Source organism: Scatophagus argus, chromosome 10, assembly GCF_020382885.2.
Source record: "Scatophagus argus isolate fScaArg1 chromosome 10, fScaArg1.pri, whole genome shotgun sequence".
Classification (NCBI taxonomy): Eukaryota; Metazoa; Chordata; class Actinopteri; family Scatophagidae; genus Scatophagus; species Scatophagus argus.
The window spans coordinates 21,267,803-21,331,251 of record NC_058502.1 but is presented as its reverse complement, the minus strand read 5'-3'; the positions used below and the strand labels follow the sequence as shown (position 1 = coordinate 21,331,251).

General features: G+C 40.0%; 1 protein-coding gene and 1 long non-coding RNA gene across 3 annotated transcripts; both read right to left on the bottom strand.

Moving 5' to 3' along the window:
• Nucleotides 1-38,151: 38,151 nt before the first annotated feature.
• On the bottom strand, nucleotides 38,152-42,355 carry LOC124066227 (thrombospondin-2-like). 2 transcript variants are annotated; one of them, XM_046402473.1, is made up of 6 exons: nucleotides 41,564-42,355; nucleotides 39,739-39,784; nucleotides 39,237-39,314; nucleotides 39,076-39,144; nucleotides 38,784-38,861; nucleotides 38,152-38,691 (listed from the first exon to the last, which is right to left on the bottom strand). In XM_046402473.1, exons 1-6 carry the CDS (start codon nucleotides 41,644-41,646, stop codon nucleotides 38,566-38,568), a joined length of 480 nt encoding a protein of 159 aa, XP_046258429.1. In that variant the 5' UTR covers nucleotides 41,647-42,355; the 3' UTR covers nucleotides 38,152-38,565. The 2 variants fall into 2 exon arrangements, with proteins under 2 accessions (XP_046258429.1, XP_046258430.1); XM_046402474.1 differs by having other exon boundaries at nucleotides 38,152-38,688.
• A 1,914-nt stretch (nucleotides 42,356-44,269) lies between these two features.
• LOC124066229 lies at nucleotides 44,270-46,497 on the bottom strand. The gene is made up of 2 exons (XR_006844563.1): nucleotides 46,435-46,497; nucleotides 44,270-45,267 (listed from the first exon to the last, which is right to left on the bottom strand). It is a non-coding gene; the product is annotated as an uncharacterized LOC124066229 (long non-coding RNA).
• Nucleotides 46,498-63,449: the final 16,952 nt, after the last annotated feature.

Genomic DNA, 63,449 nt, shown 5'->3' with positions numbered 1-63,449 from the left:
ACAGGGTAGGATACAAGCACAGCAGTATTGGCCAGCTTTTGATCTATTAATCAGGAAAAATACCCACTCCAATGTGTAGAAGTGTTACTATGATTACCAAAAGATTTGCATAAATATATATAGGACTGCTACGGATTGATTACAATATCACATCCCTAGATATTAGTCCCTAGTTTTTGAAATCTCACAAAAATGACTATCATAAAATCCAGTGGATGATTCCTTTGCTTTCACACTACAAGCAAACCACTTCAGTATTCACTTGACAGTGGGCCGAAATTCACCACTTCAGGTGCTCTGGTTTCAGTTGTTTGCTCTGCACCAGGTTTGGACTGACAGCTTTCAGCTTGAAGTTTGTTTTAACTGAGGCACAACGTTGTTGTGCGCACATGTTTGAGTCCTGAGTCACTTGGTTAATTCACTCGAATGACATGACACTACATAGCGATGTTACATGTAGCTAATATCTTTTATTGTTATTTTATTAAGCAAAGGTTCTGTAGTGCCATGATGTGCTCCAGTCTTTAGTTGAAAGTGAAACACCATTTGTTATGTGTTTTATAGTGATGGGGATATTGCCTGCAACCTTAATTATTACCTTAAATATGAACTCAGACTTGCATGACCCAAGAGGGCTTTGCAGTGGGGTTTCGCCAAAAGGTTCTTGGAGATACTGATTCCAGTGATTCAAAGATCTCAAGTATCTCCGATCAGTATACTGAGTGAGCCAGAAGGCCTCAAGTTCGTATTGTGGTAGAATTTTATTTTTCTTGTTCTGATAGCCTTCTAATCTGTCTTATGCCCCCCTTGGAAAGACTCAGTCCCTATAATGAAATCCACTAAACTAAACTATCTATCTATTTGTGAAATACACCATGTCAACAAAATTATTGGGACACCTGGCCATTATACCAACAATGCTATCGCATCCTCAGCAGATATAACAGCTTCCGCTCTTCTGGGAAGGCTTTAAACAGGCTTTTGGAGTGATTCTGTGGAACCTTCTGCCCATCCATGCAGCAGGGCATTTGTGAGGTCAAGCACTGATGTTGGATGAGAAGGCTTGACTCATAATCTCTGTTCCAGTTCATCCCAAAGATGTTTGATGGGTTTTGAGGTCAGGGCTCTGTGTGGGCCAGTCAAGTTCTTCCACACCAAACTCATCCAACCATGTCTTTATGGAGCTTTGCTTTGTGCACTGGGAGACAGTCATGCTGGAATAGAAAAGATTTCCCCAAACTGTTGCCACAAAGTTGGAAGCTCAGCACTGTCCAAAATTTCTTATGATGCTGAAGCAAGAAGTAACAGGCCTTGCCCAACCCCTGAAAAACAACCCCATAACAAACCTGAATTCAATAATAAAGAGGTGTGTCCCAGTACTTTTGTCTATATAGTGAAGCTAAACTAACTCCTCCTCATCTACAAAAATATAATGCTTACACATTTACGCATCACAAATGCAGGACTTTTGAATAATGGACTATTTTTACATAATGATATTGTTGCTTTTGCTTCAGTCTACCTTCGTTGCGGAGCCCACAGTATCAGACTACACTGTGTGTGGGCAGCTGCTGTTGACACTACACAGCACTGGCTTAAGTCCTAACTAGCTCTTCACCACAATCAATGCACTTAATCTCACACACATAAATCAGCACACGTGTGATATGTAATTGGATCAGAGTGTGTGTATATATGTGTGATCTCTCTAAGGTGGCTGTGTTTATACAGTACAAAGAGGCAAAAGTGTTGTGTCACATATTTCCTGGATACTTCAGGTAAACATTCACTTAAATAGATGGGTTGTTTGAACTTTAATTTTGCTTTCCAGTCATCAATAAACCCTATGAAGTCATACTGTTTACCAGCAGCAGCACAGAACTGACAGCCTATACAGTCATTAAAACTATATTTTGGCCCCGTCAACAAGTGCTGCAGAGCGAAGGGAGAAACTGTAGACAGTAGCAACACAAAGTGACACAGACAGTGAGAAGTGTGACTCAGCACTTTGGCTCCTCATTAGAAGTCTTGTGTGTGTGCAAAGTTGTTAAAATGTTTGGGATGCCAGGGCTTCCTCTCACCTTGGCCAAGTTCATCTTCTAACATTAAGGCAGTGACACAAAGAGGACACTCCCATAGTTGCTCAGAGTCACTTCTGAAACCTTTTTGGATGCAAATGAATTCATCTTTAGAGAACCAGGAGAAATCAGTTTAGTATTCGCCCAGAATACTTATTATTCCACAACCTTCTTCGCCACTTTCTCCTCTTTTTCTTCCCCATAGATCTGACTTTACTGTTTAACAAGTCGCTGTGTGAATTTAAGCACATACATATAGAAATATACCAATATATGACAAACTCTGTGAATTATATATAGTGACCAACTGATGATATTGATGTCTTTGGTCTTCTCTCCCCTGACTCTTGCAGCTGCTGGCAGTCTGACACTCAGGCATTTCTCAACAGATAGAGGAAATGCATTTTGTGGTAGAGGAGGGATGAGTCACTGAGTAGCCATCATTATGATCTTCTGTTACGTGTACATTTCGGTTGTTTCTGCCAAATAAATTCCTTTGTTTAAACTGTGCAAAAAAAAAAAAAAATCTCTCAACTTTGTCATGTCCCCAAGAGCAAGGTTATAACGTTAACATTTCTATGTAAAACCAACACCTGAGCACATCCATACATTTTATTTCCACCCTTTCTCTTCTTCTGTGTTTTTTTCTGTATGCATGCTCGCCACTGTGGCGACATCAGCATACAGTAACATCATGTCCACAAAGTCTAGTCTGACAAGAATCGGCAGTAGTAGTAGTTCTAATTTATTTTGGTCTTTATTAGAGTGGAAACAGACAAGTTTTTAAAATGAAACTTATTATTATCAAATAAATATTTATTAACAGTATATTGGATAAGACACCAGCTGTGTTCCCTATTAGCCCTACTTTCACAATGCCTTTCTCCTCTGCCACCCAAAACATTAAGGCTCAGCTTACAGTGCAAAGAAAGCATGTCTGCCATTTTGCAACCAAGGAACAGGATTTGTTTTCCCCAGTAGCTACCCCCGTAAGTCCATAAGACGTCTATAAGTCCTGAATGGGGAACAGGTTGACACCGACAAATTTTCTGTACAGTCCTGACTGTCCTGGGTAGTCTGTTCCTGCCTGGTTTGGAACGGCCACCAAACAGGATAGCCAGGACTGCAGAGAATATTGCTGGTCCACACCAGTTCCTGTCCAGTTTGTGACAGTGGATTACTGCAGTGGAAAACCGGATCAAAAGGTGAACTTCCTAAGCTGGTGCGAGCAGTACATGATGAAGTACAGCTGGTTGGCCAAGTGACCTGGTCAGGTCAACTACAGTGGACAGCAATTCAATGAAACTGAACTCTACGCAAAGAGATTATGAGATTATTCAGTGATGTTAAAGAAAAAATCTGGAGAATTCTACAGCACACACTTGCCTAAATGATTGTTAGACAGAATATATGTGGAATTTTATCAATTTGCTGCTTCCAAGTGAGTTTAAAATAATGACTTAAGTGAAACGGTTTGAGATTTATCATGGCTTCACAAATGTACAGAGACAAAAATGAACGAGACTGGATAAAAATATATAAAAATATAAATATATAAAATAACTGAAAGTAACTGAGTTCCTTGTGAGTTCTGAGACCAATCACAAGCTGAGCTGCCAAACAAACAGACACTCACCTGTATATATGCTTGCTTGCTAGCTTGTGGATAAAGTCTGTGCATTGGCTGTTTGTCAGCGTCCCTTTTTCTACTATCTAAGAATATAGTGAAGAAATCCTGCACTGTACTTCCCTACCAGCTGCTCTCCAGTCTGCAGGTTGAGGTCAATGCGATAACATATGGTGTGAAGGCTACATGCTGAATTTTACTGAGCTGGAGAATGAAAGCATACAATGAGGCTTTCTTTTTGCTAGCCTAGGCAACTTATGAACTTCAGCTCTGTGTGGTAATTGACTGAACTCTTCTCAGACATCCTCCAGGTTGCTGATTAATGTCTCTTGTTAATAACTACCTGCGGTATGCAATCACATGAATAAAACATTCAGTTGTGAAATAACCGAGGTCAGACGTCTGTCCTGTCCTACTGTTGTCATTTTGTTCTGTAGGTGTACTGGTGAAAGAGGATTCTGCTGCAAATTAAGGCAAGAACAAGCTGAACCCACAAATGTTCCCATGAGTGGATAAGTTAGGGAAAGATGTAAGGATTCTGAATTATCCAGTTCAGGGCTATCCATACATTAGGGAAAGATTCATTCACTTTTCAGTGACTTTTTAAATATTAAAAAAACACTTCTTCTGCTTTACTGTAGGTGCTATAGTTAACAGTAAACATTTGGCAGATACATTTTGTGGTGTACATATTTTGTAACTTGGCAGATCAAAAACACTCATTAAGAGGGTAGAAAATGTAATTTAGGTGAGATTTTTTAAGTTTTTCTAAAAACACATTTGTTGTTGCAAATTAGTAGTACACAAATGTCACTTCTAGAGACAGGTTTACATGTGCAACTCACATTGCAACATGTGAAAAGCATAATCATAAAGGAAAACATATATGTAACCAAAAGATGACATTCTAAAGCAGGGGTTCACAACACTTTAATGGCTGAGTGCCAGTTTAGGCAGCCTGTTCTCACTCCCACCGTGCCAAAGGCAGCAGCCTGGACGATGGCCCTTTGCTGCAGCAGGATGGATATGGATATTTATCATTGCTAACTTGATGATGGAGCACTGCATGTGAATTATGATGCCAGAGGGGTAAAAAGTATTCAAAGTAAATGTATTAGAGTATTAGAGTCACCGGCCATGCTGCTGTGTATGACGAACTGGCAGAGAGAACATGTTGAGCCAGCATATGACTGAGGGCAGCACAGGAAGACCTGTGAACTTGTCATAGGATTTGTTATTGGTCTCATAACAGTGTTTAATGTTAAACTCCTTGAGCCCCAAACTAACCTATTTGCAGATGAGAAAGATAAATTTGACTGTTCACCAACAAAGTCCAACAAAGCTTTTCCATCACACATCCACATTAAACTGCTGACATGATCACAAACATTGCCAACTTTAGCTAACACTACTACAACTGCTGACATAACGTAACTATCACAACACAAAACAGAAAACTGTATTCTAGGCTGTAAATAAAAACACTGGCTTCACCAAAGTTGTCCAGCAGTTAGATAACTGGATGACTTTGACGATGACCTTGAGAGTTTTTAATCATTCAGTAATTCAAATCAGTGAACTATGAGTCCATTTTCATTTAGCAACTAGAATGTGATACCCATGACATCACCCCTCATCATCTACTGTATATGCTGAACTGCATCCTTTCAAAATAGATTTAAGGTCAAGACGGCATGACAGTGCTCAGCTTTTGAATGTAAGTCTGTGGTGAAGTGATATTGACATATTGCCAGCGGGATCATGGTTCACAGATAGTTTGTTCTGCTGAATTTCTGTTTAAGATGTATGTGATGACCTTGTATGAATCAGAGAGCCCTGTGCTGAATTCCAAACTCAATATTAGGAGCCTGCAAATGAGACCACTCTAACAGAACTGGATACTAAATCCCAATGCGATAGCTAGCTTTGCTCCTGTAATGTAATTTCCCATTTGACTTATAGTGTCTCAGTGTTTGTACTCAGCCAGCTGAGGCTCTAGTTGTCCAAGGTATTACATGACAGAAGTGGGAAGTGTCTCCAGCTAAATCTTTGTGTTGGAAGTGTGCTGCGCTCCTGTCACTTCGGCTGCGGTGTCTTGTTCACACCTTAACAGTATCGGCACGAGGTAGATGAGGACATACCAACAAACGATGGCAGTTTGTGTTATACAGACTGTGAATTTGAAGCCCTGTGATAACATCTCTAAATATGACCTGCTGAACAGCCTATTTTTCCACCAGCAGTGATCCTTCATCACTCTGAGCTCCATCACCCTCACCTGTACCTTGCTGCAGCTGTACCTTGTCAGCTGTGTTTGTACTCCATTTGACTCATGTCTTGTTCACGTCATGTTGAAGCTGCTGTATTTAAACTGCCATTCACATCACTTCAAGGTTACGTGCCTCACTAGGTTTTAGCATATTTTTTAAGACATTTTCCTTGAAAAATGAAGTGTTCAAATGTTAACCTGCAAATTTTAGTATGGAAGAAAACTGCACTGTGCAGCATTCTGTATCTTGAATCCACATTAGCTTTCCATGTGATTTCAGTACAGATCTCTGTCTACTGTGAAACACCAAAATATAACATATAACATGAAAATGTCAATAACAACCAACATCTGGTGAGACAGACCGACCAGCCAATGACAGAATCATTATTTTTTTTTATCACAGTGTTGCCTGACAAATCAGCACAAATACAAGTTTATTAGAGCTTGGTTACATAAACATTTAAAAGTAGTGATCACAGAGAAAGTTTTAAGATGACAGAAACCCCTTAATTGTACCGCCTTACAGCACTTGACCCTCATTGGACAGTCTTAATCTAGCACCATTTTTACAGCAAGTGTTTCAGGATTTTTACAATCTGGAGATTATTTCAGAAAAGCTTTGGCGCAGAGAAACAGTTTTAGTCTGAACAACGGGCTTAACAGAAAGTAAAACATGTGTTTACAAATTTACAAAATTACCAATTTCATGTGGATATACTCTGAGAGTTAGCAACCCTGCCATGTTGGTCATTTTGCTAAGAAAACATGTCACACTCAGCTACTTCTTTGATTCGTCTTCATGAGACTGACATTCGTGGTTTGCAACAACTACAGGATATATTATCATGATATTTACACCTTCATGTCATTGCAGGATGAATTGTGATCACATCTTCTGACTTTTCTTCTGCTGCTGCTGTCAGCTTCAGTACTTTATGGACAAAATTCTACAAACCTAATGACATCCTATCAGCCTCAGCTGTTCTTATGTCTACTTGCAATTAGCAAATGGTGACTATGGTAAATATTATACCTGCTAAACATCAGCATGTAAGTATTGTTACTGTGTGGATGTTAGCATTTTGATGGTAGGATTTAGCTAAAAGCACAACTGTGTCCGAGAGCTACTAGTATGGCTGGCTAAAATTAATACTTTCTTGAGACATTTGTTTGTTGTTTTGTAGACTAAAAGTAAGTTTCCACACAGACTGTATACCTCATTAACAGTGTATCTACTGTCAGTTTGATTTCCTGGAGTGAAGATAAGCCAGAGAAAATGGCACTTAAACTAACCTGGTTCACAACTGAGCAGAGGAAACAGCCCCACCTGTCTTTGTTTACAGTGCATCTAGAGAAATGCCCGTGCAGATGAAGCCATCAACCATCACCACAACACATAAGCCCATGTGCGTGCTATTCGCTCATATATGATGATAACAAAAACAAAACCCCTCTGAGAACATGTCTCTTTTACTACAGACAAGGGCGGAGACTTTGAATTTTGCCTTCAACCATCTGGTGCATGACATGGTGCATTTTATTTAAATCAGCATTTTGCAGCTTTACAAGGACAATCTACCAATCTGTTCTAAAGGAAACACTTCTACATGTGCTCCTGGCATTGATTCATAGTAGAATTGAAATACACTTTTGTGTCATGCAGCAGTGGGATGACAATATATCTAATTGATTTTTCACATTCTTAAAGGACACAAGAAGATTTATTACCTTTGCTTTAGCCGTGAGAAGTCAAGCCTCAGGGGATACACCCATACATCTTTTTCGGCCGATATCCACCCAGAGGCTGCTTTGCCTGTCAGTTACTATGGCAACCAAGTCTCCATCCCTTCCTAACACACACTGGGGGTGAGTGACAGCCTGTGGAACGGCCTGTGTTCTTTTAACTTTGTTGTGTGAAGGGAGCATTTTGGGCACTAAAAGAGTTAATGAAATTAGAATTTTCAGGTATTTCAGGAATTTTTGCTTGCAAAACAATATCAGTTAAAACAAAATGTACCAATTGCATCACATTATTTCCTTGTGTTGTTATGTCCCCCAGCTGTTTCCTCAAGTTGCTGTTGCACGTAATGCGCAGCAGGAAACAGCAGAATGTAGCGTGTGAACAAGCCTCCAACAACCTCCAAACAGATTCCTGAGTGGGACTCTGAATGGAAGAAGTCTGCTTTGTCTGCTTTAGTCTTCTCATATGTCTTTTCCTTTTCCCCTCCCACTCATCGTCCCTATCTTTATGCTTCCATACCAGCCCATAGCCCAAGCATTTTGTTACTGGGTTGTTCGTCTGTCCAAATTTGGGGCTAGTCAGGAATCAAATTTTCATTGGACAGTGGAACGATGTTATAATGATTTATATCTAAAAAAAATTACTGTCTTCAATGTTTTTAGACATAATTTAATAATTCTTAAACTACAAATGTCTAAGACAAAATGATAAAGCGATGACATTTCATATCCAAAAGTTCAGCTTCACTGTGACCTCAGCTGCAGTGCACCTGGTCCACCTCCAAGCTGCGGTTACATTACCTGTGATGATTCTTCACCCCTTCAAACAATGTGTGTTGCTAGACTCAACTCATGTATGCAGGAGACTATTGTGGTTCCAAGTTCAGTTTTTCTCCTGCATCTCTGTTGGTACTTTTACATAAGGTCTCTATTTTACTGCTTTGTATTGTTTGTTTTGAGTTGTAGCCATATTTCCTGAATTAGAGGAGCTTTGTTAGTGGTTTCTTCAGTAAATTCCTGCTGTGCAGGGCTGATTCAAACTTAGCCAATCAGCATGTGTACAGGAAAGTCCTATGTCAGTCACCACTAGGAGGGGTCAAGATTCAGATTCTAAATAAAAAAAATGATTGAAATGATCTTTTAATTCCAATCATCGAAATCAAAATCAGGATTGGTGATTCTGCTACCACTGCCTACGTGCACGTGTACAAAGGAGAAAGAAAAAACGCTTCAAAGACAGCACAATTGGCTTTGCTTTGTCGTGCAGCTTCTCTTCCATAGTTATCCTGTGTATGCAAAGGTGGTCAGCTTACTGGTAAATCACCTTCATTGACTTGTTTACTCAGAAAAGATTTGAGAAACTGAGCTTTGTAGCAAACTGAATTTCCATCTTTTGTTGTTTATCGCACCAGTCCAGGGTGTACCCCGCCTCTCGCCCGTAGTCAGCTGGGATAGGCTCCAGCCCCCCGTGACTTTGACGGATAAACGGTATAGAAAATGGATGGATGGATGTTGTTTATCGCTGAATTCCTGAAGGGTAGCGTGTTCCCTTGACAAAAAAAAAAGATAGATATCTACGGAACAAGATAAGCTTAAACAAGTGACTGATTTGCATAATAACCTTAATAATAACACATAACATTATTATTCACAACCCCACACACAGAAAGATCCACATTGCAGCTTAAGGAATAATTCTTGTTCGTGTGTCCATACCAACGCAATGCTACATATGTACTATTTGTTGTTACCAGCTGGCTGCCATATTGTTTCCCGTTTAAAAATGGACGAGCCAAACCTAAGCATCAGCCAACTCTCATTATGTCACTTGAATGAAAGTGATTATTGGCCCGCTGCAGTGCATTGCATCCTGGATGTTGTAGGTTTTCTACCGTTTGTGCAAAAGGGAATAATATTGCACCTTTTCTGTGTTTTCTGTGATCATGTAGCACCAATTCAAACAAAAATAACCACTAAAAAACACATCTTTCTGCTTTATAAACGGTCCAGTTTTATGATAAGACCACCTTTCCAGCAGATATACATATATTTAGAGATATACCATGTATATCATAACAATGGAATATATCTAAATCTAAGTGGGAAATACTCACTAATGCTCATGCATGGAGTTGCCACTATCCCAGAACCCTAGTTCACATTCTGGTTCCCAGAGTGTTTTGAAAACTTAGCTTTAGGTTGCAGTCGCATTGCCCTGAACGTTGCCCTAACATTGGTTACATGTTTGGTTTCCTCGATGTTTAGGGAACGTTAGGCTTGCGTTTCCCTTCCCATTAGTTCGTGGTTATAACGTTATATATACATTCTGTGCTACTAGGGAATCAACCTACCTGAATTGCCTCTTTTAGCTCTTTAAGCCTTCTCCTTTGCTGTGATCTGTACATAAACATGGACAATTTCTGCTCTCTTGTATGGTTGCTGGGTAGTGGAGTTACCAGATTTTTCAAGTCCAAGTCTGCCCTTAAAAAGTGAATACATACCTTTTCAGGGAGTACGCTCTTGTCTCAGTATGCACATATAATAAAACATGCAATAAAAACTTGTATTATGTGTACACATGTATTCAATTTCTGAAGCATGATGATGCAACATTTTTCTCTTGGTGAAACGATGTCAGCTCTGTGTGTTTACAGCAGCAAATGATGATTCCTTTTGCATTTTTTCACATTTGGGAATCGCAATGATTACTTTAGTTCTATCTCACATCATTTGTACTTAACCATATAGTTTTGCAATTTTATGCTAGGTTAGCCAGAGCAGCTGCTTGATATCTTGTTAATCTTACAGATTACAGGAAAGGTAATGTGTGGCAACCTGAAAGGGACAATAAGCTGCTATCTGCTCTCCATGCCTCCAAAATTGACAGCTCTGAGAGCTCCTGGACTCTATGAGAATTGATTTACAGCTACTGTTTGGTAAGAAATAATCAAGAAAGAGCGTAATTAACATGAATTTCCTGTTTCACCAGGACAAACTGAGATTTAAGGGGAAAAAAAGGTTTACAATTAGCAGTGGGATGAGTCATTGAACTATTTCACAGCGGTTTCACTACTACACACAGTATTACATGAGCTTCTTATTGTGAAACAAGCTACTTATTTCAAATTCTATCCGTCTATCAGAGGTCGGAATAAGTGCACAAGTAGATTGTAGATGAATAGTAGAACTTAAGTAGAGCATAATTTAAAACAGTGCAAGACTTTAGTGGTTCAATCAGTCTCTGTTTAAGGATGATATTATTATATTAAGGGACAATGAAATGGCTTTCATATTGTTGAAATTCTTAAAACCCATGGTTAAACCTTAAGTTACCACGCAAAGCGCAAATCCTGCTTCGTGGCACCGACCTCAGGTTATATTAGGTCAAAGATTTGCAAAAAATCCTTTCCCTGTGGCCCTATCTATTTTCTTCACAAATCATTTTCTAACTCATAATAGTCTGACTGCAATTTCAAAATGACAGACAGGATGAAGAGGTGTTTCAGTTCTGACTTCCTCACTCAAGAGGATGTCAAGACCATTGCATGAGTTGCTGGCACCAAAAATTATATTGAAAAAAAACAAAACAAAAAACAAACAAACTTACACAGCAAGCAACAGAATTCAGTAAACAATATCACAACACCAGTCTGAAGTGGGAAGCAAAAAAGAGAAGCAGAAAACACTGACATTGTTTTGAAGAATGATGATGAAACAAAGGTCCCTGGGTAGACTTAAACTCAGGACACAATGTTTGAGTTTTGAGTTTGATGAGTTTGAATTATTCATTTGTCTGGTGTATTGACCTGCCTCCTGTTGAATGAAATAAACTAGTGTTGCTAGAGAGATGTGGTGTGTTTGGTGTTTGGTGTAAAATACAGAATTGCAGCAGATAATTGTGTAAATTAAGATGAAAGTTATTCACTCCTTAAAGTGTACTTCAATAGTTAACTAAGAGAATGTCATTAAACCGTTTTGTTATTTAAACAAGGATCTTTTCAAATTAAGATGTTTTAAAGAGCTAGTTTTTGTCTTTAGAGAACCCCCTACATACAGCACTGGATACCAGCTCTTAATTATACTTAATTTGTTGACTACAAACTTTTCAGATTAATGTGTTTAAATGTTGAATTTTTACCTTTTCAAATTAAGACAACCATACCAAATCTTACCTCACCTTACTCTGAGAACAGTGCTTAATCTTAGATTAGCATGGGTTAAAGATTGAACAGTCATATTTCTTTCTTGTTTTAAAGTTAATAATACTGTGCTTGTGAGTAGGTAATAACACAGAGATCCCTGAACAATAAGCGAATGAATGCATTGTGAATTGTTCACCATGTTGTGTGTTTGTCACATTTGTATCTGTATTATGTGTGTGACAGTGAAGTGATTAATACTGCCATCCCTCATTGCCGTGTTGACCCTCTGACTCTGACACCTCTAATCTGTCAGGGTGATCGTGGCTCAGTAAGCAAAGACACAGTGTCACACCGTACTGTGCTGTACTGTACCGGTCGCTCAGTGCTAACACTCCTGTCTCTGTCATCTGCAGCAGCAGCCCTATCTGTCACACACCTCCTCTACAAGTGGGAGGTCACACCACAGTCTGCATAACGCACTGTCACCTCCTCAGTGCGCAACCATTTGTTTTTCCTATCTCTCTGTTTTGTCTTTTTTTCTCCACTTTCTCTTGTGCGGTAAATTTTGCCTCATTTGCTGATATTATTCATGCTAAGCTGCTGAAAAAACAACAAAAAAACCTAAAACAAACAAACAAACAAACAAGCAAAAACTAGCAGAGTGATCTGTTGTTTTGTTCCCAATCTTTTACCATATAACATTGTTAACATTGTTAAGTTAACAGTATGGGGCTACAGTGAAGAGCAGAAAATATTGACGAATTGATCAAAAAATATATGGACTTCTAGCAAAAGGTAGAATCAGAAATGTAGCATTAACCTTTAACTTTGATAACTAGCTGTCATTAGCTAAGCTAATGCAGCCCACTTTTCTGATTGTCTTTATTTATTTTGAACTTAAAGTAGTCAAAATCTCCATATTATTACTTATAATATAATACATACATATGTAATATATGCGTTACTGGTTCCACTATTTGAGTATCTCATGTATACATAAATACATCCAGTTTACAAAATTCTTAACAGGCCCCTATGGCCCCTATACTTTGCAAGTTCAGTGTTACTGGGTGGTTTCATGGTTTAGAGGGAGTTGGATATTTGAATGTGAATTTTACTGCATCGATATCTGGGTATTGCGAAAGTAATGAGTAAAGAAAAAGAAATCCATTGTAATAATGTTGAAATTTTTATTAAGTAAGATTATATACAACATATGTTAACACGTAAGATTATGTATTCGATATCTAAAATATTGTTTTTATCATGCAGCTTTGCATGTATTTAATAGCTATGGTGTGTGTAAACATATGTGCATGAATGAACACACTAGTATATGAAGAAATGTGATGTATTACGGACTCTCACAGTTGTCCCATTATGCTTCCATTGTCAGTTTTAATTTCTTCTCAGTGTTTGTAATCTGTTTGGAAGAGCAGATGTGAGATGTGTGGATATGGATAATTCAAATAAGGAATGTCATCAGTCAGAGAAAATACCACTGAATTTAATTTAAATACTCTGTCAAAACTGAACTTGGGATGGAAACATGGAAGTAGGGTAAAATAACCCTTTAAATATTTCTGTATGATCATCCATCTTCGTATGGACAGCACAGACAGTAAAGATATAACAAATTCTGAATGTTGTGTCTTTCCAGACTCCCTAAATCACATCCTGTTTTCGTCTGCCTCTCCCCACATACCGTGTTATTAGCACCACAGACTGACTGTACTGAGTTATGATGTGGCGTTAACCCTTGAACCGTGACATGTGAAAGGGTCATGGCTAGGGGATAAATTATCCTTGCCGGCATGGGCGATATTTCCACGAGGCTGGCATGTGGCCGATACGTCAACAGTCCCTCAAGACGATGGCTGCAGCCTTTTGTAGACAGGGGACGTACAAAACTGAGATGACTATCCCAGGTAAAGAGGAGTTAAGACAAGACCATTTGTTCAGTCCTGCCCCCCATGTTACTTTTGCTTTGCCATGTCAAGCATTAGCACTGCACATATGCAATAACCTTGGTCTGAAGGATCATAAATATACATTTGATGGGTACAAGTATGTGAACTCAGCACTATGTCATGGTGCAAATAATGAAGCAAAAGCAAGTTATAGAAAATCGTGTAATCGTGGTCAGTGATGAGTATGATTGATTGTACTGAATTCGTAATTGTGGGTGATGTTGTTTTGTATCTCTCTGTAGTTAAATATCTGCATTTGATTGCAGTGTCTTTTCTGTTGCAGCTGTATTCACCCGGACATTTCAGAAAGGATTTTAAACAAAACTGAAAATATTTAAAACATGCAGACATCCAAACTGGCTATCTGGGGATCTAGTCATATCAGACTAACTTCATCAAATTCAGTAATGAGCAGGACAGAGCCACTAACATACTGTAAACTCCACGGTAAGCATCTATCACCAGTGCTGCAGCAGTTCTTATGCAGTGTATGTTAGCTTCATGCTAGCATGCTACCATTTGCTAATTAGCAATAAACATAATGATTGAAAGTATTTGGTGATAACTTAAGTTATGCACAAATTCAAATTTTGACCTGATGATGGCATTAGATGAAAAGGATTTACCTTATTGTTATTTCTGGTACCCCTGCTTTTCATGGTAACACCTGCCTACTTGGCCACTGATTTGTCCAACTTTGCCACTGATTGGCTCAGCTTGATATTCCTACATTAATCCCACACAATCTCTCAGCTCTTGCCTAAACCTAACCAATACAACCAATTAAAACAAATAAACAGACTTGGGTAAGTTTTGCAGAGAACTCATAACATAACCAATAATCAGTATGTCCATAACATAACCAATTTCAATCTGAGGTGTTGGATATATAGTGGCTAAGTGGTAGCAAACTAAAAAAAATACTTTACATGATTATCTTAAGTCATTTGTGGATTAAATTAATTGTACTGGACTTGTCATGATGTGATGTGATGATGTCACATCAATAATAAAAATGTGTCATATATTATTAATAAAAGCTTGAGGTTTTGTTGTGTTCATAAATTAAAATTAAAAAGCATTTCAGTGAGCTGTGAGCTTTCTTTTTCTTCTGTCTTTTCCCCTGATGAACAGATTTATAGGCCTTTATGGGACACAAATGACAGCTTCAAATACATCACTCTCCTCCATGCTGTGAAGAAAACAAACAGCTTGCAAACAACCCAGTTACATGCAAACATCATCAAATCAATTCTTTGCAGCTCTCATTCCTACTTTGTGAGCACTCAACTGCAGTTTTGTGTTATTTCCCCAATGAGGAAGCAGGAAATTGCAGTAATGAACAAGGCCAAACAAATTTTCCACTGAAATCTCCTCCACTCTCTGTATGAGAAAGCACCTAAAAGGCAAACTTATGGCTCCTTAATGCCTCATTTGCTTTGTGAAATAGAGCCCACTAATGAAAGCACAAAGGGTGGGCGTATTTGAAAGTAATTGAGAACACTGTTATTGATCTACTGACCTTTGCCCTCTCACTTCATTGTTTAATATTGATAATCTTTGATGTTTGAAGAGGTATTCTTATAGCATTGCCAATAGAGAAGGGTGAATTCACTGTATTCATAAAAATGAAGTAAATGCAGTAACTGGCCTTTGGTGAAAAAATGTGTGATATACAAGAAATTTACATTTAAATGCTGGGACAAAAAAATATGTCTTGTGTTTTAGGTTTTGTGTAACTTAATTTCCTCCTTTTCCTACGTGCTTTAATGTGCACTGTGATCTCAACAAAATGAAATATCTAAAAATTAGTGAAGTGGAAAAAGGGCGGGGGATGAATATTATATTTGGCTTTTTAAAAAGCATGGGCTGCCCTAGCATATTTACATTTTCTTTGGTTTCTCTTTGTGGTTTAGACTTAGTCCACATGTACATGGGTATTATTAAAAAATATGATTTTAAACTGGAAAAGATCCTCATCCACACAAGCTCTGTAATGCCCTTTCAGAAATAATCTCCATCCTCTGCAGTTCACAGCTCAGCCGTAGAAAACAGAATTAGTGAGTTTTACTTTTAGTTTTACTTTTCGTGTTACAGGACAAAACACAGGACAAAAAGAGATGTGGCAGCTCTTCACAAAATCCTCCTGAATAATGCAGTTTCTTTTAAGAGACTGTCAGTGATGTTCTGCTTTTGTATTTACTGTCCATCGCTGTGTTTTTAATATCTGTTTGCGTCTTTCTAAAATACAGACAGTATAACATCCATTCTGTGCAATTTCCAAATTCCGACAGGCCACGATATCATAACACATACTGCAAGTTCACATTTGCAAATGATGCTTATACTGCATTTGAAGTTTATGTATTTCACAGCAGAATAACATTTTCTCTATAATGCAATACTTTGCCAGTTTAAAATACCTTCATATGTAGCTGCAGTACTGAACTAGACATTTAGTGAGGGTGATCCTAAATAACATGCATAGCCGAGCATACTAACATCATATACAAGAAAACTTTGAAAACACTGATGAATCAATACAAATCCATTATTTATACACAAATCGATGATGAGACAAGTCGCTGGCATAGTTCAAGAATTAACTGTGGTTTTTCTGAGTCTGCCTCACTCAGGTAATACAACACGTCCTCATTTTTGTTTGTGAGGTTGCTCAAGTCTGATCTGGACATTCAAAAGTTTTCTCAGCATTCCTCAACAACCACAAGTTCACTGATAAAAAATTGGCACTCTGTGTAGGGCTTATAACTTCAATGGACACAGAAACTGTGATAGAGTTCAAGTAACGGTTGGTAATGGTTGTAGCATTATAAAATAAAATAACTGGTTATCCATGTTGAGTTAACCACAGCAGCAGTTGCCTGGATATTGAGGGGCTCAGACACTGCAATATTTTCACTACAGTAAGGATTTCACATTCATAAATAAATACAAATAAGAAATTAAGATCAGTTGTAAACAGGAGTCTGACTGCAGCAGCTAGAGACCCCAAGAATAGCAAATACAGATACAGATCAATAAAAATGTTCAAAGGTAGATAAGGGAAATATAAAAACATACACAATATTTGCAATATATCAAATAATATTTACATTGTAAAATTTACACTATTGCACATCTATCTGCTGAGAGCTGAGAGTCCTGGCTGTACAGTCTCACCACAGCAGGAAGGACTTCACACACTTGGGGTGAAGCAGCCTGCCACTGAAGGAGCTGCCCAGTGTCATCAGAGTCTCGTGCAGGGGGTGGGAGTCATTCTCTAGCAAAGATGATAGCTTGGCTATCATCCTTCTCTTCCAGCCCCCTGCACAGGGTCGAGGGGGCTTCCCAGTACAGAGCTGACCTTCTTTATGATTTTATCCAGTCTCTTCCTGCCTGCAGGAGAGATGCTGCTGTCCCAGCAGACCACTCCTTAGAACAGGGCCGATACCAACATAGAGTCAGAAAAGGTCCTGACGAGGGTCCCCTTGCACTCCAAGGGAGGTAAACATATGTATGTATAAACTGGTAAAATGTACCATTAAGAGCCTTTGTTTAGTTTGTAAATATAAAGACTATTTATTATTGAGTCCAGTAATTGTCAGATTCTGTTTGAAAACACAGGTGGGTTACTTTTGCTCTTTCAGAGTTTCCTTTCATTTTTTCCATGTTTTTCTGATTCTAGTAGAGGTCCTAGACACAGAAGATGCTGTGCTGTGTAGATTGTAATGCCCCTTGAGACAAATTTGATATTTGTGATATTAGGCTATATAAATAAAGTTGACTTGACTGTTGATCTCAGATAGGCACTATCCATTCTTCTTTATAGGGATTTAATTAATAGATCAGAGAGATAATTAGGTCAAAGAAGAAGGTGGTCATTGCTTAATGTACAATGGCTATCTGCACTCACCTCTTTCATGATAAGTGCTCAAACTGCTCACAGTATTTTTAATGGGAACAGAATATTTAGAATATTTATCTTAGGCAACGTGATCTCATGGGATGATGTATAAATAGCACACTGCTTCCAAGGACATTTCACCTGTCTTTTCACACATTTAATCTTTTCGCACGTCATTTAACCGTGTCCACATTTCAAGTGTTTAGACATGCAGGATAGGAATAAGTCAGGTGACTTTGTGATCTTTGATACTTTACTCACATGGCCTATAGAGTTAGGCATCAAAACTACCTAGTTAGGAAATAGATCATGGTTTGGGTTAAAATAAGTTTACTCACATACATGACACTATGGGACTTACGGACTTGAAATAAATCAACACATTCTTTTGACCCACCAACCATTCAACTTCCTTCTTATACCGACTGTCTCGCTCTTGACATTTGTGCTTAAAATGGCACAAGAAAAACTTTATGCAGATGACTTGTTATTGTGGCATGTTATTCATTCATGCCATTTTGCGACACCAGGCTAATCTTAGGATGTAAATTTAGTGTAATTAAATGGTGTTGATGGTTCAGTCCAAGGGAATATTTGGTCACACAGACTGACAGGAGGCTGCTGTTGACAGTTTTAATAGATGTTTTAAAATCTAACCAGAGCTTTCACTCCTTATTTTGCAACACATTGAAAATAATTCATCAGGATGAAAGTATGATTGTTTGTTTTTTACTGCAACAAAAATGCCTGATAATATTGTATACTAGTATGTGTTAAATCCATGTTTTACATTTCATGTGAACAGATGTTTGTTCACTTGTTCACAACAACTGAGCAAACAACTTGTTTTTCAATAACACAAAGCAGGGTTTTTGACATATGTTCACCACAGATGTTGATAATGTGAGACATCAGCCTTGTGCCATGAGCCACTGCGAAGCGAGAATAGTGATTAGTTGTAGCTGTTCAGTGGTAAATTATTACTCAAAAATGAATGCATAAAACTATGAAGTGAAAACTATGAAGTGATTAATTGAAACGTGAATAAATAACACATTGTAATGGCTGGTGAAGACTAGTTTGTCAGTTCAGGTTTAAGTTTATAACATCAGTGTTGTGTTTACAGCCTGAAAAAAAATATATAATTATGGATTATTGCTGCTGTAAAATTGGTTGCATAACAGCTGAAAAAGAAAAGGTTCTCCGTCCCATGGGAGCTCTATGATGCTGTAAAAGTCTGATTCATTTTGCTCTTAAGCAATGGTAGGTGCTTGGAACTGATTCCTATTTATTTACAAGTCAAAATTTATTGATGTAAAAAAAAGGCAAGACTGAACAGAATTACTGCCCTGTTTGTATTTGAAAGTGGCACATGTCATAACTAGGCAGAAAAGTTATTAGAAATCTAATGGCAGGAATTCAGACATGCAGTCACATACAAGGTTGATGCAATTAGTAGGAGGTCATATTTTTCTATGAACGAATTTAATTTTAATTAAAAAATCAAGCTAATTCACCTTCTAAAGCCCTGCGCTTTATATCTACTTGCGATGATTGTGCTTCCCATCACATTATTCCGAGCACTTGACAATTTTCAATCACCGTAAGTCAAGTTGTACTTCTCCAGAGATAAATATTCTTTTCCATTTGACGACTACCAGAGCTGGTAATAGAAAACCTGACAATGTTAACGAAGCAGATATGAGCCAAAGGTGAGAAGCAAAACAACTTGTGAGAGCACACATACAGACGAGATAGAAGCTCGACTCTGTCTGCAGAGTGTGAAATAGGGAATACTCTGAGCAGAGAGGAGAGGTGAGATCGAGGGGGGAGGAGAGCAGTACAGGGAGAAGCTAATGTGTAAAAACTGAGATGTGGGAGAGAATCAGACAAAGAGACTGCAGGAGAATAAGAGTGTATTCTGTGCTGAGAAAAAGAAGAAATCATTTTATAAGTGAGCAAACCAGTCTTCTCAAAATGATTCCCATGTACATTCCGCTGGCATGAGCAAATTTTGTTCATTTGGCGGAAACATAATACCGGCCATTGGTCCCTGTGTCAGTCCTAAGATTGCTATGCAGGAAATGTTTGCAGAAAAAGTGTGTATGGGCATCTTTCCCGTATCAGGATTTGCTTGAAAAACGTTCTATGCAGAACAAGGTGTGCTATTTGCCAGATGAGTTAATGAGCTTAGCCGTTTCATGTTGACTAATCACTGTCTATTTTTGTATGAGCACAGGCAGCAGAAACATCAGAAGTGCCAGGAATGGAAGTGAACCCACCGTGGCACCAAGCTTGCATCATTTGACATGTCTCCCACTTATTCTGCCTAGTCGTGTTTTGTTTCTTTCATTTTGTTAATTGTCACCAGTTGTTTTGTCTCTAGCTTTGCACTTCCTGCCTGTCTGCTTCCCCCTACTGTGATTGTTAGCTCCTCCCTAAACGTCACACCTGTGTCTAGGTACCTCCTGCACATACAGTATATTGCCCTGCCTAGTGTGTGTGTCTTTGCCAGTTGGTTAAGTGCCACTGGGTGCGGTACACTTGCTCTCTGGGTTGTGGATTTGGGTCTTGTTCAGTGTGGTGTGGCAGTTTCAACAATATTTTGTTTGAAAAACAGCCATATAATGTTCTCCTCTGAGCAGTAATATGATAGAAAGAAAACAGTTATTTTATGAAATTACTTATAACAAGGTCCATGGATTATGTTGAGTAACTGAGTTATGATTTGTGGAAAGAGACAATGCTGTTTTTCACATTGGTTTGAACACCACAAGTGCCATCTAGTTCCATTATATTCAAGAGAAGGCAGATGTTTCTGATATCCCCAAAACTCTGCAACTCACACCAAAACAATTCAGATGGACAAACAGCACTACAGGTAAAATAGAAAATGTGTGTTTTTTTATTCAGGGGTGAACTTCCCCTTGAAGCTGACATTAGATTTGTTTGAGATGAGCCAGACCTGCGAAGAATCTGTCTGAACAAGTGCACCAGGCCCTCACTGAAATGGCATGGCACAATGCTTAGTATCTGGCATCATGGCTGCGTTCCAGACATATGTAGTACATTATACTGTATGCAACACTAAAAACCCTAGAGTTACCTTCTATAGTTTCCTGTAAGTCAGATTTCAGTCTTGTGGTGAAACAGACTTGCACACACTGGAGATACTCTGCTGCAGTGACACAGTATGCAGTTTATTTTCTGATAACATTACATGAGACAACACATTTATTTTTCACTTGCCCAGTTGGACAACTGCATGAGGCATTTCATTTAATGGAACACCGAGTTTACTTACCCCAGGCAAGTGTTAATGGTGAGCCCTGCCTTCTCATATTTGTTGATTTATATCCTAAGTAACGTTGACTGTATTTTGTCTGTTCATGCGTAAGATGAACTTTTGCTGCTGCATTGAATGTAGACATAGGCCACACTGAAAGGTTATTGCTTACACAGGTAAATATGTAAATACATGTTCCTGGTACAGACCTGTGCTTAAACAGGGTGGTATGAAGGAGCATGAGGCATGAGCATAGGACCACGCACTGATGCAGATGGTAATGGAAGCAACAATCCTAACTGTACAGAGAATTATGCAAGTTGTAGGAGTCTGTACCATAAGGAGAGTCTTCAAAAAAAAAAAAGAAAAAGAAATCTAAGAAGAATGAGGAGATAGATATGACCAGAGATGCACAAAGATGAGGGAGGCAGATGATTCAGTGAAAACACACAGTGAGCTGAACATGACAAATAGGGGTGAAATAGGACTGGACCTGAGGCACCGGTTGGTTAGGTTCCAAACCAACCACCTGCTATCTTGACACCCTACTACCTACACTTTTTAAAGCTCTCTGCCCATCTCTGGTACATATTCAAAGCTAAATATCGTTAATTTGTCACTTAAAGACCATCGCTGTCCCCTCTAGCTTTATTAAACCTCTACTTAAGTAATGTTGTTTAAGGGTCTCTAAATAATTATTAACCAGTCACAAACCTTCCACCCTTTTCAAAAGTCCTAGACAGGGTTGTGTCTTATTAACTTTCAGCCCACATATTTAACAGTAATACTTTTGGACGTTTACTGAAGTGTGGTCTCTTTACAAAATTTTTCGATTTTATCTCAGTCCTTCCATTACTAAATTATGATGCAGCTTTTGACACCATAGAACATTCAATACTTTCAGACCCACTGGAAAATCGATTTTGCATCTCTGGCTTGGCCTTGGTTAAAGTCTCGCCTATCTTAAAGAACACAATGTGTTTCCCAGATTCCAGGTCTGCTTGTCTGCTTTGAAAAACACAATATCATTTCCTGGTACTAAGTTCTGATAATAGTAACAGTATCTCTCATATGCTCTGATGTTTCAGCTTAATTCACTTGATTATAAGGTCTTGTCAGGTCTGGCGTGTGTTAGTACTACAAGTCTTCAGCTTGTTCAGTTGCTCATACTGTAACTATGGAACTGACTCTCTGTCCAGGCCAAGTTAGACTGTAAATTGTAAATGGCAAACCCTTTCGTATCTGTCCTAGCTCTATAAGGCCTATATTTCATCTCAGGCTCTTCACTCTTAGAATACAGCACCCTTGTTGGTTCCCAGATTTAAAACAAAGTCAGCTTCAGGGCCTTTTCCCATTCGGCCCCTCCCTCTGAAATAAATATATACATGTGTATATATATACACACATATATATAAGCTGTAAATCTGCAGCCACGTGACTGAAACGTGTACCACAGGACATCTCGCTGCATAGTGAGAGCATCTGTGATTTTCCGATAGAAAAGTGAAATGGCTTGCTGTGTTCTTCATGACACAACATACCAACCTGACCAACTTGACTGATTTAACTATTTACTGTGGTTATCAGTTGCAAGAGGACAGAGGTTATGATGGGTGCAAATTGGTATGGGCTTCAGAGCGTATGAATCATTGTTGTGAGATCTCACTCTTGTCAACAGTGAGATGCTGTAAAGTGTCACCCACTCTTTATAGATAATTGAGAAGAACTTTTCTTGTTTTGCAGGAGGATCTTCTAGTATTTAAGGGGCTGAGTCTGGAAACAGCAACTGAAGTGTTTCCTTTGTACGGTGTTCAGAAATGTATGTAATTATTTCTTGTGGTACAAATTGTTTTAATATTATTATTATTATTTCCAATTGTGTCCAAAGACTGAAAATTGAAATTACGATCGTCATGACAAGATCACACAAAGAGTTGAAATTGTTTGACCATCTGACCTGCAGTGTGGGCATTTATGTGCTGAATGCTAATATCTTTTCTGACATTTGGAAATACCACACAGGTGTGATGAATATATAATGTGTCGTAATTGATTAATGGCTGTATATTTTATATCATGTTGCACAATTGAAAATCTATCCTAAAATCTTTTCTTCACAATTCCAACATTTGAGCACTTTAAGGGATCAGCCTTGCTTTGTCTACTGATTTCACTGTGAGTCAGATATACATTCAACCCTCAATGTCAGTGAGCAGAATATCATTATTGAGGTCAATAACTTCAGTGTGACAGTTTTAAGTTGCAACAAATTGTGTGTGGAGGGAGATGAGAGTCAGGGATGCTTGTGAAAAGGTAACCAAGGTAAACAGCTTAGACAGCACATCTGAAGGTTAATCTCACCGTGCCGTGTGTGTGTGTGTGTGTGTGAGTGATTGTGTGGATATGCATGTATGTGTGCCTGCTCAGAGTATCACTGTGTGATAGACTTGTAAGTAGCCTGATGCTATTTAGCCAGTTGATGCTAACAGAAAATGACATTGGTGACAAGGTCTACTTCAGTGAGCTGGTCCGCTGAGTGGCGAGGAGGCCCTGTTATTGATCCATGCTCACACATGCAGCCTGTTGTCAAAGCTTCAATTCCCTGGAAATTAGCTCGATGACACCTTGAAGATGTTTCAAGCTCTAGAAATTGCTTTGGAGAGTGAGGGCTTACGAGTGAATGCTGTATACTAAACAATCAGACCCTCCACGACTCTCCTCTGGTTTCATTTTCTGTGTCCATATCCATGCTGAGAACAGGCAGGCCAGTTCAGAGGTGGGTGTGGTTTAATCTCAGAGGGGGGGTTAGGTAACTGGAAGCTGTTAATCTAAGCCTGAAAATCATATGGGTTGATCAGAAGTTGTTAAATTAATTATTTGTTTTTCTTATAAGAGTGACAGAACTATTTAAATAAAAAAGATTTTTATAAAATTTTACGAATAAACTTCACAAGTAGAGACATATTTTACTTGGGTGATACTCCTAAAAATTACGTTATATGTACCAGATTGTTATAATTAAGGCAAGTTTCCCTTGGACCCACCATGCAGAACACACCGCACAGAGACAGTGGAGATAAAGTAATAAAGCCTTTAATTTAATTTTCACAATCAGATTTTAAGAGTTCTCAGCTGGGAGGGATTTCTGAATTGGGAGTCCAAGGTCCATAGTGTGGATGGCGGAGCAGGAAGTAGTGAGTCCTAAGAGTGTGGTCTTGAGCTGTGGTTTAAGTCCAGAGACAAGGAGATCCAGGAAGCGGTCTAGGAATGGAAACTGGGTCAAAAGCACATGGAGACAGGAATTCCCAAGGAGATTCAAACTTGGCCTGAGACATATTACGATGGAGAGATCTGGAGATGGAGATATGTTTGATCTGACGGAGAGTGGACGGATGAATTAACTCAACCAGGTAACCATGTCCAGCTCCAGATACACTGACAAAACACCCAAGAATAGGCTGAGAAGGCAAACTGGACTACATATCCTGACACAGATACTTGTTTCAGCTGAGCGCTTGCTCATCCCCAGTAATTACAAATGCACCAGAACTGAAAACTGCAAGATGTTATCATAAACGTTTGCCAAGCATACTTATAAAACAGGGAAAATGAGAAATAAACACCTGGTTCTATCACAAGTCTGTTGAGCACACTGCATCTAAGGTAAATTTGAAAATTTCTGATTAAAACTGGAACACGGTGCCAGTACTTTTCAAGCTTGCACAGTAATATGATTATATATTAGCTATTTTTATTCGGTCTATCATGAATTCCAGCTAATATCCTGCTGCTAAAAGACGTGCAACTAAAAGCTTTGTTGTCTCCACTTCTCTTTGTGAGGCTTCGTGACAGCAGAGCAGTCAGTGAGCCTGCCCGGTTCGTTCGTGATATATCGTGGTTAATAAATTCGGGCTTTATTGTTGACGGTGGTCATAGTTGGCGGGTGAGCAGTGAGCAGTGTCTTGTGTGAGTGAACAGGGTGATAAACAGACACTGACACTGCCAGAGGGGAAGGAACAAGATGAAGGAAACACAGACGGAAAAGGAGGGAGGGAGAAATAAAATAAAACAAAGAGGCGTTTTTAGCAGGCAGAGGAGCGCAGTGATCATTACTCAGACAGCCTGAGCCACATATTTTAGTTTTATCACGTCTCCCTTTGGTTTTTAAGAGCCTGTAAGCCTAATGGACCCATATACAATTCTCTATTCTTTTCCATGTGTCAGTTTTATAGATTGCTCTTTAAACACCATTCTTCTAGTAAGTCTCATCAGTTACTGTGTACACATTTTGTTCTGGGCAGAAACTAATGACTGAACAGTGAAAGGCATCAACCTTCAGGGCTGTCAATAGTAGGGTATGTTTGTTCTGTCAATATTTTTTTGTTTGTTTGTTTGTTTTGATTTTCAGCTCTTGTCATAAATGCAGTTTTTTGCCATCCTTTGTTGCCCCCCCCAGATGTGTCCTTTGTTGTAAACCCTCCTCTCTGCTCCAGTGATGCCAGCATATCATAGAGCAGCTGTCAGGGATAATTAATGAAACTCTTTGTATGAGTCATTTAAAACATAGACCCTAGTTACGTATTAAATGTGTAGAACTATGAGGTTTCAAGCAGTACACAGCAAACACACTAAATGTAATGCTCATAATATATTGTGCGGGTTTTCTCCAGGTACTCCAGTTTCCTCCCACAATCCCAAAAACATGCACATTAGCTGTGACTACTCTACGTTGCCCCTAAGTGAGAGTGTGTTTGTCCCTGTCTGTCTTTGTGTGTCAGCCCAGTGATTGACTGCGACCAGCCCAGGGTGAACCCCGCCTCTTGCCTATTGTCAGCTGGGATAGGCTCCAGCTCCCCTGTGACCCTGCATGGATAAAGCGGAATAGAAAATGGATGGATGGATGGATGGCTGAATGCATGGATGGATGGATGGTACTGTTGAAAATAACCACCTAACTCCATAGTTCTGATTAGCTTTACGGATGTAAGCCTCTTTCAGCTCATTGTTTTGGTCTTACAGACTTTACAATCTTTGTTTCAGGCACACCAGGCAGATTCTTTTAGGTGGAAAAGCTCTAATAAACTCACTGTACTCCCTGTACCAAACAGCAGACAGATATAGTTAGAGACTGGCGTGTAAGCACAGTGCAGCATTTAGCAGCTAAAGAGTCAGACATTTTTTCTCAAGAGTTGGTGGAGTCCAAAACAGAAGTAAAACGAGAGTGAATGTATTTAGCAGCTGACCAGAAGGACAACTGCAAAGAAACACTGATATTTTTGTGTGGGTGTGAGATTTGTAAATAGGCAAGTGTGGCAGTGGTGTCCTTTAGCATTTTTACAGGTGGTATTAGGAGCAGTTGAAGTTCTCTCCTAAATAAAAGCAAAAAACAGTCTGATTTTGGTCTGTTGGTGTCATCCAGTTTACTGTGGCTAGTTGACAGGCAAAAAGAGACTGGAGCTGTTCAGGTGAGGGCAGAGCTATGTGTCAATGAGAAAACAGCAGCTATTTCCAACGTTCCAGTAAATATCACAGTCTTGCGATTTCTATGATTATAAGCATGTCCAGTTTCCAAGTTATACCAGTGAAAATGGCTGAAATCACAGTCAGTAGGATTTCCGTATGTGGAGATGAAAGCAATGGGCTTTAAATAGGTTGCTCACTGCGTTCCAAAGTAATTTTCACTTCAGCATTACATCAAGACTAAGCTAATTATTACTTTAAAAAGCAGCATTGCTCAAAAAACTGTATTTCACACAATGAAAAATGTTGTAATTAACTTGCAGATCCGAAACATATGGCTCACAGATCAACTACATTCTGTTCCATCATTACAGTAAATGCAAACACAACATGGAAATACACAGAATAATGTGAATTGTATTTTACTTTATTTCTTTGATTTTATTCATTTTGAAACTTTAAATCTTCCACAGATCTGACTCAAAGAAGTGAAGAAGGTGATGATGATGTTTCCTCTTTGCATGTTGTATTACAGCAATTTAAGGTTTGTCCGCCATCTGATAAAGAGGGGAAAAAAAAGGAAAAACAAGTAAGCCATAGCATGGGGAAATGGCAGAATGCTGTGGTGAAAAGCGCTCAACATAAGATGAAAAGAGAGGGAGCATGCTGGGAGTCTTGCTTCACCATTGTCATCCAAGCAAATTGAGATGAATTGTCAGAACGCAGAGGAACAAATAAGGCTCAGTAACGTTTCAAAGGAATCGTGGTGTCAAACAGGCTGCAAAGTCCCCATCACCACCATGCCTTACATCTTCTCTCCTCTGTTTCCATCATCCTCCCTGTCTTCCTTCACTACCTCTTTCAGTCATTTTAACTCTTGTTCTCTTTCATCTCTTTGCCTGATTTTCCCTTTCCTCCATCCTTCCCTTTGATTGGTGCTTTTCTAAGACGCTTTGTCGCACGCTTTCATCTGTGGGCACAGTGTTACCAAGGACAAAGGAGAAGAACCTTTCAGTCCAGCACCTTCCTTGTATGTGTGTGTTTCTATCTTATGCACAATTCACACACCAGTCACACTGACACACAGTGAGTCCACCTGTCACTTGCATGCAGAAATGTAGCGATTCTCACAGTCAGTTGTTATGTATTTATCTGTCTTCAATCACACATTTAGTGCCACACTCAACAGCTTCCAGTCTAAGTATAGACACATAATAAAGATCCCTGAGGTTTACTTGCCAAATGAGGCAGCATCAGATGGCAACTTGGCTTAGAGGAATTAATGTGAAGAACCAAGATGAGACGCATCATGGGATCATCATGAACTGTTGAAACGCATATTCTGTTTGAAATCATCAGGGTATGAAGTTGTTATTGATTAATTACGTTGAATTCTTTAAATTGCTTTAATTTACCTTGCTCCATTCCCTTAACCATGGTGTCAAAGTGTCTACCTCATTCATTTACTCATTCATTCATTGTCATCCTGGTAGCTTTTAAATACATATGAATAGTTTTGTTAAATACAAACCATAAGATGAACCGTGCCACTGTTTTTTGTTTTTTTTTTATTTTATTTTAAAAACAAAACTTAAAGGATAAGGCTGATGCAATTCTACATTTTCCCCGTTAACAAACTGCATGAAAAGGTCAGAACCAGCACAGTCTGCTCCTCAATACTATCTGAGTTTCCTCTTGCAGTCTGTCAGTGGTTCTTAGCTCCAGGCTCATTTGTTCACACTTGAAGACGTGATTTTTATAAACAAGTCATAAACTTTAACTCTCTTTTTTTTTCTAAAAAATTCTATTTTAAAAGTAACTTTTGAAAAAGTACGTCCACGGGTCACTGTAGGTTTTATTTAACAGTACTCAAACAAAAGGGATTTGTCAATTTATTAGGACTGCACATTTAGTGCTCTAGTGAGTATTTGTGTCAACAGGACAGTGTATGTGAGATTAAAGCAAAATAAACTGTGAACTGTGTGTTCATGGTAAAGAAGGAACATAGGTATTATCCAGTCCAAAAGAAAAAGAGGAAGGATCAAGGATCAAGGAACTTTTATTGTCATACCAGCTCACATTTACATGCTTATGGTACGAAATTAGGACTCAGGTCCCGGGAGTAATAGGTAGATATGAAATGAAAAGTTGAATAAAAAATAGAAATATAAGCTAAGTAAAAATAGAATATAGGCTAAGGAAACAACAAAGAACGGGATAGATTCATTGTTTGTCTGTTGTTGTTTATTCCTTATTACTGATTGGTAATAGGAAAAATAGAAAACATTAGCAGCCTTATGGTTAGAAAAAAGAATATGTGCTAGCAATTTTGTAAGGTTGTATTTTGGGCAGCAGTGTATTGAGTTAAACAATAATGTCACCATACTAGCATGCTAACAATAACAATGTTAACATACTGATGTTGTTGAGCAGGGTCAGTGTTTACCATAATAAACTAACATTTGGTAACATGTAAAGTTGCATGAAACACAAAGTAAAATTTGGGCTGAATGGAATGTAATTAGTTTAGCAGACAGTCGCTCATCAACCAAAATTACGTACAAATTACAGGACATTGAAATTCTAAATGTGTTTGAATGTCTGTACAAAATTTTATATCATCTCATGATGGGTTTTACCATAAAATTTGGCTCTAATTTACAAATTAATAATACATTACCATGACTTCTTATGTATATATTTAGATCTTTTCTGTTCATCTGTGATTCCAAGTGGGTATTTGTGCTAATAAGAAATTGCCTCAAGGTGTTCCTGAGATATCGTGTTGGGACAGAGAATGGGACAGAGGGATAGATAAACAAGTCCTTCCACCTCAAATGGCAAAGCATTGTTGCGATTTTTCGCTCAGTGTTGTATGGACAGGCCAGTCATCCAACAATCAACCCATAGCCATACACTAGCTTAATTTATGCATTGACTCACTACTGTTAAATCTCAGTTGTACAAAACTCCCTAAAACACAATGTGCTTTGTGTTGAGGAGGAGTTGATCTTTGTCCTGCTTCTATGATGCCTAGCCTGTCATATACCTCTGGAAACCTGTCTCTTGTAAAAGGCCCGTGCACTTTGGCTTTGAGAGGACTCCAAAACTTAAAAGACATGCTGAATGGTATAATGGTAACAACCCTAACTGTAGAAATCCTTTGGTAAGCTTGTTTGGAAGAGGAGTTGGAAGAAACAAGTAAAAGCAATTTTTGAATGTCTACATCTGCTTTTTACTCTCTGTGTCTTGCCTGCCTAAAATACAATGTTTCAGTGCAGTGCAGTGCACTAATGTGTAAATATGAGCATTCCATTGGCCCATTTGTCACTTCAACCCTCAGTGTGCATTTGTGTCTGTGTGTATTCACACACATGCTCATTCAGGGTAAAAATCCCACTCTGTGTGTGGGAGTGAAAGAGAGATGAGACGTGAGACTTTACAATATGATCACTGCACTTGTCATCACACATTAAGTTGTATAACATGAAATATTGAGCATGAAAGAGCATTTTGCTACTGTGGCATAAACAAACTTTTATCTCCAGCTTTGGTGTGTGAAGTAACACTTTGGATTGTCTGAAATTGTTCACAATGTATTTCCTTCAAGCACAATCAGAGTCAATTGTATGATCAAGCACATGTCCGAATGATGACTTCCTCTTCTTTTGAGGGCATTAACGCTTCATTTGGCCAACTTTCACATGTTCAAGGCTGAACAATAAATTCTGGACTGTGAGTGAATGGGAGAGATTATCTGTAAGATGTACTGTAAATTTAATCAGCCACAGATACTGTAGAAAGACCTGTGCAGGAACCGAGACTGGAGATGTGAGAGACCACCTAGATCACAAGCACAAAGTTAAAGAAAAAGTGTGGCATTTTGGAAGTACACTTGTTTGCCAACAAAGTCACAGTTAGATGGCCTATGGTAGCCGTGCTAGGCTAATCATTCCACAGACACAGAGACAGGTGACAAAACAAGCCTGTTTTGATCCACAGTTAGCATGCGTGATTTACTCATTCATTCGTTCTCATCCTGGTAGTTATTTTGGGTTGTGCCTGATTTACTTTACACTTTATTTAGTGTTAGACACGTTAAGCTCCAGGTTATTATTTGTGGTAGCTGTTATTAATTTATGAGCTTGGATTTTTTCAGTTTGATTGGCGTTTGAGTTTAACTGGAATTATATTTTGAAAATTATGTTTAAGCAGTCTGAACTGGCATGATATTCAAATTTAAGTTATTACCTGAAATTAATTTGATGGAAAATTTAAATTAAGTATTAAAATTTGATTGACGGAAGACTTGAATTGGCAAAGTTTTGTGTCTGTGTGAAGTATGTTATTTTTATTCTTTAAAAATCTAAAATACAAGACAAAATTAAAATGATTCAAAAAATGTATTTAAAATGTAAATGTATATATATATATATATATATATATATATATATATATATATATATATATATATATATATATATATATATATAATAAATGCCATTGGAATGATATTCAAACAATGATTTTCTACATGATACAATTGAGATTACAGTTTTCAACATGATTCAATCAAATTTTTTTAAGATTGGTTTGAATAAGATTGTTTTCCAAAGTGATTGGAATTACATAGAAAACTGATATAATAAATGTCCATCCCTTTGTTTAGGATTATTCACCTGCTAACACTCAAATAAAGAAAGAAAACGAGTGGATTTGTCCAGCGTCCTCTGTTGTCATCTATGCCAGGTCGAGTTCAGGCAGGCGTTGAGGCTAATAAACCCAAAGAACTCGACAGTAGGGCATTGTTCCATCAAGAGCATCAATAACAGCTTCAGTGCTCCCTCTCAAATTCTGTGAACTCCACTGCTGGGATACACGATTCCCCTTTAAGATATTCTCTCATTTAATGTTTTGATCAAAAGATCAGCAGACCTCTATTACATTACATATATACTTTCCAGTGTCCTGCAATGTCAAAAATTAGCTATCATAGGCCTTCTCTAACCTCCATGTTAAAACTGGAAGATGTATATGACCCAGGAGTCCACTGTTTGCATTTTATAGTACTTTCCTCCTTCCTCCTTTCCCCTGGGAAATCGTTAATATGTTAACCCTGCATTTTCTGCAGCCTTAGACCAATTAGGCTTGATTGATATGGCTGGGATTACCACTCTAACTGTCGAGGTGGGTTAATGAGAGGTAGCAGCCCAACCCTCCCAATGATGCTCTTTGTTCAGCCGCAGGCAAAATTGCAGTATGTAATGGATGATGGCATCTACCTTCATAATCTCAACAGTGTGTGTGGACCAGTATGTGTCCATCCATTTCCATTTTCTTCCACTTATAAGAGGTCAAGATGCTGTGGCAGCAGGCTAAGCAGGGTATTCCAGACGTCTCCTCTCCTGGAAAGTGTGTAAGAAACAAGAAATTGCATACAAACCTGAATATAATTTCTGGAGTTGTAGTAATAACACAGTGATAATAACTGTTGCTTGTTAGGAAGAGCTTTAAAAATAGACACCATGACTGGAATTTACCAGGAATCCAGCTGTCACAGAATCCCAAAGTTTGTCATTTCAAATGTCTAATTAACAAATAAAGCAGCTAAATTGTGAGTCACTGGTATGCAGATTTAGGTGGAATATGATGAAAACCACCACAAAGCAAAGAAAATGCTTTATATACATATATATATAGAGAGAGAGAGAAATAGAAAAAAACCCAAAACAAAACAAAAAACAGAAAACCATTACTTTCAGTACTTCTTAAGTTATTTGCTTATACTGTATTATACTATTATTATTATACTTCAGAAAAATATTGAGTGAACCTACAGCAAGAGTAGACTGTCATTGCTGAAGCTGAACGGCCATCTCTGACCTTGCCCTTTAGACAGACAACATTCTAATCTGAGCAGGTACAGCTCTCCGGGGATCTCCAGGGACCTCTGCCACCTTTTCCGCCTCAGGAAGGAATAGCATTCTGGGCTGCAGCCTGGAGGGAGAAGGGGAGGTTGTGAAAATTGTGTTAAAGAGACAATGATATCTCTGTGCTGGGATTTGGTCTTACATGGAGACATGGGGATTACTGCCATATTTAAGCCTCTCCTTTTTTTTTTTTTTTTTTAGCTGTTACACCCCAACTACACTGTCCTATCCCAGCTGAAGAGTAAGGTCATGAATAAAGAAGGAGAAATACAGCAGTCTGCACCATACAAACCCAGGCTGTGTTCTAGCTCAAATACAAATATTACAATGAAACATTAAATGTTACAACTGAACATTCATTATAGTATTAATATCACAATAATATTCTGTATTCACTAATCTTAATCTTATGGGCCAGTAAGAGCAGCAAGAGATCAACAACTGCTTCAGTTTGTCCCCATACACCTGGCCGAGATCTGCATTTGAGTGCAGCTCGGACTGCGTACTTCTGACTGAACTCTTTATTTTATGTCCGGACCTGACTTGAGCGTGATGCAGTTAATGTAAGCTGAGACACTGAGTTTGTTCAATTCAATTCAATTCAATTTTATTTAAAGTGCAAATTCATAACACAGTTATTTTAAGACACTTTACAGGTGTGTAAACAACAACAACAACCAAAAAGAAGAGAATCAGAGAAAAACAGGTCCCAGGACAAAACCCCACAGTAAGCATATGGTGACAGTGGTGAGGAAAAACTTCCTTTTCACAGGCAGAAACCTCGAGCAGAACCAGATACAGTGTAGACTGCCTGGGAGGGAGAGGAGAGATAGGGAGATGGAGAGAGACAGGAGAGGGGGAGATAGAGAGAAAAAGAGAGAGAGCAAGAGAGAGAGAGAGAGAGAGGGAGGGAGAGAGAGAGAGGGAGGGAGGATAGAGAGAACAGTGCAGAGCAGGAGCAGCAGGATCCAGGCAGGGCCAGCAGCACTATCAGTGCAGTGCAGTAGGTTTGTGTTGTGTCTTTACGCAATTGTTATCACAGTTACAGCTTACACATAAGTCGAAAGGCATTGTTTTATACGTGCAACAAGTAGATTGTTTTAAGAGACACGCATTACGCAATGTCATCAGTAGAATAAATACAATAAATACAAAACCTTTTTAGCTGCTTTATTTGAATGAACTTCTCTCCTATCTGTGTCTCTCCTCCCACCTGAGCTCTGTGCTGGGCACCAAAATACTTCACAGGCTGCCAAAGTCAGTTTCAAAGGAAAATATGTTCAGAGTACCACTTGCAGTGGTCATTGCATCACCACAAAAATAGATCCCAATATCTCTGGTAACATTACATAATATGTATTTATTCTTCCTGTAAGACCTGATCTCATCTGCATCTTTGTTTAACACTCCTGAAACTTGAGATCCCAGCTATTGTTAAATCTGTACTATCGGGCACTAATACTAATCATTGACTTCATGGATGGTGTGCTTGCATGACAAGAACCTGGAATGGAACTGTCAAAGTAAAAGTCCATACTGGTGGTGAGTGGTATTAGTGGTGAAGTGTCAACTTGCACAATCTCAACCTAAAGGCATGTCTCATTCATTTTAAAGATTATTTTCATAGGCTTTCTGCCTCACCTGACAGCTTCAACGCATGTGAAAAAGGAAGAACATGGGGAATGAAATGTGACAAACACTAGGGGCTGGATCTGAACGTGCAGTTTTCTTTCCATGCTAAATGTGAAAGAGTGGTGGAAGCGAAGAGGCAGGACGAGGAAGAGAATAAGATTAGTTCATAGATGAAAGTAAAGGAACGCATAGCTGGCAATTCCCTTACGAAACAAGAGTATATTGCAATATACAAGAATTTATATTGCAATACATTAGGAAATATATTTCAATATATGAGAAACGTGCCCATATATTTTAACATATATAGGAATATATGGATAGACAAAGTATTGATATGTATCAATTTTTATATTTTAGAATATATTGCTGTGTGAACAAACCTATATTACATTATTGCTTGTATGTTTCTTGAAACAAAGTAATTCTATGAGCTAAGTAAGCTCCAGGCTCCAAACCAGCATTTTCCATGACAGTCATATTTCATAGTATACATCCATATGGATACATTATATGTGGCTATATATTGATTCATATATGGTAAAATAAGTACCAGAGTATTATAAATTACATAAATCATTAACGGCAGCAAAAGTACAAGAGTCCACTTTTTATTTCCCCACATTTCATTCTCAACATTGTATTTCAGTCCTCCACACTGGAACGTGGAGGAATACATGCATAAAGGCTGGCATAATGTGGCAGATCAACTAACATGCATTTCCTGTTGAATTTCATAACATCAAAGACCTGTTTCCTGCCCTGCAACACTCTTTTCAAGCCAACTACATTTTCTAAATGTAGCAGTGAACTGTGTGATTTGTCATACCGTCTTCCAACAGCAAAACATTTTTTGTCATCAAGTCTCTCAACCAAAATGTAATAATACAGTGATTATGTGTCCATTATCCAACAAAACAGTGAAGCTGTTCCTTTTCATTACTCTAGTGAACTGCTCAGAGTAATACAGTTCTCCTTTGACCAAAATTCTACTGAATATTTTCACAACTGTATCCGTAGTGACTGAAAGTGTCTCTCTCATGGCCAGTATCTCTTCGTTAGTAAGTTTTCGTACAAAGTGTAAACCAAGTGTAACAACTTGGTCTGCAACTCTTTCAAAATGTTTCAGCTTCTTTTCACCAGTCAAGTTGTTATATAACTGTATACATTTAGGCACAGCATTTCTTAGTGCATTGTTTTTCAAAAGAGGCAACACTTGTCTATATGTGAACTGTTTCATTATTTGTAGGGGAACACATTGTGTGCCATGAAACATCTTCAGTATCTCCCCATTAAAAGACTCAAAAATATATCCTGAATGTGCCCACAAAGGTCCCCAATTTCTCACTGAGTCTGGCAAATGAAGACATAAATGTACATTAAATGACACATTTGCCTTTCCATACAGTGTTTCAAACTGTTTGACAAACTCAACAACTAGCCTTTCACATCGTTTTAACCCCTCTGATGTGACAGTGTCCTTACATAGCAAATACATGAAGGTGACAAGGATTAACCAGTGCTGGTAAAATGCATGGGGAAGTATTCCCTTTAGCACAAAGATGCCATAAAAAAGTAACCAGTTCTGCCATTCACTGGCTTTCCAAAACCTCCTTTGCTGAAAAGAGCGGGGGACTCTTGTGATATTGCAAGGTGGTTTAATTCTCAAGAGTTGTTGGTCGAGCTCAGGAACACGATTACCAATATAATATGGCTCCATATGGTTTTCACTATCCAGCCACAGGCTTGTCATTTGCCGAACAACTCCAAGATGTACATTATGCATGTGGTCAGGAGGCATCCCTGATATGATATGAAAGTGCGGGATGTTAATAAGACACGTGACCCCTTTAATGCCTCTAACAGATTGTGTGGTGCGCACAGCCTCTCTTGCATCAGTTAGGGTAGTAGCATGATCTCTTCAGAATCAGAATCAGAATTCCTTTATTAATCCCTGGAGGGAAATTCTTGTTTCTACAGACAATTGCACATGCAGTATTCCCGACCAAGAAAGGAGAAAAGTGCAGAGTATATAAATAGGATAAACAAAAACTAAAATCTCAAGTACAGTAGTATTTACAAAAACTGTATTCAAAAATTTTTTAAGAAAATTTAAAAATACAGGTATGTGCAATGTGTAAAAGTAGCCAATATGTACATTGTATAAACAGTGAGTGTGTCCGTCACAGTGCTGAGTTTAACAGTTTGATGGCGACAGGCAGGAATGATTTCCTGTGTCGCTCTGTGGTGCATCGTGGCAGTATGAGTCTGTTGCTGAACGAGCTCCTGTAGCCGATCAGCACATTGTGGAGAGGGTGAGAGGGAAAGTCCAGTATAGTTCTTATTTTGGACAACATCCTCCTCTCAGACACCACTGTCAGAGAGTCCAGTTCCTCTCCCACAACATGGCTGGCCTTCTTGATGATTCTATTGAGTCTGTTAGTGTCCCTCACCCTCAGGCAGCTGCCCCAGCAGGCAACGGCATATGTGATGGCACTGGACACCACCGACTCGTAGAACATCCTCAGCATCGTCCTGCAGATGTTGAAGGACCTCAGCCGCCTCAGAAAGTAGAGGCGGCTCTGGCCCTTTCTGTAGACCATGTCCACGTTCTTGCACCAGTCCAGTTTGTGGTCTAAGTACACCCCCAGGTATTTGTACTCCTCCACCACCTCCACAGTGTCCCCTTTGATGTTGATAGGGGTCACTGGAGCCTTAGTCCTCCTCAGGTCCACCACCAGTTCCTTGGTCTTTGTCACATTGAGCTGTAGGTGGTTTTTCCCGCTCCATGTGACAAAGTTGTCCACTACCGTCCTGTACTCTCTCTCATCCCCCCCAGTAATACACCCAACCACTGCAGAGTCATCAGAAAATTTCTGAAGATGGCAGGACTCTGTGCAGTGCGTAAAGTTTTTGGAACATCTTTGAATGGATAAACCCTAACAGTTCCATTTCCCTTTGGAACTTGTTCACCAGGATGGAGGCAGAGGCTGCAACCATAATGGCCATTAAATTGAGTCATATTTTGTAGAATGGGCCTGGCAACTGAATCACACATCATGACAGCTGCTATCACTCTACATTGTGTCACAATGTTGTTTCTGTGTAACTTGAAGCCAACAGTTGACAATGACTGACACTCTTTTGTGAATGGTTTTAAGAATGTATTAACATTTGGCTTTTTAGTGCCAAACCAAAGACCAAAAAGTAAAACATTCTCCTTACGGACATGATAAGGAAGCTCATTTACCATCCCTTGTAATGGCCAAATTGCATACTGGGAAGATTTGAATACTGGAACTCCATCACAATTTAATGTTAAGGAGAATGCATGACGACTGTCTAGTGGGCCACCATCTTTTTTCAGATTATGATACATTTTACCACAACATATGTCATCATAACTTTCTGAATTACATGTGACATTTCCTGAATTGAGACAACATGCAATATCTTCTCTTTGAAGAAGATGTTCCAGTTGTGTTTGAATGGGTAGATATAGGAAGAAATTTCCATTCTTCACTGAGCTGTTTCTATCCCATACAGTGTTACATACAGAACACTGCCCTTCAGTGACTTGGTCGCCAATGTAATATTCACAGTTAGGGCAATATATATGACATTCTAGGTGACCTTGTATTGGTTTAAGCTCTTTTAGGAACAGATGTTTTGAAGTCAGGACATTTTCTGGACAGTGGATATTAATCAAATCTAAAAGATCAGACAGGGCCACACCAGTAAGTGAGTGTCTCAAAGCATATGAAAGTATAAGTAAAAAACTCTGAGCTTTTGTTAGTTGTGAGCCTGTGTAAAGAGGCTCATCATTTACTGGAGGCAACCATTCATTAATGTGTGATCCCTCATTTACTGATTTGTCTGTGCTGTCTTCCATGGGAAATTCTTCTCCACTGCCAATGGATTCAGAGTCAGTAAAAGACTGCAATAGTGGTTCAAACACACCAAGGTCAATACTCTCCTCAAAACTGTAGATTGATGACTCTGTTGTTTGGCTCAAATTTGGTGGTAGTTCATCAGATTCAGCGTCTGTGTGCAGGTTCTGTAAGGGGAAAATACAAGTCAAAGGAAAAGTTGACTGACGTTTCTAGCATTTGTGTATAAAGTGTAAAAATAACTCTTATATTCATCAGGTTCTGTGAAAAAAAGAAAGCAAACTAGTTTAAAGGAACCGTGTGTAAGAAATTTAATCATAAAATGTCCCTGACATATCATAAGACATTAAGGAATCATGATAATTCAAAATACTATTATCACTGACAATAGTAATCCAGCCTTAATATTTGCATTACAAAAGTGAATTTGCAGCCCTCAACTTGTGTTTACGTTGTCATCATGTGTTTACTATGCATATATTCTGTATTTTGGCCTGTTGTGACACCCTCCACCACTCTGATTTTGGCAACCTAGCTTGCAAAATGTTGTCTGGGAGGAGGAGTAGAGCATGCTATGTTCTGTTGAATTTGTTATTACAGTACCAGTATTTGGCCAAAATCTTACATACAGTTCCTATAAGTTCAAAGACACTGAATTCATATGTGAGATTGGCCTGTTAAAATTACTTACTGTAACGTCATCACCATTGATGTCATCGCCTTCAGCTCTGCCGTCAGAAGATTCCTGACTGAGGTTCTGCTGTGTAAGAATAAAGAAGCCTTAGATGAAGTGCTATCAGTGAAACAAACATAGAACAGAAGTTTAGAAGTAGTTATCTGTAGATTACTTACAGTAATCCCACAACCGTCATGTTCGTCTTCTGAGCCATTGTCAGAGTCGAAGTCAGAGGACTCCTGATCCAGTTTCTGCTGTGTAAGAATGGAGAACAGTTTAAGACAAAGCATATGTACAGTATGGTATGCATGATTATTTTAATTCTGTTTTAAAATCCAGCGTTAATTAGCAAGAATGGGGGCTCCAAAGGACTTCCTTACAAATGCCAAATATGTACAAAGTGAGTGGAACCATTCAAAACAATATTCTAGCCATACAGTATCAATGTCAAAAGTAAATTACACTTACTGTAACGTCATCGCCATCGATGTCATCGCCTTCAGCTCTGTCGTCAGAAGATTCCTGACTGAGGTTCTGCTGTGTAAGAATAAAGAAGTCTTAGAAGAAGTGCTATCAGTGAAACAAATACAGAACAGAAGTTTAGTAGTAGTTATCTGTAGATTACTTACAGTAATCCCACAACCATAATGTTCGTCTTCTGAGCCATTGTCAAAGTCGAAGTCAGAGGACTCCTGATCCAGTTTCTGCTGTGTAAGAATAGAGAACAGTTTTAGACAAAGCATGTGTATGGTATACATGGTTATACAGTACACATGTAGGATGTGCATTGCATTGTACTGGTAATTAGGTTGTACTTTATTCATATTTAATAGCCTAAATCCTAACAAAAAAAAAAAAACTCTTTAAAACGCCAACCGCCTGCAAAGTGGAGGCAACGATAAGATTTTACCACCAAATGCCTCAAATGGAGGGCTTTCCAATTGTCCCACTAAACAGTTGGTCTGACACAGGACTTTGCTCAACTTTCCAAATAGATATTAATCAAGGAGGATTATATCTCAATGACCTGGTTAAAATATGTTAATTTAGTGTAGCATACTGTCCAATGTCCACAAAATAAATAATAAATACATAGATAATAAATACATGCAAAACGTCATGTTCACTCACCATTTCCTGGTTTGACTGATGCACGTTGATGGCCTCAATCAGTTTCCTAGAATAAGAATTATCTTATTTCAATGAGTATCTACTGTAAGAGGCTGAGAGTAGGCTACAATAGGCCTATGTGACAGTGTGTATGTGATCCCACCCCACCACACCCACATGTAGGGCACGACTTGTAACTGAGCGGCTCTGGAGTCATCTGTGTAATTGTCCGTTTTTGAATACTTTTGATTTTACCTTTATATTTCAACTTAAAAATGTTTTACCTTGCCTTGTTTGGTATCATTTTTTTCAGAACAATCTCTCAAGTGTGACTTTACTGTTAATTTTTCATTTTGACCTACTGTATTAACACACTGGACCTAAAATCACACAAAAATGTACAATCCGAGTGGGGAAAAAGTTAGATTTTTCACTGTGAAAATCACAAAAATTCTTAACGAACAATTTTTATAACTTAGAATGCAAATATAAATTGTAAATTTGAAATAATTATGTGCAAATTTAGCAAACAAGAAGTTATTTACAACTATTCACCCTAAAATGCAGGAAATGCGTCAGGCGTTTTATTGTACAGTAATGTACAGTATGTACAGTACAGATATGGCACAACACAATCAGTGTCACAATAAAATACACCACAAGTTATTTGTAACTCCAAAGACCAGAAAAATGACTAAACTACACACTAAACACACTGCACTACACACTAACTACGCTAAACTACACTCCAAACACGCCAAATGTCATAAATCATATCTCAAAAAGCGCTCTCGCCGTTCACAATCTCTCGTTCGCTGCCCTTTCTCCGGCAACTTTTCCCTAGCAACAAAATGCCATGTGTGGCCAATCACATATTCTGATTGGTTCCTGTGGTGTATTTTTTCACCAATAGGAAAGAGGGTGTCATGTTTCCTTACAACGAGCCGGTGTTTACTGCGTCTTCTTGCACCAAGCGCGTGCACGGAGCGCGCACCGAGCGCGCACCAAACATGGCGTTCAGGAAAAAACATCGCGTATATTATTTATCATAACTCGGGTTTTACTTGACATGTTAAGACACTAAACACACTTCACTACACACTAACTGCGCTAAACTACAATCCAAACATGCCAAATGTCATAAATCACTCAAATCTCAAAGCGCGCTCTCGCCGTTCACAACCTCTCGATCGCTGCCGTTTCTCCGACTTTTCCCTAGCAACAGAATGCCATGTGTGGCCAGTCACACATTCTGATTGGTTCCTGTGGTGTATTTTTTCACCAATAGGAAAGCGAGTGTCATGTTTCCTTACAATGAGCCGGTGTTTACTGCGTTTTCTTGCATAAAACTCGCACCAAATGTGGCGACAGTGTTCAGAAAAAAACATCGCGTATATTGTTTATCATAACTCGAGTTTTACTTGACATATTGAGAAATTTTAAAAACTTGTATATAGTTTGAAGTGCTAACTTCTGACTCAAATTAAAACGGAGACTCAGCGAGGCTGCGTCTTGCAGCTACGTCATCTTAAATCGGTGACGTCAAAAGGACGCGCCGGCGTGTCCGTCGACTCCTAAGGCTGTGGCAGCCGTCGGTAATGATTGTCTCTCTGTCTCTCTCCTTTTTTTTGTGCATTGCGCCCTTAAATGGTTCATCATGCCGTGTAGTAGAAAAACACTCTCATGTCTGTGAACCAGTGTGCTGCATCATGCTAGCTACGTTTAGCTAAGTCTCAAGCTTGTAAAAAGTCACGGAACAAATCACGAAACTACAACAGTAGCCTAAATACAGAACAACTGTTTGATAATGTAATTTAAATAGACTAGGTTGGGGTAAAACACAAACCTCCTTTTCCAGTATCTCCTTGTTCTTGATGGAATCTCATATTCTGAATCTGGGGAAGTGTATTTCCTTCTCCTTCGGTCCATGCCTGCCTCTCTTCTTCTGGAGGAGTGATGAAACGATGGAACAACGAAAAGACGAAACCCTCCACAGCATCAAAAAAGACCGCAGCATCGACGTCTCGCTTGGTTTCCAGAGGTAAATATCCCATCCATTTCCCTATATTTTGTACGGTGGGCACATTATAGTAAATCAAGACTAAAACGTTAAATTAACCAAGAGAAGCGGGAAAAAAATAGATTTGCAACATTACCCAGAATCCTACAGTGTAAAAGCAACGTCAATGATTGGTCGAGCTACTCGTTACCATAGACACGATAGTTTAATGGGCGCGAAGAACGACAAGTCACTATCATTGGTTATCACCATCCTCCGCTCTATTCTCTGCATGTGGCAGCCGTCGGTAGTCGGTGAGAGGAGAAAATGAAGTTCGCTCTTGTTAGCTGGTCAAAGGGAAATGATAAAGGTGCACTTAGTATAGTCCCCGTTAACTGGATCATAGAATTTGATCCGGAAAACACAGAAAAAGAGTATCTTATCGAGTGCCGCAGCATCGGTGCGAAAAGGCCTTCTAATGGGTGGTCAGTTGAATCAGCACACATTTTGCAGTTGGCAGGCAAGTACTTGTGTTTGTCATTATGTCTTAGTCATATCATATTGATCATGATTGCAATGTGGTCAAGTAACGTTAGCTTTGGGAACATGAATGAAGCGGACTAGGCCGAAAGTCAGCTGCCGACCGTTAGTGGCTGATAGTCAAGGAAGTCCCGCTTCATTTGAACTTCTATCCAGCTAGCTGCTAGCTAATATTAGCTTTAGCTACTTCATTTGAATTTTTCGCAGGCTAGCTAACGGTCATCAGTCATGGGTCCAGGCACGTGCAGATAAGAGGGGCTACAGGGGCTCAGGCACCTGCCCTTTTCCTGATGGACATTCAAAGTGCCCTTTTGACAGGGCTGTTTTTTGTTTTTTTTTGTTTGTTTTGTTATTATTTTTTTTAATAAATAAATGAGTTCCAACAGCTAAGTTCTCCACAATGTCTCCTAAATCATATGCGAAGTTATACATTTGGGGGGAAAAACGTTTTACACCTAAATACCTTGCGGCCACGATTCATGACGTCACATGGTCAGCGAACCCATCGAAAGCGTGTGCATGCGGCCATCAAGTGAGACGATGCAAGAAGGAGAGGCGCATGGTAAGGTCGCAGTGAATCACAGTGTTCATTCCTTTTCTGACCATTCATGTTGTATGATTCGTGAAAGGACAAGTTAATACATTGTTTAGGGCTGTTTTTTGCGTTGGGTTGTGTAATGTAGAGCAACCTCATCGAGAAATTAAGTTGTTATTGAAATTCAGTTTTAAATAAAGTTCAATTGCTTGAAATGTTTTGTGCCCTTTTTTATAAACTGAGCCCCTGCCCCACCAGAGGTCTCTGCACGTCCCTGCATAGGAAGAAGCTTGATCTGTTGATGCATGAGCCACACTAATATGTATGTGTGTGTCATGTTAATTATGAAACATTCTGGGGAAGTGTGTCACACACACACACACACACAGAGCTCATGGGGCAGAAATGGCTGCCTACAAAAGCAATTTCATTATTTTTCACAACAAATGCAAAAGGAATAAAAAAACCAAAAAGTGATCTGATCTGTGATCTGTTTCATGATCAATGACTGGGTCCATTATTCTGACAGTGAAGTGGTTTTACCGTCTTTACTTTTGTATTAATGCGGCCTTTTGGTTGGCTCACTTACCTTATTTGTGCATCAGAACAAATAAGGTGTGAAAGAAAACATTAGAGCAGCTAAATCAGAGTTTGCCAGTTTATGTTAGCAACTACACAAGAATCATGCAATTAAGACCTCTTTATAGCATCAGAACAGAGCGACCGACGCATGAATCAAATTGCTGTTGTTGTTGTTCCATCATTACACTTCTAACATCTAGAATGAACACAGTACAGCCTGTCTGTGAGTGTGCAACAGCAGGCCTGGGGTCATTTTATGGCCTACATCTCTATACATACATACAGACTACCTTGTACCTATTTTAATTAGTTCGGTCCATAACAAACACATGGTACCGAGAAGAGAATCAGGCCTTGGAGCTCACTTCAGAGAAATGTTGTTGGGTACACATAGAAATGAGATGCTATATTATGTTGTACCCTTGTTTAGTGTTAAAGGATAAGTTCAGATATTTTCAAGGCTATCTTGGCACAACATTAACATGCCCGTATGTACTTTGGCAGAGCTACTGGTTCCTGTAGTCGTTCTTCTTCTCCGCACTGGCTGCAAAGCACACCCTTCCCAGTGCAGCACCAGTGTAAGAAATGAGACAAAATCCACAGTCCTTCTGTCCAAGAGGCGTCCAGCCAGAGGAAATATGAGGTATCAACAGTGTGAGATGGCCAAACAAGGTCACATTAGTCTTCTTCATGCAAAATCCCCTGAGGAGGAGGAGGATTTTTTTTGACTTCTCCTGGGAGGAAAAGCGGTGCTGCACATGCCACGTGTTGTGCCATTACACATTTTATGCTATTTTTAAATCATACAGAAAATAATTTTAATTATCAGCTCCCAACTTCTAAATAATGTAAATACTATGAACAGGAATTATGAAATTTCTGAAAACCCTGATGAATCCATTTTGAAGTAAATTTATTGTGAAAAGGCTGAAAAGCCTGTATTACTCATGCTAATTAAACCTGAAGTCGATGGATGTTAAGCTGCGTTGTTGATGCACAGCTCTGGAAGCCATCTACAGGTTCAGCTTCAGGTGAGTGTTTCACACATTAGACACTTTGTTCAAGAATAAAACCTCTTTGCAATCATTGGGACAACACTTCTTATTTTACTACTTAAAATGCAGAACATTCCTGAAACTGACAGTCTTACATCCATTTTAATCATTTCTTTTTAATTTGTTGTCAGATTTATCAGAAATTATGAATATGTCTAAAAGTAACGCCTGCACGCTATACTTTACAATAATGCATTATCTGTCACCACCTATCTGTTGCATGGTTGTTCAAGGGGCAATTTAGAGTCAAAAATTAACCTGCATGTCTTTGGACTGTGGGAGGAAGCTTGGGAACCCAGAGGAAACCCACGCAGACACGGGGAGAACATGCAAACTCCTCACAGGAAGTCCCGGGCCTTCACAGGAAGACCCTGGCCTTGCTGTGAGGTGACTGCGCTAACCACTGCACCACCGTGCTGCCCTGAACTAGATTATACACTACAGTCTTCTATCTTATTTATGAGCTGTGTGGTAACAGGTAAAATTAAATGCTGTTAAAACACCAGGCCGGAAACTATCAAGTAATATTAATCTCAAGCCCACGTGATTACGACACCTCCCTCAAGCGGGCAAGGAAAAACTCCCAAACTGACCCCTTTAACGGGAGCGTCTGGAAGAAACCTTGGGAAGGCTCGCACAAGAGGAAACCCCCTTCCAGGGACTGTTTAGTGTCGATGGGCCAAAAAGACAAGCCTGGTGCTGCTAATTAAGTCAATGCAGGCGTCACCGTTTATCTCCCGGTGTTCGTTGCTTCTTCTTCTGTGCTTCCCTGCAGTCCATTTCTGGTCCTTCCTTCGCGTAGCTCTCAGGTGAAGAGCGGCTGATGTTACAGCGATGGCCTGGGATCACGCAGAGACAAACATGATTACTGTAAAGAGGCACCAACGTGAAAAAGCAGCAGTGTAGTAGGGATTTTGGAGACTAGAATGATGTTTTTTCTGAGGCCCTTTAGTAAATATGTTCAAAGCCCATGTTTAGATAGGCGTCCCAAGTTTCAAAGGTATGTGTGATATAGGAAGGAGGTCTCTCTTCCCCTTCTCTTTGTGTATTGGAAGGGTCCATGTCTAGATGAATGCTCCCCTTTTCTTGTAAACAACCAACCTATAAAAGCAGAGGGTTAGAGATGATTCAGGAGTGTGGTTGTATTGGCCTGAATCCACTCACATGCATGTAATTGATGCTGGACTGCTTTGTAATAAACCTTTTTATGCAAGCAAGACAGTGTCAGCGCAGCTCTCTTTCAACATCTTCACATCATCGTTATCCAACATACAACAGCGGCAATCTGAAAACCTCACAGCAGCATCTGCCTTATACTTACACTTGTCTGGTATGAGCTAATAAAATATGATGTTTAGTCAGGAAAACTTGTCACTGTTTGTGTCAAATTTTAAACCATTAACTCCACTATTTTAAGCTACAACCTGCTCCATTTGAAGATGATTATTACGGGAGGTGGACATCAGCAGGCTGTGGTGTTTGCTACAGGCCTTTATTAGGACTGAAGGCAGCCTGTAATAGCAGCAGGGGAGTTGTGCGCTGCTGCCAATAATTAAAAACACTTAATATCCATCTTGGTGGGTGCCCGAAGAAGTAATTTCCATAATGCGGCCTGGTGGCATCCTCATTTAGACCCTCCATCCCTTCAATTGCCAACTTCTCTCAATCTCTACATCAAGCTTACCATGAATAACTTTTAAGCCTCATGTCAAAGAAGAAAAAACCCTGCCACAATCACCAGGGTTATTTCATAAAAGTTTGGAAAATGTCCTCCAGGACCACAGAAGATGTTATACATCAGTACGCCTCATACTGAGTAAAACTGAGCTTAATGAGTCAAGCTGTCTGTGAGTGTTCAGGGTCAATTCATCTTGCTAAGTTCTTGCTAATGATAAATAAATGTAAATAAATTCTTGCTAATGATGAAACACCTAAAGACACTAATAAGAAGTGAACTGATTGAGAATCAGCCGATCCTGAGAGTGAGTTGCCATAGATGAGCCTACCTGTATGTGTTTGTCCACCTGCATCCCAGCTCATCTTCATCCTCTTCCACTATGTGGAGCTGCAGTCTGGACTTCTTTAGAGATGCTGCTGGAGTGTCCTCAGAGTATCGCAGTATTTTCCCATCTGTTGGACATATGTACTCACAGATAAAGAGACAGAATTGATTGCTTGTTGCATCTTATGTTCATATCACATAACAATTTCGGCTAAACTGATTTAAAACAAATTAATCTCAAGTGTGAGTGCTGGCAAACTGTCTATGGTCCATCCAGGTTCTTCTGTTTCCTTTTCCTCTTCCTCGGCATGTCTGGAGATGAGCAGTCTGGGTTTCTGCACAGATCAAATGTTGTTTAAATCTTTTGCTCCAAGAGTACAATCTAATGAAAACGGGGTTGTGATGTAATACCTACTTTTCGTCACGCTGTGACTCTTTGGACATGCTAGATGAAGCCTGGTGAGAGTTGTTGGACACCTCTGTAAAGAAAAACAAAACAAAACAAGGAAGTTCACTTGTTCACCAACATTTGGAAATTGATTCACAAAATTTCACCAAACTACCTACAAATGTGTCACTTTTATACAGGACATGGTTTAACTGAGACCTGAATTGGAATCAAAGATGAGCTTACTTGTTTTTTTCTCCACCTCCTCTGGGTCCATCTTCATCCTCTTCCTCTTTGGTGAGCCAGTGCCTGGTGTTCTGCATAGATCATATGTGTTTGAATCTCTTGAACTTAAACAGGAGACCTGAATCATTATTGACATGTTAAGAAGTACTTACCTTGTCCCACTATGTGAGGCTACAAAAGTGGCCCATGTCCTCTTCCTCTGATGCTTTGCTTCGGCTGCGCTGGATGTTGCTTCTGCTGGAGTCTTGTTAGTGTTTTGAGGTAATTCTGGAAATGAGTAAAAGGTAAAAATGTGATGTTTTGATGCTTACAAAGTTCAGGAAAGCAATTCTTAATGTTCACCGTCCTGCTTTCTACATAGAGATGACTGAGAAATGATTGCTGAATTATTATATAAGTTGGCCAGTTCAGATGTGACTGTCCACAGACTGCTTTCAGCTATTGCATGTGTTTGTCCACCTACATCCTGGCTCATCTTCATCCTCTTCCACTATGTGGAGCTGCAGTCTGGACTTCTTTAGAGATGCTGCTGGAGTGTCCTCAGAGTATCGCAGTATTTTCCCATCTGCTGGACATATGTACTCACAGATAAAGAGACAGAATTGATTGCTTGTTGCATCTTATGTTCATATCACATAACAATTTCGGCTAAACTGATTTAAAACAAATTAATCTCAAGTGTGAGTGCTGGCAAACTGTCTATGGTCCATCCAGGTTCTTCTGTTTCCTTTTCCTCTTCCTCGGCATGTCTGGAGATGAGCAGTCTGGGTTTCTGCACAGATCAAATGTTGTTTAAATCTTTTGCTCCAAGAGTACAATCTAATGAAAACGGGGTTGTGATGTAATACCTACTTTTCGTCACGCTGTGACTCTTTGGACATGCTAGATGAAGCCTGGTGAGAGTTGTTGGACACCTCTGTAAAGAAAAACAAAACAAAACAAGGAAGTTCACTTGTTCACCAACATTTGGAAATTGATTCACAAAATTTCACCAAACTACCTACAAATGTGTCACTTTTATACAGGACATGGTTTAACTGAGACCTGAATTGGAATCAAAGATGAGCTTACTTGTTTTTTTCTCCACCTCCTCTGGGTCCATCTTCATCCTCTTCCTCTTTGGTGAGCCAGTGCCTGGTGTTCTGCATAGATCATATGTGTTTGAATCTCTTGAACTTAAACAGGAGACCTGAATCATTATTGACATGTTAAGAAGTACTTACCTAACATTAAAAATTGTGTAAAAAAAACTTGAGCTGCTCATCTATTTAGCCAAATATATATACTCAGTGGACTCTAAAGTACATGTGAACCAAAACATGCCTTCACTTTAACATTGAGATCAGCTAGAAACTTAATGTGACTAATTTGCACAGAAACAAACTTATTTACTCAACTTACCATCTTGTTGCTTGGTGTTTCTCTGTGTCTCGTTCACCGTGTCGAAACTGAAATGTCTGAAAGGTTTGTCCTCGTGCTGAAACTCACTCGAACAAAGTGAGAGCAGAACCGCAGAACGGACTGATCTGCACCCTGCAGGCCTTTGTGACATCACAGAGTTCTAAAGTCTTTGACAGTCACACGTTCTAACATTCCGCAGGTAGAATCAGCTTTATGTCTCCATGAAACACTATGTACAGTGTGTACTGTATGCTTGAAAGACATGTTTTTTATTTTTTATGACATTTCATGAGTTTCTGTTCAGTGCAAAATGTCCACCAACTGCCCACATGTCACTGGGAAGTCAGAAATACCAGATTAAACCTACTCCACTGCATTGTAGAGTCAAACATTGTACTTTAGTTTCTAATGATTTTTTTTCCCCTTTAAACTGCTCACATCACAGCAGCAAGAGGTAAAATCATCCAATCCTTCACAAAACAAAAGATTAAATATGAACTTGTATCAAAATGCCCCCCCCTCAGTTGCCTCAGCTCTCAGAGGTATCTGATGACCCTCTGGTGGGACCGACCCCCCGTCTGGGACCCGCTGGACTTAACTACACCCATGAAAAATACAAAAGCAACACTGTTGTTTCTGCTCCCATTTCTCATATTTAAGAAAATGTGATTTAAGGTTTAAGTATATGCACATAGTATTTATTCCTCACATTTTAAGGACAAACATGTTTGGAAATGACCTTCAGCACACCCAATGATTTTGAAATCATTCAAAATCAAATCAATCAAAAATTGATGAGTTTTAAAAGGTACAAAGCACAAAAACAAAGAATAAAAATGAAGAGTGTATGAAATAAAGACTTTACTTCTGTGCCCCCACAGCTGCTGCTGCTGGACTGCAGACAGACTGCTTTCCAGAGCAGAAAAAACCTGCGACTGAAAATATCTGACAGCGAGTGAGGATGAAACGGTTGAGTGTTTTACACAAGGGCATTGTGACTCGACACGAGGGTCAAACTGGAACCTTTCAGCTACAAGACACTCTGCAGCGTCAGGTGTCTCCGCAGTTAGGATGGGTTTCATATTGTTTGAGCTCTGACCGTCTCTTCCTCCCATATTCAGACGATAATCACGAGCAGAGGCTAACGTGACTGACACGCGTCTGTGGAAATTTGCTGTCTGTATTTGCTCAGTAACGCAAACAACGAGATGAAGCCTGCGTGTGAAATTAGGCCGTCAAAAACGACCTCATACATCTCATGAGACGTGGCTGTGATGTTACTTTACCCACACATCACTTCAGTCCCATCAGTTCAGTCTCGCAGTGAAGTCAAATGGTTAATAAGCAAAGTCTCTCAAGCACAAAATGCCCATTAAATCAAGAGAAACCAAATTCAGCTTTCTGACATCACAAGTCTTGGGACGTCAGGAAGCTGAATTTGGTTTGGTTGGTTGGTTTGGTTTAAGCTGAAGTCTCAAAACTTAGTCTTCTAAGATCATTTCTGACTTACATTTGATTCAGAAAAGATGCTGAGCATAAAAAAAAACATAAGCAGCTTCAGTGCGTTTGTAATTTAAGCACATGTGATCTATGAATCTTAAATCAACTTGCACCTGCCTTTAAGTTCCTGGGAACTACAATCGCCCGGGATCTCAAGTGGAAGTCCCACGTAGACCTAATCAGGAAAAAGGCCCAGCAGAGGTTGTATTTTTCTGCGACAGCTGAAGAAGTTCAACCTGCCTCAGGAGCTGCTGACCATCTTCTACACCTCCATCGTCCAGTCTGTTCTCTGCACTTCCATCACTGTCTGGTTTGGATCGGCCACCAAACAGGACAGAAACAGACTGCAACGGACAATCAGGTGGGGCTTCAAACGCAAAATTGATGCAGTGTGTCTAAAAAATAATGACTGTTGGTCTGCTCATTCCTCACAGTTTGACTGATGATATCACACTGTTCATAAAGCTTTGGACGCATGTGTCCAAAACTGCAGTACCCCTACATAACCAGCAGGACGATCACTCAATGTCAAGTCCACCAAAAAAAGAGATCAGATCATTTCCACATTTTATGAGTAACTAGTCCTGTGTTTTGAGGCTCCTGATGTGAAAACCAAATGTAATTTCATTAAACATAAAACTAAGATGTGTGTATGGATGTGTGTCCTGGAGGGGGGACAGTTTCTATGTCAAGTCAAGTCAAGTCAACTTTATTTGTATAGCCCATTTTTACAAGCAGTTTGTCTCAAAGGGCTCAACATAACATCAGCAACATCCTCTGCCCTTCGACCCTCACATCGACTAAGGAAAAACTCCCAGAAAAACCTTTAACAGGAAAAAATGGAAGAAACCTCAGGGTGAGCAACAGAGGAGGGATCCCTCACCCAGGACGGGCAGACGTGCAGTGGATGTTGTACAGGCAGGAAAGCAATTAACAACATGAGAAATGACATGACTAAAAAGATAAGTAAAACTGTGTGCAACGTGGCTGCAGTGTTATTAACAAAAGAATCAATTGCTGCAGGAGTAACATTTAAATCAGTACGGTCTGTTGTACTGGTACATGGTGCTGAGGGGAGCTGTGATGGGATTGCATCCCTAAATCTGTCTACACTATCTTCAGAGAGGCATCTGGTGTAGTAGGCCTTTTTGTTGTGTGCTGTAAAGTCTGTTAGAGTTAGTTCAAAAACTACAAGTGAATGGTCTGAAAGGAGAGGGTTTTGAGGGACAACTAACAGGTTCTTAGTTTCTAGGCCATAGGTGAGAACCAGATCGAGTGTGTGATTGTGGCAGTGTGTTGGTTCATTCACTATCTGAAGGAAACCTGTTGAATCTAAGAGTGAACTAAAGGCTGTTTTAAGACTATAATGACTTTATCTCTACTGAGCACTAAACTAGATAAGAAGTCAGAAAACTCAGACAGGAACTCTGAGTAAGCAGCTGCAGGTGGGCGATACACAACAACTAATAAAACTGGCTTTTCTGACTTCCAGTTTTGGTGAGACAGGCTGAGAGTGAGACTCTCAAATGAGCTATAGATAGATTTAGGTTTGGGGTTAATCTGAAGGCTGGAGTGGTAGATTGCTGCCACTCCTCCTCCTCGGCCTGTGCCTCAAGCAACATGATAGTTAATATAACCAGATGGAGTTGATTCATTTAAACTAACATATTCTTCATCCCGTAACCAAGTCTCAGTGAGGCAGAATATCAGACTGATGATCAATAATTAGATCACTGACTAGGAGGGATTTAGAGTGGAGGGATCGTATATTTAATAATCCACATCTGACTGTCCTATTTTTTGGCTCTAAATATTTGCTAGTTTGTATTTTTATGAGGTTATTATGATTAACACTTCTTAAATTTTGTGCTGGTTGGACTATGGGAGGACGAGGCACTGACACTATTTCTATGGGATTGTTAAACTTAGTATTACTGTGTGCATTTATATTTTTATTTATTGTAATTTTAACGGAGGGCGGCAGTCCTACAGAAGCAGCAGAGAAGTGTGTAAGACAGCGACTCTGCTTCCTGGCCTCGACCCTGGGTTGTCAGGGTGTTGGTTGTCTAATAAACTTGGCCATATTGGTAGAAATAAGAGCCGCACCCCCCCAAGTGGGATGAACGCCGTCTCTGCTAATGAGGCCAGGTTTTCCCCAGAAAGTCTCCCAGTTATCTATAAAGGCCACGTTGTTTTCTGGACACCACCGTGACAGCCAGCGACGGAGCGATGACATGCGGCTAAACATATTGACCACCCGTCTCCTCTTAGGTGGCAGCTGGACTCTATACACCACCTCACCCAGCTTCTCCAAAACCTTACAAGGCCCCACCCAATGGCTGTCTAACTTGGGGCATCGGCCCTTCTTCCTCTTTGGGCTATACACCCACACCAGGTCCCCAGCCACAAAGTCCTTCCCTCTGGCCCTCATGTCATAGTTTCTTTTCTGCCTCATGCCTGCTTTCTGCAGCTGGTCGCGCGCAAAGACATGGGCTCCATTCGGTCCTGGAACCTTCTGGCGTATTCTGGTCCCGGTGGCACCGCTGGTGCATCTGGGGGTCTTCCAAACGCCATTTCTGCTGGCGTACGCAGCTCACGCCCCAACATGAGCAGGGCAGGTGTGCACGAGGTGGAATCTTGCACAGCTGATCTGTAGGCCAACAACACGAGAGGGAGGTGCATGTCTCAATCACACTGATGTTCTGCAGTGAGGATGGGGTCTGGGGGGGTGAGGACGGGAGACTCTGACAAGGCCCTCTTCAAAGAGCTGAAGGCCTGCTCGCATTCTGGAGTCCAAGAGAAATCGCTATCCTTCTGCTGCAGGCGGAACAGGGGTGCGGCTATGCATGAGAAGCCGCGCACAAACCGTCTGTAGTAAGACCTGGCGTCTTACTACAGACGGTTTGTGCGCGGTCACGGTTTGTGCGCGTCCAATGAAGCTCTTCAGCTCACGCCGGTTGCTGGGGACTGGCCAGTCCCTTACTGCTTGCACTTTCTCTTCCAGTGTGCCGATGCCCTCTCCTCCAACCCTGTGCACCAGAAAGTCCAGCTCTTTTTTCATGAAGCAGCACTTGTCGGGGTGAAGCTTTAGACTGACCGCCGATATCCTCTGTAGAACCCGCCGCAGGGCCCCCAAGGCTGCAAGGAAAGAGTCCCCATGAACCAATATGTCATCCAAGTAGACCAGACACTCTTGTCGGGGAATGTCATTCAGCACCTTTTCCATCAGCCGTTCGAACGTGGCCGAAACAGAGGACCCGAAACTGCCACAATCCTCTGCCGGTACAGAAAGCAGTCTTCGGTCTGGCTGAGGGGCTGAGGGGCACCTGCCAATACCCACTACGCGGGTCCAATGAGGAGAACCAGGATGAGCCGGACACCAAGTCCAGGGATTCATCAATGCGGGGCAGTGGGTATGAGTCTTTCTTTGTCACACTGTTCAATGGCCTATAGTCAACACAAAACCTCATCTTTGAACTCTTTTTCTTATTGACCATCACAACCCCCGAGGCCCATGGGCTGTTAGATGGTTCGATGATGCCAGCCTTCAGCATCTCGTCAATAGCGCTGTCAGCAGCTGCCTGATGTGCCAGTGGAAGGCGGCGGGGGCGTGTCTTGATGGGCTGTGCATCACCGGTGTCAATGTCGTGCTGCACTAGGTGTGTCAGACCCACTTCGTCCTCTGTAAGGGCAAAAATGTCCTTAAAATCCAGCAGCAACTGCCACAACTCCTCCTGCTGCCTGGGTTCCAGGTTATCACAGCTGCGTTTCCATACCTCTCGTACCACTGCCAGTCTGTCCCCCTTTCCTGCTGTGAGCTGCTGGTCAGGGGCGGGGGGCTGCATGTCAACTGGGATATGGGATGTGGGGGACAAGGGTGTAGGGGAAAAAACTTGGAGAGTGGGGTCCGGCCCATGACTGGCCTCCGCCGCTCGTGAGGTTGGTGGTTGTGACCTTGGGGCCTCTTTAGGGGGCACAACTGGACTAAACGTCTCATTTCCTCCTTTCCAGGTTGAAAAGGGCTATTCTGTACTTTTTATTTCCTCCCTTTACCGACAAACAGAAATTTGGGTGCATATTTGAGAAAATCACGTCATATGTTGCAGCGTGTGCACGACCGCTGTGCGACCGCCAGTAGCTGATCATTAGAGGAACTTCATCTCTGTGTTCCACTTCTTGGTCACATTTTTGCATATCTTTGTTTACATAAAAGAGACCGACAACTTTTAAATTCTTAATATCCCTCTGATGGATTTCCTCACTGGCTCTGGCCAGTGCTCGTTCCCTCTGTGGCATCCATCCTCTCACCTTCCTCGTCATGCAGCCTCCCGCTGGTCCGGAGTGTAAATAAATGAACAAAGCAAAGCTGCAGTGGGTTTATATAACTTTTTGGGACCACAAATTCACCAGGACTCACAGTGCTGCGTGTCGCACCAGAACATAGGAACAGGCACGTGCAGATAAGGGGGGCTACAGGGGCTCAGGCACCTGCCCTTTTCCTGATGGACATTCAAAGTGCCCTTTTGACAGGGCTGTTTTTTTTTGTTGTTTTTTTTTTATTTTTTATTTTTTTATTATTATTATTATTTTTTAATAAATAAATGAGTTCCAACAGCTAAGTTCTCCACAATGTCTCCTAAATCATATGCGAAGTTATACATTTGGGGGGAAAAACGTTTTACACCTAAATACCTTGCGGCCACGATTCATGACGTCACATGGTCAGCGAACCCATCGAAAGCGTGTGCATGCGGCCATCAAGTGAGACGATGCAAGAAGGAGAGGCGCATGGTAAGGTCGCAGTGAATCACAGTGTTCATTCCTTTTCTGACCATTCATGTTGTATGATTCGTGAAAGGACAAGTTAATACATTGTTTAGGGCTGTTTTTTGCGTTGGGTTGTGTAATGTAGAGCAACCTCATCGAGAAATTAAGTTGTTATTGAAATTCAGTTTTAAATAAAGTTCAATTGCTTGAAATGTTTTGTGCCCTTTTTTATAAACTGAGCCCCTGCCCCACCAGAGGTCTCTGCACGTCCCTGCATGGGTCTCATGTCAAGAATTTAGAAAAAGCATTGAAACATTAATTAAACAACATTAAACAACATTAAACATCAATTAAACCTAATTTGAAAATTGTCACGTAAGATTTGAGTTGATTTGTAATGAATTCTTAACTACCACTCATAAATGCCTTCATTCCTTGATTGATAACATTGTTAGCCAACATTGTACAGTTAGTAAAAATCAGTATGATGGCTGTAGCGCATTGTGAAATTAAAGGAGAGGTTAATCAGTCAATATAGACTTGTGCATTTATGAAAAACACCACCACAACCCTAAAAAATTCTAACAAACGGTTTCGTAACTGTTTTTTGTAGTATTAGGTGTACTTAATGACATACTAAAAGTTTACCAAAGTTTGACACCAAAAAAGGCCTGATTTCAATTATGAGGTAAATCTCCCATTGAAATGAATGGAATTCTGGTGGATTTTGAAGAAAAATGTCCATTATAGTATATTTTGATCTGAAGGACGATGGGGAAATTGGTTTCACCATTCATCCCATATATTTTCTGAAAGCATATCAGCCAAACATGAAATTAAGTCAGTCTCACCCCCAGACTTAAAACACCTGGTTAAAGCAACACTCCACCATTTGTGGAAATATTTTCATTTTTCATCTCCCCTTGAGTTAATTAATTGAGCCATACCTTTTTCCTGTTCATCCAGTCCTTCTCTGAGTCTGTCAATACCTTTTTAAGCCCCAAGCTGACATTTATCACTGAAACGGATTAGACCAGGTGAGATGCTAACGGTCCAATCCGATTCAATGATAAATGCTAATTGGAGCTAAAATTGGTACTGCCAAACTCAGAGAAAGACTGAATGAATAGGAGAAAGGTTTGGCTCAGTTAATTAAATCGAGGAGAGATGGAGAATGAACAAATTTCCAAAAATGGTGGCATGTTGCTTTAAAATCCGTCCAGGCATTGTCCTGCTGTGGAAGCAGCGTTTTTTGGCTTTAGCTTGGCACAGTTGCTGTAAAGCAAGGGAGTCACTCTTGCCAGCTTACATGCTAGTGACTCCCTTGGTCTTGCTTCTGTGTTTTTACTAACAGAAAAGGAGTCTACACTCAAAATTGCTGAACGGGAGCTTTTGGAAGAAGACCAACCAAAGGGAAAAAAAAGAAAGAGGTTACCCAACAAACTCTACCTTAACACCCAGGAAGAATCTGTAGGCCTAGTTGCCAAAAAGGTAAGGGGTTCTTTTTATGTCCGCTGTTTTGATAATATATTTTTTACATCTTTGATTTTTGTACTTGGGTTGTGAGCCAGCCTAACACAAACAATAGAAAATAAAAAGTATTTTGGGACTATTTGAAACCCGATGGCTGGCTGAGGGCTTTTTGTGTGGAGTTTGCTATTTTCTCTGGGTACTCTGGCTTCCTCCCACATGCCAAAGTTTGCATGCATGTTTTGTTATTTGGTAGATAGGTGTTTCTGTATGTTAGTGCTAGTGGACTGCTATGAGTCAAAACACATTTAGCCATGGGACATGTAAAGCTTAATGATTCGTTATAATCCATGTATGGTTTAATTTTCCTAACTCTTGTGTGTATATTCATGCATAATTTATTTGATCATTTTTACCCAACAGAAAAACTACAAACTCCTTGCGGCAAGACGGTCTGAATTAGAGGTTCTCTCCCAAGACGAACCCATCCTCAGCTCAGAGGACACTGAGACACTTGCGGATGAGATCAAGGCTCTCTAGGAAGAAAATCAAAGACTTCGTGAACAACAAAGTGGAGAATCTTCTGCAGCCACCAAAGACCTCGAGAGCCAACTCAAAGCTTTGAATAAAGAAAACACAAGGCTGCGCAAAATAGCAGTAAAGGGTAACTATCTCTTTTAGATTAAAAAAGGCATTGTTTTAGATTGCATAAAGCATTGTCTCCTGATTTTTGGTGTTATTCTTAAAGATATATGCCTACAGATATAGTATATAGTATCCTTCTAGATTCTAGAAGGAACAAAATTTAACTGAGGAAACACTTAGGGCGGAATTCTCCCATGTGCTTAAGTTACTTAAGCTTTGTGCTTTTCAGCCTACACACATTTTACTAAAAAGTTAAATTTGTTGCTAGAATGCACAACTATCCTTCTGGCATGTAAGTGACATACTTACGTCATTGGTTTAACTAACAAATGACTGGAAAGCATGCAGCTAAGTGGGACTTATTGTTGGTTTGGAGTAATTCCAATCAGAGCGCTGTTACACAAGTTTGGAGAGTGCTGTTGATAGCAAGGAAAGCAAAATAATTTGGACCAACATAGACAAAGTGGCAAACATACTGCTTATGCTTATTCAATGGAACAAGTAAGCTCACTTTCACTTTAATTTTTCAGGTTCCATAGAGTTAGCATAAGCTGCCAGATCGCTATTTGGTCTGTTGTGCCAAAATCTTTTGCTCTCCTTGCTATTGACATCATTCACCAAGCTCGTAGAACAGCGCTATGATTGGAATTACTCCAAACCAACACTTAAAGCACATGGAACACATTTTGCTGCCCGTTGAGAAAGGAAAAATGATCAGAGATGTATTTATCTATTATTTTATTTAAACATGTTATCCTCATCATGTTTTAAATATGGGCCATATTTCCCAGAAATTCCATCACTTCTGGCGGCTGTTAGGACCCTCATTGCGGACAAGGTCACCAGCAGCTCCAGCTATGAAGGGGAAAGTGAATATGAGGCCAGTGCTGCTACACCATCATCTGCTGCAGCATCACCTCCTCCACCCGCATCTCCCACACCTCCCAAATCAACAACAGTAAGTAAATTTTTGTAATAATCTATTGAAAGCATTGTCATTGGTTATTTTATTTTAAAAACATCAATTAAAAACATTCTGTCATTGGTGTTTCTGTTTCTTGTCTTTTCTTTTTACAATTAATTAGGTGAAACTAGGGAATGATGACTCCACCAGAGTGTCAGCACATTGCTGGGAGACAGCAAAAGCTCAGGCCACAGCAAAAGGCATGGCCCGCACCCTCCTGCTGGGCCTATTCAGTGTTCCGGAGGGCTTAACAAAGTGGATCCTACAGCTGAGAGGCGTCAACCCCTAGATCCAGTCAAGCTGAAAGCTTTACTTGGTAAGAAAGACACCCTATGCAACATTCTATTCAACAGCTACAGGCATGTGAAAAAATTAGGACATCCCATTAAATAATCAGCTATTTATTTAGAAATGGTTCACATATCAATGTCCAGTCATGTTTTTATGTATTTCTCAAAAAGAAAATGATTTGATTGCAATTTAACAACAAAAATGAACATCGTTTGACACATCAAAAAAATTTTAAAAAATAAAATATGTAGGAATAGGAAAAAGTTAGGACACCCTACCCCGTAATAACTAGTGTTGCCCCCTTTGGCTGATGTAACTTCAGTGAGCCTTTTACCAGTGTCTGACATCGATCAGGAGAAAGATTGCCCCACTCCTCAATGCAGAATTCTCAGCTGTGAGCTATTTGAGGGGTGTCTTGCATGTACAACCCGTTTCAAGTCACCCCACAGCATCTCAGTGGGATTGAGATCAGGGCTTTGACTTGGCCATTCCAGGACTCTTCACTTCTTTTTTAGCCAGTCCTTGATGGATTTGCTGGTTTGCTTTGGGTAATAGTCTTGTTGCAGTACCCAGTTACGCTTCAGCTTTAATTGCTTTTACAGATGGTTTCACATTTTCCTCAAGCATCCTCTGATACACAGCAGAATTCATGATGGATTCTATGATGGTGAGTTGGCCAGGTCCTGCTGTATGGCTGTATGGTTTATGCCATACATGTCCACTGTTCTGGTGTCAAATAATTCAATTTTAGACTAATCTGTGCAAAGAACCTTAATCCAGAAGTCCCGGTCTTTATCTATGTTCTCTCTGGCAAACTTCAGAGTGGCCTTAATATTTTTTCTTAAAAGACAAGTTTGGCTTAAACCAAATACAGCCTTCCAAGAAACGAACCTCATACCAACTGTAAAGCATGGAGGGGGCAGTGTCATGGTTTGGGGATGCTTTGCTGCAGCAGGACCTGGCCAACTCACCATAGAATCCATCATGAATTCTGCTGTTTATCAGAGGATGCTTGACGAAAATGTGAAACCATCTGTAAAAAAATTGAAGCTGAAGCGTAACTGGGTACTGCAACAAGACAATGACCCAAAGCAAACCAGCAAATCCATCAAGGACTGGCTAAAAAAGAAGTGATGAGTCCTGGAATGGCCAAGTCAAAGCCCTGATCTCAATCCCACTGAGATGCTGTGGGGTGACTTGGGGTGACTGTAAAGTGCTGCTTTACACCCAACCATCACAAATTACCAGCCACCACACAAATACGCATCATTTTCATGTTGGCAATGTGGTGTCATAGTTATAGTTTTTTTGTTGTTGTTTGATCGGCACTCAGAGGCACAAGACAAGATATTTCTTTTGGCACTACATGCTTAAAAGGTTGCCGACCCGTGTTGTAGGGCCTACTTTTACTGTAAAAGATATTTCAGTAAGACAGTGGTTCGAGCTGAACGGGCGAATGAGCTGAATCACTTTTTTAACAGATTCGACACAGGGACCCCAATTCACACTTCAAACGACTCCTCAGCAGTACGGTTGCAGCAACCAGCCACTCCAGCCTCTCTCCCTCCACCCACATTCCATCTGGATGGCCTCGCTCACACCTCGTCCCCAGAAGCCTGGGTGGACCACTCTCACCTGGGTACCACAAGCACTCCTCCCCCACCCATCACCCCAACGATGACCTTCACAGCTGACCAGGTGAGAAGACAGCTGCAGAGACTCCGTGCAGGCAAAGCTGCAGGCCCAGATGGTGTGAGCCCCAGGGTCCTGAAAGCCTGTGCCCCCCAGCTAAGCGGAGTACTCCATCATGTCTTCAACCTGAGTCTGAGTCTTCAGAGGGTCCCCGTGGTGTGGAAGACGTCATGCCTCGTTCCTGTCCCGAAGACGCCGCGTCCCAGCGACCCCAAGGACTACAGGCCTGTGGCCCTGACGTCACACATCATGAAGACCCTGGAAAGACTCGTCCTGGAACAGCTCCGGCCCATGGTCCAACCACTTCAGGATCCCCTTCAGTTCGCCTACCAGCCCCGCCTTGGAGTGGACGATGCCATCATCTACCTGCTGAACAGAGTCTACACTCACCTGGACAAGCCGGCAAGCACTGTGAGAATCACGTTCTTCGATTTCTCGAGTGCGTTTGACACCATCAGGCCCTGCTCTGCTGGCTGAGAAGCTGACAGCGATGCAGGTGGATGCCCCACTGGTGTCCTGGATCGCAGACTATCTGACGGGCAGACCGCAGTATGTACGCCTGAAGTGCTGCGTGTCAGACAAAGTGATCAGCAACACCGGGGCTCCACAGGGGACTGTCCTCTCTCCCTTCCTCTTCACTGTCTACACCACAGACTTTAACCCTCTGAAGTCATGTATAATTGTCAGTTGTTGACTATTTTTGATTCTAATTTTATATTTCAACTTAGAATTTTTTTATCTTACCATTTTGGAATCATTTTTTATCAGCACAACCTCACAAGTGTGATTTACTGTTATTTTTTTCATTTTGACATACTGTATTGACACACTGGACCTAAAATCACACAAAACTCTAAAATCCGACTGGGGAAAATGCGCTGAAGTGCGCTGAATGAAGTGCGCTCAATGCGCTGGTGTTTACTGCGTCTTCTTGCATAAAATGCGTGCCCCAAACGTGCACCAAACGCGCACCAAACGTGATGGCAATGGTCATGAAAAAAACAGTGTGTATATTTTTTATCATAACTCGGGTTTTACTTGACATATTAACAAAATTTAAAAACTGGTATATAGTTTGAAGTGCCCACTTTCGACACAAAAAAAACTGAGATTCAGCGAGGCTGCGTCTTGCAGCTACGTCATCTTAAAGTGGTCTTGTGATAAGGACGCGCCGGCGCGTCCGTTGACTCCTGAGGGTTAAGCACTGCACAGAGTCCTGCCATCTTCAGAAATTTTCTGATGACTCTGCAGTGGTTGGATGTATTATTGGAGGTGAAGAGAGTGAGTACAGGACTGTAGTGGACAACTTTGTCACATGGAGCGGGAAAAACCACCTACAGCTCAATGTGACAAAGACCAAGGAACTGGTGGTGGACCTGAGGAGGACTAAGGCTCCAGTGACCCCTATCAACATCAAAGGGGTCACTGTGGAGGTGGTGGAGGAGTACAAATACCTGGGGGTGTACTTAGACCACAAACTGGACTGGTGCAAGAACGTGGACATGGTCTACAGAAAGGGCCAGAGCCGCCTCTACTTTCTGAGGCGGCTGAGGTCCTTCAACATCTGCAGGACGATGCTGAGGATGTTCTATGAGTCGGTGGTGTCCAGTGCCATCACATATGCTGTTGCCTGTTGGGGCAGCTGCCTGAGGGTGAGGGACACTAACAGACTCAACAGAATCATCAAGAAGGCCAGCCATGTTGTGGGAGAGGAACTGGACTCTCTGACGGTGGTGTCTGAGAGGAGGATGTTGTCCAAAATAAGGACGATACTGGACTTTCCCTCTCACCCTCTCCACAATGTGCTGATCGGCTACAGGAGCTTGTTCAGCAACAGACTCCTACTGCCACGGTGCACCACAGAGCGACACAGGAAATCATTCCTCCCTGTTAAACTCAGCACTGTGACGGACACACTCACTTGTATATACAATGTACATATTGGCTCTTTTACACATGTACATACCTGTATTTTTAAATTTTTCTTAAAAAATCTGAATACAGTTTTTTGTAAATACCTGTACTTGAGATTTTAGTTTTTTGTTTATCCTATTTTTATACTCTGCACTTTTCTCCTTTCTTGGTCGGGAATACTGCATGTGCAATGTCTGTAAAAACAAGAATTTCCCTCCAGGGATTAATAAAGGAATTCTGATTCTGATTCTGATTCTGATCAATCAAACTGACAGTGGAGAACATCTTGTGAAGGCAGGCTATCAATGTAACAGTGTGGTACCAATACACTGTGTAATAATAGCTTGCAGATACCGGTGTGCCATGGCCCCCCCACATAGTGTGTTTAAAATGGATGGACTGCGCAGTTCAGGCATCAATCTCTCAAAATTGTAGAGGGGAGCACAGCAGAATTCTTTAATTCACAGCCGAAGTGTCCTCCTTTTTGTTGTTAAAAAGAGCCAAAAGAGCCATTCTTTTGAACGGCTCTTTGAAAGGAACGGATCGCCATGATCCGGATTCCCTCAAAGAGTCATAAATCCCATCTCTACATACAAACCTTGTCTAGGCCATCTCACGTACTAACCACCTTCTGAAAGGCAGAATTAATGTAAACTTGTTAAGCTCTCCTTCTTCACCCTGGAGTGAAAGCTCGCTTCTCATTGGTGCCTGAAATTGTTGGACAGGAAATTCAGTAAATAGGCTGCTTGGCCATACTGACTTGATCACGAAATGTTTCAGCGCCATAGGAAGTATGGGCATGCCCAGGCTAATCCACTTCATCTTTCCTTTTGAAACAATATGCAACAATGAAACAATTTCTTCTTTTATAGATGCAGTTGTGCAGAAGCATCCGGGGGTAAAGATTTGCCTTAACAAAAGGATTTGTGAGTTACGGCACCAGCAGAAGATAAAGTCCATGGTCAACTGAGTGAGCATGTGTGACACATAACACTTTTGATTGATTGTTCCTGTTTTTTTTTTTTTCCACAAGGGACACTTGCACTGTTGCACTGATTTTTATTTTTTATTTTTTTAATTTTATTATTTTTTACATCCGTATTGAAGCTGGTCCACTTTTTGATTTTTTTTTTTTATTTCAAGTGTTTTTTGTTCATTTATAATTTTGGATTTAAAATATGGCTTTTTGAGGAAAAAAAAGAAAGAAAATGTTTTAAATCGTATAAAGGAAGTACTTTATAGTGAAGGAGATGCGCTTTGGAATTTGTTTTTTTTTCCCAAATGTGTTTGTTCATTTATAGTTGTAGATTTAAAATATGGCCTATTTTTTTTTTTTTTAAAAAAACAACATGTTTTAAATAAAAAATAAAGTGTAATACAGGAATTACTGCATATTGATGTATTATTCAATATATATTTTCAAATGTATGACAGAAATAGTACAGTACATTAGATTATCTGTGGAGATTTTCATTCATCCAGGTCATGGTTGTCAAAATTGTTAGTTGTATAATAAAAACAATATATATGATAGATATATACAATATATTTCATATAAATCTATATATTTTTCAACATAGATAATATATACACTCTCATATAAATCTCATTATATTTTCTTGTATGTTGAGGTGTAACATCATATAATTTTACATATATATTTACATATATTTAAAATGCTTCTTCTGATATATAATCTCCTGTAACATGGGACATATTTTAATATATTTAGTAATACATT

Coding starts and splice junctions, on each gene's coding strand:
- LOC124066227 (XM_046402473.1), bottom strand. CDS start 41,646: ATGGACCGAAGGAGAAGGAAATACACTTCCCCAGATTCAGAATATGAG. Junction 39,785..41,563: donor AGGAGATACTGGAAAAGGAG/GTTTGTGTTTTA, acceptor TTCTTATTCTAG/GAAACTGATTGAGGCCATCA. Junction 38,692..38,783: donor ATGACGGTTGTGGGATTACT/GTAAGTAATCTA, acceptor ATTCTTACACAG/CAGAACCTCAGTCAGGAATC.